The 52,678-nt window shown below is 53.4% G+C and overlaps 1 protein-coding gene across 30 annotated transcripts; it reads right to left on the bottom strand.

Moving 5' to 3' along the window:
* Positions 1-946: 946 nt before the first annotated feature.
* On the bottom strand, positions 947-51,844 carry CERS4 (ceramide synthase 4). Of its 30 annotated transcripts, XM_074025661.1 has the most exons (13): positions 51,699-51,844; positions 50,306-50,462; positions 46,410-46,525; positions 12,615-12,788; positions 9,484-9,601; positions 7,911-8,029; positions 7,763-7,838; positions 7,334-7,384; positions 6,822-6,914; positions 6,455-6,583; positions 5,530-5,636; positions 1,526-1,682; positions 947-1,440 (listed from the first exon to the last, which is right to left on the bottom strand). In XM_074025661.1, exons 4-13 carry the CDS (start codon positions 12,785-12,787, stop codon positions 1,258-1,260), a joined length of 1,206 nt encoding a protein of 401 aa, XP_073881762.1. In that variant the 5' UTR covers position 12,788; positions 46,410-46,525; positions 50,306-50,462; positions 51,699-51,844; the 3' UTR covers positions 947-1,257. The 30 variants fall into 30 exon arrangements, 19 of the variants coding, with proteins under 19 accessions (XP_073881762.1, XP_045234592.2, XP_045234593.2 ...); XR_012428328.1 differs by lacking the exon at positions 46,410-46,525 and having other exon boundaries at positions 6,455-6,709; positions 7,763-7,820; XM_045378657.3 differs by lacking the exon at positions 46,410-46,525.
* Positions 51,845-52,678: the final 834 nt, after the last annotated feature.

The raw sequence follows: 52,678 nt of genomic DNA, 5'->3' as shown, positions 1-52,678 counted from the left end.
GGGACTACAGGTACCCGTCACCTCACCGGGCTAATTTTTTGTATTTTATTAGAGATGAGGTTTTACTGTGTTAGGATGGTCTCGATCTCGTGACCTCGTGATCCACCCGCCTCGGCCTCCCAAAGTGCTGGGATTACAGGCGTGAGCCACTGCACCCAGCTTTTGTTTTGAGATGGAGTGTCGCCCTGTTGACCAGGCTGGAGTGCAGTGGCGCGATCTTGGCTCACTGCAACCTCTACCTCCTGGGTTCAAGCGATTCTCCTGCCTCAGCCTCCCAGGTAATTGTGATTACAGGTGTGCATCACCCTGCCCAGCTAGTTTTTGTATTTTTAGTAGAGATGGGGTTTTACCATGTTGCCCAGGCTGGTCTTGAACTCCTGACCTCAAGTGATCTGCCTGCCTCAGCCTCCCAAAGTGATGGCATTCCAGGTGTGAGCTACCAGGCCTGGCCTCCGTTTCTTTATTTTTGGAGCTCTTGAAGAGACAGTGACCTCCCCCAGGCTAACCCTTGGGAAGCCTGTGCGATTTTATCCCACTCCCTCCGCTATCCCAAGGGAGGCTCCAGGGACCACGAAGATGGGAAATCTACTGGACTTAAGGACTTCGGAGACAGGCCTGGTCCACGACCTCCATGTGAGCTTGGGCAAAGGACGTGACCTTTCAGAGCTAGTCTGTAAGTATTTGAGGGACTGACCAAGGGTACCCTAAGTGTGGAGGGAGGGGCTTGTTTGAGTCTCTGGCTGGTGAGTCAGGGGCTCATCTGGGAACAGCATGGGGAGGGGGTGGTCTCTGGGCTCTGTTCCTATCTGGGGCCCCTGGGGCCCTGCATCCTTGGGTGGCAGTGAGTATCCCGTCAGTGGGGTATGTAAGTACAGAGGCCTGGCTCCCTCGGGAGTCTCTGGGGATGAAGGAGCTTTGATAGGGACCCAAGTTCTCAGGCAGAAAATTTGGCTCTGTTTATATTTTAATCGGACCCTTTTCAGGCTGGGGCTCCCCCTAGTCCCCAGGCTACAGCCTGGAGGTGTCTCTGGCCAGCCACAACATCCAGCTGCTGGCTCTCGGCTCTGTCCATTTGCCCAGAGGGAAGAAGGGCGGGTGGGCAGAAGGAAGGGGCTGGAGACAGATCATCAACCCTCCCGGCCCACCCCGGGTGGGGCCCTCCCTGTCTCCGGAAAGGTGGCCCAGGGCCCGCCAGTCCAGTCACCCCAGAAATATCCAAGGCGTTGGGGGCAGCCCTTTACGGCCAGCCCTGCCTGGCTATGTGGCTGTTGTGTGCCTAGTTAGACGCCCGGCCACCCGGCTCCGAAGGCCATCAGTGGGGGCTGGCCTCGGCCCTCGAGCTGCCCCGTTCTTTAGCTGCAGAGGTTCCTGGGCTCCCGCCTCCTCCTCCTCCTCACTGGAGTCTGATTCTTCCACATCACTACGAATGTCCTTCTCCATCTGGGGAACAGAGAGAGGGATGGAGCTGGGAGCAAGGAGGTAGGAGGAGCTTGGGGCTGGGGCCCCCAGGGAGGTCCAGCCATACCTGACCCTTCTTTATGAAGCTACAGAGCATGCGCAGAATGAGGCAAGACCAAAACACGTGCAGCAGCTGCAGCAGCATCAGGAGCCCGTTGCAGAAGTAGTAGCCGAAGAAAGGGCCCCTGTTGCCGAGGGACTCGTAGTATGTGGTGTAAAGGATCCTACAGCGGGAGGGAGAGGAGGAGGCCGGGGCTTGACCAGCTGCTGTAGCCCCTAGTCCTAGGAATTTCTAACTGGCATGGCCTTCCCTGCTCCATAACCTTCTATGGCTCCCTAGTGCCCCCCACCCCATCATACCTACACTTTTTTTTTTTTTTTTTTTTTTTTGAGACGGAGTCTTGCTCTGTTGCCCAGGCTGGAGTGCAGTGGCCCGATCTGGACTCACTGCAAGCTCCACTTCCTGGGTTCACGCCATTCTCCTGCCCCAACCTCCCGAGTAGCTGGGACTACAGGAACCCGCCACCACGCCGGTCTAATTGTTTTGTATTTTTAGTAGAGATGGGGTTTCACTGTGTTAGCCAGGATGGTCTCGATCTCCTGACCTCGTGATCCGCCCGCCTCGGCCTCCCAAAGTGCTGGGATTACAGGCGTGAGCCACCGCGCCCGGCCCATACCTACACTCGAGCTGGGTACGCGAGGCCCCCTCTCGCTTGTACTAAATGAGCAGAACACACATGAGCTCCCTGACTGGCCGTTCATGAACGCCACCCAGGCGGGTACTTATGATCCCAGCTGCTTTCCTGGGTGGGACTCTGACGACACCTCTCTACTCCTCAGACCCCCATCACCTCCCCCTCATCAGCAGGTGACTGCCTACTCACCTCAGGGGGGAGGGGCTTCATGTCTCCGGAAGGCAAGCGGTGGGGTCTCATCTCCCAAGGAGTATAAAAAGGGAGGGGCCTCACCTCCAGGAAGGCAGAGAGGGTGGGGCCTCATCTCCCAGGGAGCCAGACAGGGGCGGGGCTTTGTCTCCCAGGGAGGCTGGGAGGGGTGGGGCTTCATTTTCACTGTGCAACCCAAGCCAGTAGGAAAGAATGTTCCCCAGCACCGCTCCTCCCCTCAAACTCCTCCTTGCTTGTTGCCTGGGACACTGTGCTGGAGCCCAACTCCCACCACACCCTCTCTCTTCTCAAACTCAGCTCTGGTTCTTTTGTTGTTTTGAGGCGGAATCTCACTCTGTCCCCCAAGGCTGGAGTGCAGTGGCGCGATCTCAGCTCTCTGCAACCTCCGCTTCCCGGGTTCCAGCGATTCTCCTGCCTCAGCCGCTCAAGTAGCTGGGATTATAGGCGCCTGCCACCATGCCCGGGTAATTTTTGTATTTTTAATAGGTTGTTTTTGCCATGTTGGCCAGGCTGGTCTCGAACTCCTGACCTCAAGTGATCTGTCCGCCTCAGCCTCCCAAAGTGCTGGGATTAGAGGTATGAGCCACCGCACCTGGCCTTCCTGCTGGTTCCTTTATCATCAGTGCCAACCCCGCTGTTATTTCACACAAGAAAGGAAAAACCAAAAAACTCACTCTTGACTCTACTCTGCCCCTCTGGGTACCAACTTTTTTCTTTTCCCTGTAGGCTTATTTATTTTTCTTTGGAACTCCTTCAAGGTACTGGCTGGGCTGGGTACGGTGGCTAATGCCTATAATCCCAGCACTTTGGAGGTGGAGGTGGGTGGACCACGAGGTCAGGAGTTCGAGCCCAGCCTGGCCAACATGGTGAAACCCCTATCTCTAAAACAAAAACAAACAAACAAAAATTAGCCAAGTGTGGTGGTGCCTGCCTGTAATTCCAGCTACTCAGGAGGCTGAGGCAGGAGAATCGCTTGAACCCGGGAGGCAGAGGTTGTGGTGAGCCGAGATCACACCATTACATTCCAGTCTGGGTGACAGAGCCAGACTCCATCGCAAAAAAAAAAAAAGAGTACTGGCTGTAGCTGCTGTTTCTCCTACCCCGTAATCAGCTGTAGGGTTACCAGCGACCTTGCCTTCCTCACTCCACAGTGTTCAGCCCTGCATCGCCACCAACCAGTACAACAGGTTGCCAGCGGCCTTCCCTCCTCCCTGGGCCCCTTCCCTCTCTGGCTCCCCCCACCCCACCATCTCCCCATCTCAGTCACTTCTGCCTAATCTCCTCAGGCCTTGAACCCAAGACAGGTGGGAGCCATGGAGGGTTGTAGCCAGAGGAGGGATGTGATCTGACTCATAAGCTCCATGGGCCCTGTTCTTCCTCTCGACCTGCAAACATCAGGGAACCCGAGGACTGAGCTTCTCTGTCCACACCTGGTCCCTAGGTGATGCTATCCAGGCTGCTGGCTGAAAATACCAGCCATGCACTGGCAACTCCTACATTACCTTTCCCCAGAAGCCCGGACTGGCATGCTCACTGCCTTCTCCATGTCTCCTGTGAGGCCACAGACCCCTCAAACCCAGCAGGGCTGAGCTCCTGCTGCCTCAAGCAGTTCCTTCTGTGACTGTTCCTATCTCCTGATCCCAGAGGCATCCCCTTGAGTCTGCTCACTTATCTCGCCTACCCTGGGTCCTCTCGCTCCTGCCCACACATCCCATGTTTCCCCTGCAGCTGCTAGAGGGCATCCAGAACACCTAGGTCAGATCGAATCCCTCCTCTGCTTATAACCTCCGTGACTCCCATCTCCCTCGGGGTCAAAGCCAAAGTCTTCCCCACAGCCCTCAAGGACCTGCACGGCCTACCCCATTCCCTCCCTGCCCTCCCCCTCATCCACTCTGCTCCAGCCACACAGGCCTCCTTGCTGCTGTTCCTCTAACCTGCCAGGCATGGTCTTGCCTCAGGGCATTTGCACATGCTGTTCTGACTGGAATGGTCTTCCCCTCTGATGAACGTGGTTCTGTCCCTTACCTCCCTCCCACCTCTTTATACAAACGCTGCCAGCCAGGCATTCCCTGCCACTCTAATTCCATCTACCCACCCCTCCCATACTTCCTGCTCCCTTCCCGATATATATATATTTTTAATTTATGTAGTGATGGAGTCTTGCTCTGTCACCCAGGCTTGAGTGCAGTGGTGTGATCTCGGCTCACTGCAACCTCCGCCTCCTGGGTTCAAGTGATTCTCCTGCCTCAGCCTCCTGAGTAGCTGGGATTACAGGTGCCTGCCACTACGCCCAGTATTAACTTGTGTTTTTAGTAGAGATGGGGTTTCTCTATGTTGGCCAGGGTGGTCTCGAACTCCTGACCTCAGGTGATCCAGCTACCTCGGACTCCCAAAGTGCTGGGATTACAAGTGTGAGCCATCACACCTGGCCAATTTATTTTATTTTTTTAAGATGAAGTTTCCCTCTGTCTCCCAGGCTGGAGTGTAGTGATACAATCTCAATCCACTGTAGCCTCTGCCTCCTGGGTTTAAGTGATCCTCCTGCCTCAGCCTCCTGAGTAGCTGGGATTACAGGCATGCACCATCACGTTTGGCTAATTTTTGTATTTTTAGTAGAGAAAGGGTTTCATCATGTTGGCCAGGCTGGTCTTGAACTCCTGACCTCAAGTGATCTGCCCGCCTCAGCCTCCCAAAGTGCTGGGATTACAGGTGTGAGCTACCATGCCTGGCCCTCCAACTTGATTGTTAGTAAATCTCTCCTTTGCATGCTGTGTAGTTCACCTGGCTGCCTCATTTACCATCCACTCCACCCATGAAGTGTCTGCTCACGAGGGACAGGGATCTTTGAACTGTGGCCTCTGCTGTGTTCCCAGCACACTCAAGAGACCCCATAAATATTTGCTGGGCAGACTTTGGTGCGCTGGCAACCCTGACCCATCCTCCCACTCCATGGTCCAGGCACGCTGAGTAATTCTAATTCTCTGTCTCACCTCTGCACCTTTGCATATGCTGTGCCCTGTGCCTGGCATGCCCTTCCCTGCCTTCTCCTGGAACTCTCCCAGCCGAGATCCCCGGCTCCTTAGGGCAGGGTACCAATGGTGAGGCAGTCCTGGAATCTGAGACATGCCCTCCCACCTCCCTGACCCCCATGGGAGGGCTGACTCACTGGGTAGGGAAGAGGACCAGTCGGGTGTAGAAGAAGACCAAGGAGAAGATGAGGAAGAGAGCGTCACACACGTGCTGATACTGCGTGTAGTTGACCATCTTACAGGCCTGAGAAGGGCAGCAAGGAGAAATGGGCTCAGGACCAGGAGCCTGGCCTCAAGGAGAAGGTGCTATGGGATGGGAACAGGTGAGTTGGGGTGGGGCCTTGATTCCAGGAACTACCTACATTTCCAGGAAAGGTAACGAGTGTGAATATAGGCTGGGCACGGTGGCTCACGCCTGTAATCCCAGCACTTTGGGAGGCCGAGGCGGCAGATCACCTGAGGTCAAGAGTTCGAGACCAGCCTGGCCAACATGGTGAAATCCCATCTCTACTAAAAATACAAAAATTAGCTGGGCGTGGTGGCGGGCACCTGTAATCCCAGCTACTTGGGAAGCTGAGGCAGGAGGATCGCTTGAACCTGGGAGGCAGAGGTTGTAGTGAGCAGAGATTGCACCGTTGCACTCCACTCTGGGAGACAGTGCAAGACTCCATCTCAAAAAAAAAAAAGTGAATACATGCATGCATGCACGCACATGTGTATAGCTGTATCCTCCAAGAAGGGAGGCTGAGAGGGGCGGGGTTTTATCTCCCAGGAAGACAGAGGGGGCAGGACCTCATCTCCCAAGGAAGCTGTGAAGGTGGGGGGGGGGGCGCCTCTGCCCAAGGAAGCTAGGAGGGGTGGGGCTTCATCACCCAGGAAGATGGAGGGGGTGGGGTCTTATCAGCCTGGAAGACAGAGGGGACAGGGCCTTATTACCCGAGGAGGCCAGGAGGGTGGGCTCCATTTCCCAGGAAGGTTGGGAGGAATGGGACCTCATCTCTAGGGGCACTTGGGAGGGCTGGGTACAGCAGCTGGGAAGGGTCAGGCAGGGGCCAGGCCCACCTCCAGCAGGTAGTCGGCGGAATCGTGTAACAGCAGCACCAGAGAGCCGATGCGCAGCAGGTTGGCGCTGTAGGAGAAGGTCATCAGGATGACCACCACGAAGTGATGTATCACCTGCTCCTTGAAATCCTGCAGGAGACAGTGGGTCCCAGTGGGGATGAGGCTTGATGCTGGAAGGTGCCCCACCCTATGGGCCAAGAAGTGCGTACTTTCAAGGGGTTTGTGTGGCTTCTGGGCCCATGGCCTCTATACCTCCTGCAAGAGGCACCAGGGAGCTCTCAAGGTACGGCTGTGAGGCTGCCCTACCACCTGGCTCCCCAGCTCCCTGTCCAGAGACGGGGTCTTCCAGACTCTTGTGTGGCCTCACCTTGCGCTTGACATCAAAGGGCAGCCTGATTAGCAGTGAGAGGTAGAAAGCCAGCTCCAAGAGGTACCACCAGTACAGGGATGGCTTCAGGGTCTACAGCAGGGCAGGACAAGGTTAGCTGTGGGGAGCGAAGGCTCCAGTCGGGCAGGGGTATGGCTCAGGGCCCACTCCCTTTGCTCAAAACCAGGATACTTGAATCCCAATGAGTGAGCTCCCCATCCCTGGAGGTAATCAAGGGCAGTGGTTTGGTGGAAGCAGCTGCTTGCAGTTTCCTAGTCCCTCTCTATTCCCCAGAGGAATGAAAGACACAGAGTAGGACTCGGTGGGGAATGATGGTGGTGTCAGGGCTCGGGTCCCATGTCCATGGCTGCAGCAACTGTCATCATCACCCTGGCCTCCAAGCATTTGCGTGTGCGCAATATTCTCATTCATTCCCCCTCCCCCCCTCCCCCCCCCCGTCTTCTCTCCCGGCTCGCTCTCCTATCTCTCCCCCTCCCCCCTCTGCCACTCACCTGGTTTGGGTAATTTTCCCAGCACATTACTGGGGCCCACAGCCACGATTCCTGCAGGGAAACGGGTGTCAGGCTGTGCGGAGGTGAGAATCCAGCTTCCCACCCTGGGGCTGTGGCCTCTTTGGGGGCTCTTTCCATGGTCTCATAGATGCTGCCTTCACCCAGCCCTGCTTTTTCCTGCCTCAATCTCCACTGGGGAGCTCATTCACTGCAGAACCCTAAACTTCTGGTGCATGGCAGATCCTAAGTACCTGTTGCGTGAATTCACCACCACCTGGCCCAGCTCCCTCTCTCCTCAGCTGCACTTTTTCCTTTCTGGCTGCACCCCTCCACACACTCCCTCCCACCAGATCTGGGCCTGGGGCATAGGCATTTCTGGAACAGGAGGACGGGGCAGGCGAGCAGTCAGCCACACTTAGGTACACTCACGTGGTACAGGACTGAGAGACCACCCACGAAGGAGGACAGGTAGAAAAGAAATCTCCAGCTGTGGATGGGGAGGGAGCTGTGAAAACAGGAGACACCCCCCTGCTGCCTTGCACCCCAGAAGTCCCATCCAGCCCCATCCTGGGCTTACCTGGCCTCACAGAACTTCTTGGTCAGCTGCGGTCGATCCTGCTTCCGGCGTCTCCGGAACCATCGCTGGGTCTGCCGCAGTGTGAGGCCACACCGGGCGGCCAGGAGGGACAGCTGGGGCTGGGGGGGTGATGGGGACAAGGGTCACAGATGAGTCATTTCCCAGGGAGGCTAGTAGGGCGGGGCTCATTTCCCAAGGAATCGGGGATGAAGAGTGGAAAGTGGGGGCTTCCCTCATGTCCCCAGACAGGACTTCGCTCTGCCGTCTCCTCCACTGCAGCCCCACGTCTTGCCTACAAGGTGACCATGTCTATATGGAGAGGCAGTGTTGGAGGTCGTAGTGTTGGGGGTCCCAGCGTGGGGGCCTGCAGAATACTTGGGCCTTCACGGAAGCAAATGCTGTTCATAGGGCAGGCAGGTGGCTGATGGGGATGGAATTAAGAGAGAGGCTGGTGTGCATTCTGCTCTACCCCCAGCTAGGCTTCCCTGCGTCCCTCCAGAATGGTCACTTCCCACCTCCAACCTAGGCAGGCAGTTGAGACCTTGCCCCAGCCTCAAGCCCTACCTGAAGAGGGAAATTGACAAGTAGAGGGGGAGTCACGTGGCTTCTAGCTCTGTGGAAACCGCCCTGTTGCCCCCAGGGCATGTGGTTTTCACCATTCCCCACCCCACTCAGGATGCATCCACGTCTCCACAGTGCAGAGCCTGTCCAGCTGGCAGCCACACCAGAGATGGGAATGGAGGGAGGGTCACAGGACTGCTTCTGTTACTCCATCTCCTACCAGCTCAGATCTTCCATTCCTCCCCCAGAATAGGAGAGCATGCAACTACTTTCACTGTCCTACAATCTGTCCATTGTGCAACTATGCCCACTGAGGCCCAGGGAGGCTGGGAGGGGCGGGGCCCCATCTCCCAGGGAGGCTGGGAGGGCGTGGGTCCTCATTTCCCAGGGAGGCTGGAGGGGCGGGGCCTCCATCTTCCAGGGAGGCTGGAAGGAGCGGGACCCCATCTTCCAGGGAGGTTGCAGGGGTGGGGCCCATTTCCCAGTAAGACTGGTATGGATGGGGCGGGTCCTCATTTCCCAGGGAGGCTGGAGGGGCAGGCCTCCATCTTCCAGGGAGGCTGGGAGGGGCGGGGCCTCCATCTTCCAGGGAGGCTGGAAGGAGCGGGACCCCATCTTCAAGGGAGGTTGGAGGGGTGGGGCCCATTTCCCAGGGAGGCTGGAGGGGCGGGGCTCTATCTCCCAGGGATGCTGGGAGGGGTGGGGCCCATTTCCTAGTAAGACTGGTATGGATGGGGCTCCATCTCTCAGGGAGGCTGGAGGGGGTGGGTCCTCATTTCCCAGGGAGGCTGGAGCGGGTGGGTCCTCATTTCCCAGGGAGGCTAGCGGGGCAGGGCTCATTTCCCAAGGAATCGGGGATGAAGAGTGGAAAGTGGGGGCATTGCGGGGGTGTCTGAAGCTACCTTGGCTTCTCCTGCCTCAACAAATGGGCCACACACCACCCGCAGGCCCCACCCCCAGGGCAGTAGTGCCGGTCGCAGGGCACGGTGGGGGGGGGGGGGGGGCCTCTCACCTCCTTGGGCCTGTGCCCTTCCGTGAGGAAGTGTTTCTCCAGCGTGGCATTGGGCTTCGCCTGCCTCCTGGTCTGATCCCTCACACCCAGCCACCGGCTCAGGGGCAGGCCAATGAATCTGGTGCAAGGGAGACACAGCCCATCGGCCCAGGTGAAGAGACAGGACTGACTGCATGTGCGGGGGCAGACATGCTATCGGTGGGTAAACCAAGTCTCAGAGGGGCACAGAGGGCACAGCCGGCACATGGCAGGGTGTGTAAGACTTGGGGTCTGTCTTCTCCATCTGCTCAGAGGGTTTGGAGGCCCAGAGTCAGAAAGGCTCGTGAGGCAGGAGTCGATTTTCCACTTATTCCTGGCCTCATCCCCTGGGGCCCTGGAGGGGTAGCCTGGCTGCTGCGTTAGACCAAACATAAGAAAGGCAGCTGGCTCTCGTGAGGTCAGAAGTTCGAGACCAGTGTAACCAATATGGTGAAACCTTGTCTCTACTAAAAATACAAAATCATCTGGGTGTGGTGGCGTGTGCCTGTAATCCCAGCTACGCGGGAGGCTGAGGCAGGAGAATTAATTGAACCTGAAGGTGGAGGTTGCAGTGAGCCAGGATGGCGTCACAGCCTGGGTGACAGAGCGAGTCTCCATCTCAAAAAAAAAAAAAGGCACTTGGACCTGTGATGTGTCTGCTGGGTGAGGGTGTGCAGACCAGCTCTTGGGGGTACACAGGTACCCTTGCCCAATTCCAAACCAGGGATAAGAGTCTCTTCACTGCCTGTCTCACTGTGGCCTGGGTCCTGGCCTGACCCCCCGCCAGGCTAAGGGCTCCGCAGGGGCAGGGGCAGGGGTAGGGGCAGGGGCTGTTCCCACTCCAAACCCCCCCTTCCAGGGTAAAGACTTGGAGATCAGGGACCCTGGTCAACCAACATATTGCCCACAAGAGGGCGCGCCAACACCACAGATGGGGACCAAATTTTATATCCACCATCCATCCCAACGTCATCCCTCATTTGGGGAAAGGCTCAGAGCCGCCTAGCAAGGAACTCATTGCAGACTAAATCATGATGCGGAGAGAAAGGGCAGATACTTAATGAGCGCTTATCTGCTAAGCATGGGGCCAAGTCCATGTTATACACTGGCTCACCTAACCCTAACTTAGTCCCCATTGTCGTAATGGGTAAACTGAGGCTCAGAGACACGCCCGAGGTGACACTGTGGGCAGGCGGAAGACCTGAAATTTGAACTCAGGATTCTGGTTTTTGTTTTAAGAGGCAGGGTCTCCTTTTGGAGGTGGAGGGTGGGAGGATCGCTTGAACTCAGGAGTTCAAGACCAGCCCGGGTAACATGGTGAGACCTCATCTGTACTAAAAAAAAGTTAGCTGAGTTGTGGTGTCACTTGCCTGTAATCCCAGCACTTTGGGAGGCCAAGGCAGGCAGATCACCTGATGTCAGGAGTTTGAGACCACCCTGGCCAACATGGCAGAACCCCATTTCTACTAAAAATACAAAAATTAGGTATGGTGGTACATGCCTGTAATCCCAGTTACTTGTGAGGCTGAGGTCAGAGAATCGCTTGAACCCGGGAGGCAGAGGTTGCAGTGAACTGAGATTGTGCCACTGCACTCCAGCCAAGGTGAAAGAGCTCTGTCTCAAAAAAAATTAGCCAGGCGTGGTGGCACATGCCTGTAGTCCCAGCTACTGGTGGGGCTGAGGCTTTTTCTTTTGAGATGGAGTTTCCCTCTTGTCGCCCAGGCTGGAGTGCAGTGGCATGAATGATCTCGGCTCAATGCAACCTCTGTCTCCTGGGTTCAAGCAATCCTCCTGCCTCAGCCTCCTGGGTAGCTGGGACTACAGGCGTGCACCACCACACCCAGCTAATTTTTTGTACTTTTAGTAGAGACAGGGTTTCACCATGCTGGCTGGGCTGGTCTCGAACTCCTAACCTTGTGATCTGCCTGCTCCGGCCTCCTGAAGTGTTGGGATTATAGATGTGAGCCACTGTACCCAGCCTAATTTTTGTATATATATATATATTTTTTTTTTGAGATGGAGTCTCGGTCTGTCACCCAGGCTGGAGTGCAGTGGCTGGATCTCAGCTCCCTGCAAGCTCTGCTTCCCGGGTTTACGCCATTCTCCTGCCTCAGCCTCCCAAGTAGTTGGGACTACAGGCACCCGCCACCTCGCCTGGCTAGTTTTTTTTTTTTTTTTTTTTTTTTAAGTAGAGATGGGGTTTCACCGTGTTAGCCAGGATGGTCTAGATCTCCTGACCTCGTGATCCGCCCATCTCAGCCTCCCAAAGTGCTGGGATTACAGGCTTGAGCCACTGCACCCGGCCTGTATTTTTTTTTAATCGAGACAAGGTTTCACCATGTTGCCCAGTCTGGTCTTGAACAACTGGACTCAAGCGATCCACCCGCCTCAGCCTCCCAAATTGCTGACATTACGGGCATCAGCTACCACGCCTGGCCTAGATTCAATTTTTTTTTTTTTTTTTTAAAGGGCTAAAACCCCTGCATTTGAAACTGGAAAACCCTCCGCCCACCCCACTGTCCTTCACAGAGGCCCTGGGATGCCTTTGGGATGAGATAACACCCCCAGCTCACATTTGCCGTTTTTTTTTAAGGTGGAGTCTCACTCTGTTGCCCAGGCTGAAGTGCAGTGGCACGATCTTGGCTCACTGCAACCTCCGCCTCCCAGGTTCAGGCGATTCTCCTGCCTCAGCCTCCTGAGGAGTTGGGATTACAGGTGTGCACTCAGCTAATTTTTGTATTTTTAGCACAGACGGGGTTTCACCATGTTGGCCAGGCTGGTCTTGAACTCCTGACTTGAAGTGATCCGCCCGCCTCAGCCTCTCAAAGTGTTGGGATTACAGGCGTGAGCCACGGTGCCCGGCCTCCCATCCCTGTTTTATGAAGATGCTGGCACACCCAGCCCTGAACTGCAGGCAGTGTTCCTATAAACCAGCAATCAGAGGCCAGAATTGTGGGTGTTGGGGGCTAGGGGCAGGCTGGAGCTGGGAAAAGCACTTTGGTGCAAAGCCAGCTTCCACTCGGGACATGCTGCAATGGCAAATTGCACACAGGGCACGAGCACATACTGGCGTGACTGTGGGGGCGATGGGTTGCGGCAGGGCAGACACTCACCTCTCAAAGGCGAGGCGCATGGCCAGGAGGACCAGTGCCAGGGGTAGGGCTGCCAGCATGTCCTGGGGGTGGGGGTAGACACGGCCATCCCGGTCTTCCAGCTCTGCCCATGTGACATTGGGTGGTAACCAGAACCTGTGCTGCCAAAGCCACTCGTTGAAACTGGACAGCATTCTGTGGACACAGGTTCCAGTTAGCTGGGAGGTCTGCAAGCAGAATGGGTGGGGCAAGTGGGGCGTGAGGCTGGAGCCTCACAACTCCTACTTGGGCCGTTATCAGCGCAGCTGACAACCAGGAGGCGGGACTGGAAGATGGAACTCCCCTTGCCTGGGACTTTGGAACTATCTGGCTCCAGAAGAGTGGGGCTTTAGCCACCACTCCATTCTCATCACCTCTGCCCTCCCTTGCCTGGTCAGTGTTAAAGGCAGAGTTGGGTTGTGTGTCCTTAGGCAAATGACTTGACCCCTCAGAACCTCAAGTTCATCTGTAAAACACACTAGTAGGCCGGGCGCAGTTGTTCACACCTGTAATCCCAGCACTTTGGGAGGCCAAGGCAGGTGGATCACGAGGCCAGGAGTTCAAGACCAGTCTGACCAATGTGGCGAAACCCTGTCTCTACTAAAAATACAAAAATGAGCTGGGCGTGGTGGTGGGCACCTGTAGTCCCAGCTACTCAGGAGGCTGAGGCAGGAGAATGGCTTGAACCCAGGAGGTGGAGGTTGCAGTGAGCCAAGATCGTGCCATTGCACTCCAGCCTGGGTGACAGAGCGAGACTCCATCTCAAAAATAAAACAGAGACAGTAATACCCAGGCTTCTCAACCTACAGTGCTTGGCCTACTGATTTTTAACAAGAGTAATAACAACACAGCCCAAAAATAATAGTTATTATTCTGCACTTAACTGATGCCAAGATGGTAGCCAGAAGTCAAGGGAGTGGCTGCTTAGGGTCAGAAACTTGAGTGGTGGTTGGGCACCATGGCTCATGCCTGTAATCCCAGCCCTGTGGGAGGCTGAGGTGGGCAGATCCCTTGAGGTCAGGAGTTTGAGACCAGCCTGGCCAACATGGCAAAACTCCATCTTTACTAAAAATGCAAAAATTAGCCAGACATGGTGGCAGGCGCCTATAATCCCAGTTACTCGGGAGGCAGAGGCAGGAGAATCACTTGAAACTGGGAGGAGGAGGTTGCAGTGAGCCGAGATCATGCCACTGCACTCCAGCCTGGGCAACAGCGCAAAACTCTGTCTCAAAAAACAAAACAAAACAAAAAAAAACAAACAAAAACCTTGAGTCCTCAAATGTCCAGGAAGGTTTCTTTCCACTGCAGGAAGCTGCCTCTGAAGCAGCCCCCAAAGATGAAGGATTTAAAGAAATCCAGAGGCTGGGCATGGTGGCTCACTCCCAGCACTTTGGGAGGCCGAGGCAGGTGGATCACGAGGTCAGGAGTTCAAGACCAGCCTGGCCAACACGGTGAAACCCTGTCTCTATGAAAAATACAAAAGTTAGCCAGGCATAGTGGTGTGCACTTGTAGTCCCAGCTACTTGGGAGGCTGAGGCAGAGAACTGCTTGAACCTGGGAGGTGGAGGTTGCAGTGAGCCGAGATCGCGCCATTGCACTCCAGCCTAGGTGGCAGAGCAGGACTGACTCAAAAAAAAAAAAAAAAAAAAAAATCATCCAGAGTTCCTTTCCTGGCCATCTTTGGAAGGTAGACTCCCCTCTAGCTGGGAATTTCAGGGGTCTCGCTTGCTGTCCCAGAGCCCACAAAGCAAGTGGGTAAGAGAGCCTATCGCATGACTGAGCTTGCCGGATAACGGAGTGGCGGTCAAGGTGGGGCAGCTCTAGCCAGCATGTCCCAGCCTGCCTGAGGAGCCCAAAGAGCTGCTCCCTTTCCTGAGATCTTGAGCCGAGGGTCCGGCCTACCACAGTGGTTCCCACTCAAAAGTTTGTTCATTCATTTATCTGTCCACCCTCCCCCCGTCCATCCCTGTCCACCCACCCATCCATCAATCTGTTCATCAAAACATCTGTCCATCCACCCATCATCCACCTATCCACTCATCCATCTATCCATCTATCCACTATCCATCCATCCACTATCCATCCATCTGTCCACCCACCCATTCATCCATCCATCGTCCATCCATCCACCTACCCATTCATCCATCCCTCTGTCCACCCCTCCAAACATCTGTCCATCCAACCGTCATCTATCCACCTACCCATTCATCCATCCACCCGTCCACCCATCCAAGCATCTGTCCACCCACCCGTTCATCCACCTATCCATCCATCTGTTCACCCATCCAAACCACCCATCATCCACCCACCCAAACATCTGTCCATCTATCCATCATCCATCTATCTACCCAATTTTCCATCCACCGATCCAAAAATCTGTCCATCTACCCACCCATCTAAACATCTGTCTATCCACTCATCACTCACCTGTGTATCCTTCCACCCACCTATTCTTCTGTCCCTCTATTCTTCCATCTACCCTTCTATCCATCCATTTATCCATCTGTCCTTGCATCTATGCATCTGTCCATCCGTCCGTCCACCCACCCACCCAGGCAAGAGATGTTCTCCAACTGACTTGTACGTGGCAGGTCAGGGCTGGGCCTTGGCGACACAGCAGGGGAACAATGCCAACACATTCCTGCCCAGTTCATAGACCAACAGAGAAGGCAGCCAATAAACAAGTAAACAGATTCACAAATGAATGAAATATGAAAGTGTAACGGGGCCGAGTAGAAAACAGAGTGGCATGATTTTAAATGTGATCAAGAAGAGGCTCTCTAAGGAGGCACCATCTGAGCTGGGATTTAAAGATGAAGAGGTCAGGCCAGGCCCGGTGGCTCATGCCTGTAATCCCACACTTTGGGAGGCTGAAGCAGGTGGATCACCTGAGGTCAGGAGTTCAAGACCAGCCTGGCCCACATGGTGAAACCTCGTCTCCATTAAAAATACAAAAATAATTAGCCAGGCGTGGTGGTACGTGCCTGTAACCCCAGCTACTTGGGAAGCTGAGGCAGGAGAATCACTTGAACCTGGGAGGCAGAGGTTGCAGCGAGTCGAGATCATGTCACTGCACTCCAGACTGGGCGACAAAGTGAGACTCCATCTAGGAAAAAAAAAAAAAAAAAAAAACCAAAGATGAGGAGGTCAGGCCAGGCACAGTGGCTCATACCTGTAATCCCAACACTTTGTGAGGTCGAGGCAGGTGAATTGCTTGAGCCCAGGAGTTCAAGACCAGACTGGGCAACATAGCGAGACTCTGTCTCTACAAAAAATTTAAAAAGCAGTCAGGTGTGGTGGCATGTATCTGTAGTTCTAGCTCTTCAGGAGGCTGAGGTGGGAGTCCAACTCGAGCCCAGGAGTTCGAGGCTGCAGGGAGCTATAATCACACCACTGTACTCCAACCTGGAGGACAAAGCAAGACCCTACGTTTGGGAAAAACAAAAAAGAGAAGAGAAGGTTGTGGGTTTGCACACAAGAAAGTGGGGCTAGGGGAGAGGTTTTCTAGATAAATACACAGCAGGTGCAAGGGCTCTGAGGCAGGACCTTGCCTGGCATGTCGGAGGAACAGCGAGGAGGCCCGTGTGGCTGGTACAGAGTGAGCGAGGGAGGAGAGGAGGGCAGGTAGGTGATGAGGGGCAGCACAGAGCCTGCAAGGCATGGGGGCCACAGGGAAGAATCTGGATTATTTCCCCCAACATTTTATTTTGAGATGAAGTCTCACTCTGCCGCCCAGTCTGGAGTGCAGTGGCGTGATCTCAGCTCACTGCAACCTCCACCTTGCAGGTTCAAGCAATTCTTGTGCCTCAGCCTCCCAAGTAGCTGGGATTACACCACCACACCTGGCTAATTTTTGTATTTTTAGTAGAGATGGGGTTTCGTTATGTTGGCCAGGCTGGTCTCAAACTCCTGACCTCAAGTAATCTGCCTGCCTCAGCCTCCCAAAGTGCTGGGATTACAGGCACGAGCCACCACGCCTGGCCTTCCCCCAACATTTTATAACAAACATTTCAAACCTACGGAAAAGTTGAAAGAATTTTACAGTGAATACCTGTATTCCCACCACTACATTCTCCCCTTTGCATTCCGTTCTATTTATTCCATCACCCATCTGCCTCTGCCTGTCCATCCCTCTACCCACCCATCAGTCTATCTGGTTATTCCCGACGTATTTCAAAGTAGGCAGCTGACCTCAGGCCACATCACCCCTACACATGTCAGCACACAGATCATTAACTAGCGTTCAATATTTGCTTATGGGTTTTTCCTTTCAAGGTAAAATGTACCCAAGTGAAATGCAGGCTTTTTTAGACAGGGTCTCACTCTGTGACCCAGGCTGGAGTGCAGAGACCATGGCTCCCTGAAGCCTTGACCTCCTGGACTCAGGTGGTCTTTTCATGTCAACCCCCACACTGCCAGGACCATAGGCACGCACCACCATGACTGGCTAATTTTAAAAATTTTTGTGTAAAGAGAGGGTCTCCCTATGTTGCCCAGGCTGGTCTCAAACTCCTGGCCAAGCGATCCTCCCACCTTGGCCTCCTGAAGTGTTGGGATTACAGGCATGAGCCACTGCACCTGGCCTGCACACATCTTAAGGGTATAGTCACTGAGTTTGGACAAAACTATATACCTGGCTAATCCAATCTCCCATCACAAATATTCCCTCTAGAAACTTCCTTCTCGCCTCTTCCCAGTCAACCTCCACCACTGTCCTGTCACCCAAAGGTAACACCCATTCCATTCCAATTTTTGTTTTTTTTTGTTGTTGTTGAGACAGGGTCTCACTCTGTGGCCCAGGCTGGAGTAGAGTGGTGCAATCACAGCTTACCGCAGACTTGACCTCCTGGGCTCAAGCGATCCTCCCCGCTCAGCCTCCCAAATTGCTGGGATTATAGGCATGAGCCACCTTGCCCTGACCCCCACTACCTTTTGTCATCATAGCTTAGTTTTGTCAGTTCTTCATGACAACCTTGCCATGTTACGAAATAAAAACAGGCTGGGCACGGTGGCTCACGCCTGTAATCCCAGCACTTCAGGAGGCCAAGGTGGGTGGATCACTTGAGATCAGGAGTTTGAGACCAGCCTGGCCAGCATGGTGAAACCCCATCTCTACTAAAAATACAAAAATTAGCCAGGCATGGTGGCAGGCGCCTGTAATCCCAGCTACTCAGGAGGCTGAGACAGGAGAATCGCTTGAACCCGGGAGGCGGAGGCTGCAGTGAGCCAAGATCATGCCATTGCACTCCAGCCTGGGTGACAGAGCAAGACTCCGTCTCAAAAATAAATAAAATAAAAATAAAAATACCATAACCCCAGTGTTTAGGAGGCTGAGACAGGAGGATTGCTTGAGCCCAGGGGTTTGAGACCAGCCTGGACATCACAGTGAAACTCTGTCTCTACAAAAAATATAAAAATTAGCCGGGCATGGTGGCATGTGGCCATAATCCCAGCTACTCATGAGGCAGAGGCAGGAGGATCGCTTAAAGCCCAGGAGTTCAGGGCTGCAATGAGCTGTGATCATGCCACCTTACTCCAGCCTGAATGACAGAGTGATACCTGTCTCCAAAAACAGAGTAAATAAAGAATAAAAATATACAAATAAAATAATAGACCCAGGTGCAGTGGCTCATGCCTGTAATTCCAGCACTTTGGGAGACTGAGGCAGAAGAACTGCTTGAAGACAAGAGTTCAAGACCAGCCTGGGGGGCAGCCGGTCGTGGTGGCTCACCCCTGTAATCCCAGCACTTTGGGAGGCTGAGGTGGGCAAACTGCTTTCCAGGGTGAGACTGCACCATTTTACACTCCCACCAGGTGAATGTGGGGGTTCCACTGCCCTTGGTTCTATTTTGAATAATGCAGGGATCCTCACGGTGTTGGTTGCCATGCAGGGCGTAGCATTTTGGAGGCCAGAAGAGGGTACTCTGGTGTGTGCCGGTGAGATGAGGTAGAGATAAGGGTATAGATTCCAGAGACATTTTAGAGGTGGGGCCCCCCAAGAGCCAAACGCTTTCCAAAGTGGAGCCAGAGAAGGGGTGGGAGAGGAAATTGTCAAGATATTGTTCAAAGGATATGAAATTTTCGGTTAGCAGGAGTAGTAAGTCCAAGAGATCTACTGTATATCATGATGATTTTAGTTAATAACGTAGTATATACTGGAAAATTGCTAAGAGACTACATTTTCTGCGGGGAGGGAATCTCACTCTGTCATCCAGTCTGGAACACAGTGGCACAATCACAGCTCATTGCAGCCTCAATCTCCGGGGCTCAAGCCATCTTCCTGCCTCAGCCTCCTCAGTAGCTGGGACTACAGGCTCCAGCCACCATACCGAGCCATTTCCTGCCTTTTCTGGCTTTAGAGGCTGCCTGCATCCTCTGGCTCCTGGTCCCTTTCTCAATCTTCAGGGCCAGCAATGGCTCATTGGGTCTTTCTCCCATCTCGTCATTCTGACAATGTGTCTCCTGCCTCCATCTTCTTCATTTTAGTACCCTTGTGATGACACTGGGTTCACCCAGATAATCTCCCTTCTCAAAGTCAGCTGATTACCAATCTTAATTCCATCTTCAGCCTCAACCCACTTGGCCACTGAAGCTGTCAGCCTTCCAATCTGAAGAACTGGATGAACCAGAATGGGTGAGCTGATTTCAGGACAGGAGTCAGGCTAAGTGTCACACAACACAAATTGTGGGTGCAGGGGTGGGCAGCTAAAACGTTCCTGTGGGCATGTGGAAGAGGCAGGAGCTACTCAGGTTTGGGGCACAGGCCTACGGCGGGTGAGGCCTGGGTAGGACTTGTCAGTGAGTGGCTGCTGTCGAAATCCATGAAGATAGATGGAATCCTCTATCTATCAGCAAGGGGTCAACAAGACCCTGTTTTGGGGGAAAAAAAAGGAAGAGAGTGCACATGAAGGGGCAGGCTGAGTACTATGCCATGGGGCACCTGACATTTAAGCATCAATGAAGTATTAGGAGCAACTGCTATCATTGGATACTCTGGCTGGAGAGGGGCACTAGAAGTCAGTGGCCCAACAAGCAGTCAAGGGTGTGGGATAACCGCTAGTCTAGACCTACAATGAGGCCCAAGCATCCCAGAGTAGACACATGAACAGCTGGGTAGATGTGGGGACTTCAGCCCAGGTGGTTGATTTCTCAAGAAAAAGAAACCATCTTCACTAGCAGACAAGGTTGGCTTGATCCTATGTGCCCATGGGGGCTCAAGGACTCATGGCCAGCTGGCACTCCTGGTCCCAACTGTACTCAGCCTCACAGCCAGAGCCATGACCACTGCAGGGTATTTGCAATCCCCCCCACCTTTTTTTTTTGAGACAGGGTCTCACTTTATCACCCAGACTGGAGTGCAGTGGCCTGATCATAGCTCACTTCAGCCTCAAACTCCTGGGTTCAAGCCATCCTCCCACCTCAGCCTTCTGAGTCACTGGTGCAGCCTTCTCAGAGACCCTGCTAACTTTCTGACAGACCCCCAGGTGCAGATGGAATGGGGCTAGGTGTCCCCGGAAGGCCCAGGCATCCAGACCCCCAGCTCCATGTTTTCCCCTCACCCAAGGGTCTTGGATGCATCCTTGCACACCTTGGTGTATTCAAGTCATGATAAGCATAGGAGGGAGAACCACAGGAGCAATGGCTTCTCACAATCTCAAGCCTCACCTCTGCTGATGTGCCCAGCTTCAATGCCCACCAGTTCACTAGCTGATACTCTGCTCCCACCAGACCATATAATTTCACACATCATAGCCTTTACAAATACTGGCCTCTGCCTAGAATACTCATTTAGTATTTGGGTGCTGAAGACAGAAAATGGTGGGGAAAACAAGCAACATCTCTGCCCTGAAGGGCTTAAACACTTTCTTTCTCTGTTTGGCAAACTCGTATGCATCCTTCAAAACCCAGCTCAGTTGTCACCTCCTCCTGAAAGCAGCCCCTGATTGCCTTGCTTTGGATCCTGTTAAAGCACCCTCCCCCAACCCTGTTTTATTCACTGTGATGTCAGGAGCTGGCCAGTGTTTTTGCAGGGAGGGTTGGAGAAGGAAGCATAACCAGTTCTCAACTCCACTGTCCTCTGCTGAATCATGCCCATCCCTTCCTCAGTGGAACAGAAAGGGGAACAGATGCATTTTCTAAACCAAGGAGCTCTCCAAGGAAGCTTCAGACCTGATATGCCCTGATTGCAGAGGTCTGGCCCCAGTGGTCCTACTCTCTCACTAACCTCACCAACCTGTCTCTGTTCCCTTCCCTCTTCTCCCTCTTAAAGCATAAATAAAAGATGCTGTGGTTTGAGAAAAGAACAGGGTCTGGAGTCCAGCAGACTGGCTGGAGTCCTGGCTGCAATGCTTCAAAGCCCCGGGAGCCTCAATTTCATCACCTGTTGGTGGGACAGGTGCCCTCCCTGAAGGGTGGTTAAGCAGCTCAGAGACCTTGCACCTGGGGCAAAGAGGCAGAGTCTGGCATATGGGAGGGTCTCAGGTATGGCTGTAACCAGGCACCTCAGGCCAGCAAGGTTCAACTTCTCCTCCTGAGGGAAGGGAGGAAATGAGGTTGAGGGATGTGTTCCTCAATTTCTAGCTTTTCTCTTTTGGATCCAGTTCTGTTCATTCCCTGTCATCCTCTGTCTTCCTGGGCCTCAGTTGTCCCATCTGAAAAATGGGTACAGCTAGCTTGCCTCTTTGTTCTATCAGGCTATTGTGAGGCTGAGGGCAGGCAGGCAGTTTATAAACACTCCATGCTGATATCACAACGGATCTGATTCCTGATTCCTGCCTCACTCGTTTACCAGCCATGAAACATGGCCTGTCTGTGCCTCAGTTTCATCTGTAAAATGGAACAAACAATCGTCCCTCTTCCACATGGACTGGTTGCGAATGGCACCTGAGGTAGAATGAGCACCTAGTAAAATTTAGAGGACTGGGTGCAGTGGCTCACACCCAGCACTTTGAGAGGCCGAAGTGGGAGGATTGCCTAAGGTCAGGAGCTGGAGACCAGCCAGGGCAACATAGCGAGATCCCATCTTTACAAAAAATTTAAAAATTAGGTGGGCATAGTGGCATACACCTGTAATCCCGGCTACTCAGGAGGCTGAGGTGAGAGGACTGGTTGAGCCCACGAGTTTGAGGCTGCAGGGAGCTGTGATCACACCACTGCACTCTAGCTTGGGCAACAGAGCAGATCCTGTTTTGGAAAAAAACAAACCCCAAAAAACAGCTTAGAGACCGTGATGGTTACCAGTAGACAGGAGGCAGGGGCAGGATGGGGAGTGGTCTGCAAGGAAGGGGTGCTGGCCTGTGGAGGCTTCTAGATGGTTCTTCCAAGCCCTTAGGACGGTTTCTAGCATCTGAGGTGTCTAAGGCTGCTGGAAGCTTTCCTTTCCTCTGCCACCTTCCCTTAAATCTGCAGCTGATGTGCTTGGGCTGGGCTGGACGACAGCAGCTTCGGGGTCATCTGCAGAGCCACCGCGTGGGTGGCAGGGCCAGTGTGACTGGCTCGAGTCTCTCTTCTCCCCTCACCCCACCCGCCCCCAAGCCTGGCTGCTGTTTGAAACCTCCCTGGCCCCACTCCCAGCTCGGCCCCTGCCACCTGGGAACCAAACTGATAATCCTTCTTAGTGGCTAAAAATAGCCCTGGATTGGGGGAAAGAAAGAGAATGGGGCTTTGTACTGACACGGGAGGTGGGTTGGGGGGAATGAGCAGAGGATCCCGGCCCCCCTCCAGCGGTCTGAGTGAGAAGGACTGGTCCCCACGGCTTCCCAGAATCCCCAAGGACTCCGAGACTGCTCAGCAGATCAGAGCTATGCACATAGGTTTGTGTTGTTTTGCTTTCAATCTAGCTGGAAATACAGGACTATGTCCCGGGTTGTGAAAAAGGCAATTAATTCAGACCCCAGATGTCTGGGCCTCCCAGAGATGAAAACACACACACACACACACACACACACACACACACATGCATATATTGACTCACTCACCCGCCCCTGCTGCCTGGCCTGCTGCCTGGGGTCACCTGATTCCTGCGGCCAGAGGCTCAGACGGGAGCACGTGACGTTCTGGAAGGAAGAGGGCTGTTTGCAGATAACCACAGCCTGCCTCTGCACCAGGTCCTGGCTGTCCCTTCCAGATGGCCCTGTCTCTTCTACTCTGAGCCTCTATGAGCAGCGGCCTCACACAGGGTGCTAGTGACCAGAGATGCCACCGGTTGAGGTACCACTCCCCGCAAAGACTCCAAGGTGGACCTCTAGTCCAAGGTTCCGCCTTACCTGAGCCCCTTATTTCTGGACACATTCTTGCCCTCTACATTCTGGCCCTGCTGCCTCCCCAGCTTAATCCACAGCAACTGCTGCTTGCTGGGCTTCCAACTCACCAAGCTCACTTGTACCATGTTTGCACCCCAGACAGTCACATACATGTCTGACTGTGTCATCATTCATATCTCAGCTCAAATGTCACCTCCTCCAAGAAGTCTTCTCAGACTACCACCAGAGAGGCCACCATATTATTCTGTCTCCTGATCCTGTGTAGTTCCTTCAACCCTCTTGTCCCAGTTGATCTGTTTCATTGGGGTGCCTTCTTCACCCCAAGGCATAAGTTTCATGAAAGAAAGTGGTTTGAGTCACAGCTGTATTCTCAGAGCTTCAGATAGGGCTGGACACATTAGATGCCAACTAAATGTTTGCTACATGGATGAATGAGTAGAATAGACAGATGGACAGGTGGGAGGGTGCAAGGACGTTAGCTCAGGTGGTCAAACTCTCTAGAAAAATAACCCACCCTTAACAGGCATGGTTGGATTGATCTCCATAAACATTCCCATAAAGGAAACTTGGGAACTGGGAAGCCCGAGGCTCAAAGCAAGAGGTGACTGGATACAGATCACAGGTCACTCAGTCAACAAGGGGCAGGGTCAAGGCTAGAAGCTCCCCTGGGTGACGAGGGAGCTGCTTTGCCCCCACAGTGGGCTCAGGGTTCATAGGATCCTGTGGAGGCTTCCCCAGGCCTACCTCTGCTGATTAAAGTTTCCCCAAAAAGCAAGCTTCTCCTTCTATTTGCCCTCTGAGCTCTCAGGGTACTAGGCGCTCAGCATGAAATTTTTCTTTTTTTTTTTTTTTGAGATGGAGTTTCGCTTTTGTTGCCCAGGCTGGAGTGCAGTGGCGCGATCTCGGCTCACTGCAACCTCTGCCTCCCGGGTTCAAGCGATTCTTTTGCCTCAGTCACCCGAATAACTAGGATTACAGGCGTTTGCCATCACACCTGGATCATTTTTGTATTTTTAGCAGAGTCAGGGTTTCACCATGCTGGCCAGGCTGGTTTCGAACTCCTGACCTCAGGTGATCCATCTACAGCAGCCTCCCAAAGTGCTGGGATTACAGGTGTGAGCCACCATGCCTGGCCACAATTTTTCTTTCTTAAAGAGATAGGGCCTCGTTCTGTTGCCCAGACTGGAGTGCAGTGGCACCACTGCAGCTCACTGCAGCCTTGAACTCTTGGACTTAAGTGATCCTCCCGCCTCAGCCTTCCAAACAGCTGGGACTACAGGAGCATGCCACCACACCCAGCTCCTTTTCATTAGTTTTTTATAGAGATAGGGTCTCGGTATGCTGCCCAGGCTGGTCCTTGCACTCCTGGTCTCGAGCCATTCTCCCACTACAGCTTCCTAAGGTGCTAGGATTACAGACACAAGCCACCACACCCAGCCTCCGCATGCAATTTCTTAACATCTATGCCCCTGGCAGCTCAGGAGCCTTGGTAAACTGGGCCATGTCCCCTGGGTATCCCCAGCCTCCTCCCCTATTCCACCTTCTTGGAACCATTCCCTGGCAACCATCTCTCCTATCAGCCCCCTCAAAAGCTACAACCAATACTGGACCATGAGGATCCCCCAGCAGGTGCCCGCCCAACTCTGGCCTGGTGCTGGCTGCGGGAAAGAAGAGGGGCCTCCACCTCCTCACCCTTCTGGAATTATCTCTCTTCTGCAGCTCTATTCAAGCTCTGGTTATCTCAGCCCCATGCCATCCAGATGCTATGATTCCCAAGACCAGCTCAAGCCCCCAGGCCTCTGCATCAGTGCTCTTTTTCCGACACGCCTCCACCCTCTTCCCTGGGCCGGTTCACACTTGCCTCTCAAGTCCTGCATCAGATTAAAATCCCTATTTAAGAGGCCTCCCCTGCTCTTCCTATGTTAGGCAGAGCCCCCTCCCCAGCCAATCCCCTCCCTCCCCTAGGGCTTTCTTCGGAGCCAGCCGTGGCTCCCTGGAGGTTGGAGTACTCGAGTCGGCCTCTAAGTCTCTCCCCAATAAGTGACGGTCAGGCCAGGGTGAGACCTCCAGGGGCCCCCAGCATCCCAGAGCAAGTAGGGGAGGTCCATCAGGGAGGCCTCAAAGGCCGAGGGAGGAGAGAGGATCTGATCTCTGGGGGTTGGAGGGAAAGAATGAACAGTCCCCAGCCCCAAAGGTGGAGTAGTGGGGCAGGGGTAGTGGTGGGGGATTAGCATCTGATTGTTACTCAGAGGCAGGATTAAGTATACGTGTGGGAGTGTGAGGGGAGCCCACTTGGGCTATTACTGGTTAAAAAAAAAAAAAAAAAAAAAAAGGAAAAATAAAAACAGCATTATGGAAGTATAATCAATAGGCAAGAAGCTGTACGTGTTTAAAGTGTGAGATCCAACACTTTTTTTTTTTGAGATGGAGTCTCGCTCTGTCACCCAGGCTGGAGTGCAGTGGCGTGATCTAGGTTCACTGCAAGCTCCACCTCCAGGTTCAAGCAATTCTCCTGCCTCAGCCTCCCACGTAGCTGGGATTACAGGCACGTACCACCATGCCCAGCTAATTTTGCGTTTTTAGTAGAGATGAGGCTTCTCTACGTTGGCCAGCCTGCTCTTGAACTCCTGACCTCAGGTGATCTGCCCGCCTCCGCCTCCCAAAGTGCTGAGATTACAGGCATGAGCCACGGCACCCAGGAGATCCAACACATTTTGACATAGGTACACACCCATGAAATCAGCCTCTCAATCAAGATAATGAACAGGACGCTGGAGGCTGGGTGAGCTATACCTAGTCCAGCAGCCTTTACCAGGTCCAAGGTAACAGGATTTTTATCTATAACCGTCTCTATGTTCCTGGGGCAGATAACTGTGAGAGAACTAACAGCAAGGTGCCTTGCAAGCTAAGAAATAAACCGATTTATTTATTTTTCCCTTTTCCTTTTTTTTTTTTTTTTTTTGAGACAGAGTCTCGCTCTGTTGCCCAGGCTGGAGCACAGTGGCGTGATCTCGGCTCACTGCAACCTCCACCTCTCGGGTTCAAGAGATTCTACTGCCTCAGCCACCCTGAGTAGCTGGAATTACAGGTCCATGCCACGATGCCCAGCTAATTTTTGTATTTTTAGTAGAGACGGGGTTTTGCTATGTTGGCCAGGCTGGTCTCAAACTCCTGGCCTCGAGTGATCCACCCGCCTTAGCTTCCCAAAGTGCTGGGATTACAGGCATAAGCCACTGCATCCAGCCCTGTTTTTTCTTTTTTTAAAAGACAGCATCTGGTTCTGTTGCTCAGGCTGGAGTGCAGTGGTGAGATTGCGGCTTATTGCTACCTCTGCCTCTTGGGCCTAAGTGATCCTCCCATCTCAGCCTCCCAAGTAGCTAGGACTATACAGGTGGGTGCCACCACGCCCAGCTAATTTTTGTACTGTTTTGTAGAGGTGGGATTTCACCATGTTGCCCAGGCTGGGCTCAAGCGATACTCTTGCCTTGGCCTCCCAAAGTGCTGGGATTACAGGCATGAATCACTGCGCCCAGCCATAAGCAGAAATTTGACCCAAACACTTGGGAAAGTTGAAGAAACACCTAGCAGATACAGAGTTCCCTCTCCAAAGAAAACCTTACTAATGCATATGTCATGTTAGGAAACGTCTTTCTCGATCTGAACTAACAAAACTGTGGTACACCAAACAACAAGTTATGAAATAGGACACGTAAAACCTTTTTTTTTTTTTTTTTTTTTTTTTTTTTTTTGAGACTGAGTCTGGCTCTGTCGCCCAGGCTGGAGTGCAGTGGCCGGATCTCAGCTCACTGCAAGCTCCGCCTCCCGGGTTTACGCCATTCTCCTGCCTCAGCCTCCGGAGTAGCTGGGACCACAGGCGCCCGCCACCTCGCCCGGCTAGTTTTTTGTATTTTTTAGTAGAGACAGGGTTTCACCGTGTTAGCCAGGATGGTCTCGATCTCCTGACCTTGTGATCCACCCGTCTCAGCCTCCCAAAGTGCTGGGATTACAGGCTTGAGCCACCGTGCCCGGCTTTTTTTTTTTTTTTTTTTGAGACGGAGTCTCGCTGTGTCGCCCAGGCTGGAGTGCAGTGGCCGGATCTCAGCTCACTGCAAGCTCTGCCTCCCGGGTTTTTACGCCATTCTCCTGCCTCAGCCTCCCGAGTAGCCGGGACTACAGGCGCCCGCCACCTCGCCCGGCTAGTTTTTTGTATTTTTTAGTAGAGACGGGGTTTCACCGTGTTAGCCAGGATGGTCTCGAACTCCTGACCTCGTGATCCGCCCGTCTCGGCCTCCCAAAGTGCTGGGATTACAGGCTTGAGCCACCGCACCCGGCCACGTAAAACCTTTTCAACTAGAAGGTATTTAGTTTTGTTTTTTTTTCTTGGGATAGGGTCTTGCTCTGTTGCCCAGGCTGGACTACAGTGGCATGATCACAGCTCACTGCAGCCTCAACCCCCCAGGCTCAGGTGATCCTCCCATCTCAGTCTCCTGAGTATCTGGAACCACAGACACATGCCACCAGCCTGCCTAATTTTAAAATTCTTTATAGAGATGGCGGGGAGGGTCTCACTATGTTGCCTGGGCTAGTCTCAAACTCCTAGGTTCAAGCAGTCCTCCCGCCTCGGCTTCCCAAAGTGCTGGGATTATAGGCATGAGCCACCACAGCCAGCCTGAACTAGAAGATTTATTTTTTATTTTTTTTTTGACAGGGTTTCTCCATGATGGCCAGGCTGGTCTCGAACTCCTGACCTCAGGTGATCCACCTCCCTCGGGCCTCCCAAAGTGCTGGGATTATAGGCATTAGCCACCATGCCTGGCCTGAACTAGAAGTTTTAAAACAGCAAATGGGGGAAAAAAAACAAAGACGGCCAGGAGCGGTGGCTCACGCCTGTAATCCCAGCACATTGGGAGGCTGAGGCAGGTGGATCACCTGAGGTCAGGAGTTTGAGACTAGCCTGACCACATGGTGAAACCTCGTCTCTACTAGGCCGGGTGTGGTGGCTCACACCTGTAATCCCAGCACTTTGGGAGGCCGAGGGGGGCAGATCACGAGGTCAGGAGATTGAGACCATCCCAGCAAACACGGTGAAACCCCGTCTCTACTAAAAATATAAAAATTAGCCAGGCATGGTGCTATGTGCCTGTAATCCCAGCTACTCGGGAGACTGAGGCAGGAGAATCGCTTCAGCCTGGGAGGCGGAGGTTGCAGTGAGCCAAGATCGCACCATTGCACTCCAGCCTGGGCAACAAGAGCGAAACTCTGTCTCAAAAAAAAAAAAAAAAAAAAACAAACAAACAAAAAACAAAACAAAAGGAAGAAAAAGAGGAGGAAGATACAACATGGATAAACCTTGAGGACATTATGTTGAATGAAATAAACCCGTCACAAGAGGACAAATCCTGTATGATTCCACTTATACAAGGTCTCCAGAGTAATCCCATTCATAGAGACAGAAAGTAGAATGGGACCAGGTGCGGTGGCTCACGCCTGTAATCCCAGCACTATGAGATGCCGAGGTGGGCGGATCACCTGAGGTCAGGAGTTTGAGACCAGCCTGGCCAACATGGTGAAACCCCGTCTCTACTAAAAATACAAAAATTAGCCGGGCATGGTGGCGGGCACCTGTGGTCCCAGCTACTCGGGAAGCTGAGGCAGGACAATCGCTTGAACCCAGGAGGCAGAGGTTCCAGTGAGCTGAGACTGCACCACTGCACTCCAGCCTGGGCAACAGAGCAAGACTCTGTCTCAAAAAAAACAAAAACAAAACCTATCTGAAAGCTCTAATGCTGCAATATCCAGGATGGTAGCCACTAGCTATATGTGCCCATTTAAATTTAAATACATTAAAATTAGTTAGGTTGGTCTCTGTGGCTCACGCCTGTAATCCCAGCACTCTGGGAGGCTGAGGCGGGCAGATCACCTGAGGTCAGGAGTTCGAGACCAGCCTGGCCAACATGGTGAAAGCCCCTCTCTACTAAAATACAAAAAATTAGCTGGGCATGGTGGTACGTGCCTGTAATCCCAGCTACTCGGGAGGCTGAGGCAGGAGAATCACTTGAACCTGGGAGGCGGAAGTTGCAGTGAGCTGAGATCGCACCACTGCACTCCAGCCTGGGTGACAGAGCAAGACTCCGCCTGAATAAAATAAAATAAAATAAAATTAGCCGGGTGTGGTGGCTTTTGCTTGTAATCCCAGGCTGAAGTTGGAAGATTGCTTGAGGCCAGGAATTTGAGACCAGGCTGGACAACATAGACAGACCCCCATCTCTTAAAAAAAAAATAAAAATAGGCCGGGCGCGGTGGCTCAAGCCTGTAATCCCAGCACTTTGGGAGGCCGAGACGGGCGGATCACGAGGTCAGGAGATCGAGACCATCCTGGCTGACATGGTGAAACCCCGTTTCTACTAAAAAATACAAAAAACTAGCCGGGCGAGGTGGCGGGCGCCTGTAGTCCCAGCTACTCGGGAGGCTGAGGCAGGAGAATGGCGTGAACCCAGGAGGCGGAGCTTGCAGTGAGCTGAGATCCAGCCACTGCACTCCAGCCTGGGCGGCAGAGCGAAACTCTGTCTCAAAAAAAAAAGAAAAAGAAAATAAATAAATAAATAAAAATAAAATAAAAATATTCAGGCTGGCTGCGGTGGCTCATGTCTGTAACCCCAGCACTTTGGGAGGTCAAGGTGGGAGGATCACATGAGCCCAGGAGTTTAAGACCAGCCTGGACAGCACAGTGAAACCTTACTTCCACTTAAAAAAAAAAAAAATTCAGCAAGGCCTGGTGGTGTCTGCCTGTAGTCCTAGCTACTCAGGAGGCTGAGGTGGAAGGATGACAAGCCTGGGAGATCTAGCCTGCAGGGAGCTGTGATCACACCACCACACTCTTTAACCTGGGCAACAGAGTGAGACCCTGTCTCAAAAAAAAAGGTTTAAATAGAAAGGTTTTAATAAATATGTTGCCCTAACAACATTTGTATGCTCAATAGCCACATGTAGCCAGTGGCTACCACTTTGGACAGTACAGATATGGAACATTTCCATCGTTGTAGAAAGTTCTAGGCCAGGTATGTTGGCTCACGCCTGTTATCCCAGCACTTTGGGAGGCCGAGGTGGGCGGATCACCTGAGGTCGGGAATTTGAGACCAGCCTGACCAACATGGAGAAACCATCTTTACTAAAAATACAAAAAAATTAGCCGGGCGTGGTGGCACATGCCTGTGATTCCAGCTACTAGGGAGGCTGAGGCAGGAGAATTGCTTGAACCTGGGAGGCACAGGTTACGGTGAGCCAAGATCGTGCCACTGCACTCCAGCCTCGGCAACAAGAGGGAAACTCCGTCTCAAAAAAAAAAAAGAAGAAGAAGAAAGAAAAGAAAAGAAAAATTCTACTGGAGGCTGGGTGTGGTGGCTCATGCCTATAATCCCAGCACTTTAGGAGGCTGAAGTGGGCGGATCACGAGGTCAGGAGATCGAGACCATCCTGGGTAACATGGTGAAACCCCGTCTCTACTAAAAATACAAAAAATTAGCTGGGCGTGGTGGTGGCACCTGTAGTCCCAGCTACTCAGGAGGCTGAGGCAGGAGACTCACTTGAACCCAGAAGGCGGAGGTTGCAGTGAGCCAAGATTGTGCCACTGTACTCCAGCCTGGGCGACAGAGCAAGATTCTGTCTCAAAAAAAAAAAAAAAAAGAAAAAAGAAAAAAGAAAAAAGAAATAAAATTCTACTGGACAGTATCACTCGAGAGAAAACACAAGTAGCAGTTGGAAGGGAATCTATAAATGGAAGAAAGAAATGGCACTGGGTGAATTTCTCATTTGGATTGCTATTCATTGGAGATAAAAACTGGCTTAAAGATTAAGAGGATAGGGCTGGGTGTGGTGGCTCATGCCTATAATTCCACTGCTTCGGGAGGCTGAGGTGGGAGGATTACTTGAGGCTAGGAGTTTGAGACCAGCTTTGGCAACATAGTGAGACCCTGTCTCTACCAAAAAAAAAAAAAAAAAAAAAAAAAAGAAAGAAAAAAAGAAAAAGAAAAAGCTGGGTTAAATGGTACATGCCTGTAGTCCCAGCTACTCAGGAGGCTGAGGTAGGAGGATTCTTGGAGCCCAGAAGCTATGATTGCACCACTGCACTCCAGCCTGGGGGAGCAAGAGAGACTCTCTCTTAAAAAAAAAAAAAAAAAAAAAAGAAAGAAAGAAAGAGAAAGAAAGAAAGGAAGGAAGGAAGAAAGAAAAAGAAAAGAGCCAGAGCCCCATATTCTACATTAAAAGTCTGAGTACATCTCTTGCTGACCCTTAGCCCATGGATATTGGACGTACTCCAAATAGCCCTGCTGAGGCTAACAGAACCAGGCCAAGATTTCATCCACTACCCACCACAGAAGAAACAGACTTTAGAGTCTGAGTCCAGCCAGGTTAACTGCCTGATAAAAAATAAATGTTAAAAAATCAATGCTCTTCAAAGGAACATAACAGAATCCAGAGACTCTGCAACATATCTTCCACAATGTCCAGAACTCAATCCAAAATTACTCGACATCTCACAAAATAGGAAAACATGACCCATGCTCAGGAAAGAAGTTAAAGGAGACTGGCCCTTAAGTAACCCAGATGTTGGCTTTGAGGCAGCTATTATGTCTGTAACTCCAGCACTTTGAGAGGCCAAGGTAGGTGGATCATGAGAGCTCAGGAGTTCAAGACCAGTTGAGCAACATGGTGAAACACTGTCGCTACAAAAAATACAAAAATTAGCTGAGCATGGTGGCATAAGCCAGTAGTCCCAGCTACCTGGGGGGCTGAGGCAGGAGGATCACTTGAGCCCAAGAGGTTGAGGCTGCAGTGAGCTGTGATTGATTGCACTACTGCATTCCAGCCTGGGCAACAGAGTGAGACCCTGTCTCAAAAACAAACAAACAAAACAAAACAAAAAACAAATGGAAATTCTAAAACTTAAAAATGTAGACTATCTGAAATTTTAAAATTCACTGTGTGGGCTTGATAGCAGATTGGAGATGACAAAATAAAGTGTTAACAAATTTAAAGACAGATTGACAGCAAATATCCAAACTGAAGAACAGAGAAGAAAAAAGTTTAAGTAAAAATGGATAGTGGTAATGGTTGCACAACACTTTGAATGTACTTAATACTACTAAGTTGCATACTTAAACATGGTTAAAATGGTTAATTTTATATTACGTATATTTTACCTCAATTTAGAAAGTGTATAGACCCTTGGTATTTTCTGGATGATATCAAAAGGTCTAACTTATGGCTGGGCATGGTGGCTCCCACCTGTAATCCCAGCACTTTAGGAGGCTGAAGTGGGCAGATCACTTGAGGCCAGGAGTTTGAGACCAGTCTGGCTAATATGGTGAAAATACATAATTAGCCAGACTTGGTGGCGTGTGCCATCGAGGGGGAGGAGGAGGAAGGGGAGCGGGAGGAGGAGGAAGGGGGGGAGGAGAGGAGGAGGAGGAGGAGGGGGAGGAGGAGGGGGGAGGGGAGGGGGAGGGGAGGAGGGGGAGGAGGAGGGGGAGGAGGAGGGGGGAGGGGAGGGGGAGGGGAGGGGGGGGAGGAGGAGGGGGGAGGGGAGGAGGAGGAGGGGGAGGGGAAGAGTAAGAGGGAAAGGAGGGGGAGGAGGATGGGGGATGAGAAAAGGAAGGAGGAGGAGGGGGAGGAGGGGGAGGAGGGGGAGGAGGGGGAGGAGGGAGGAGGGAGGAGGGGGGAGGGGGGAGGGGGGGAGGGGGGAGGGAGGGGGGAGGAGGGGGGGAGGGGGGAGGAGGGGGGAGGAGGGGGGAGGGGGGGAGGGAGGGGGGAGGAGGGGGAGAGGAGGGGGAGAGGAGGGGGAGAGGAGGGGGAGAGGAGGGGGAGAGGAGGGGGAGAGGAGGGGGAGGAGGGGGGAGGAGAAGGGGGGAGGAGAAGGGGGGAGGAGAAGGGGGGAGGAGAAGGGGGGAGGAGGGGGGGAGGAGGGAGGAGGGGGGGAGGAAGGGGGAGGGGGGAGGAGGGGGGACGGGGGGAGGGGGGGAGGAGGGGGGAGGAGGGGGGAGGAGGGGGGAGGGGGGAGGAGGGGGGAGGAGGGGGGAGGAGGGGGGAGGGGGGGAGGAGGAGGGGGAGGAGGGGGGAGGAGGGGGGAGGAGGGGGGAGGGGGGGAGGGGGGAGGAGGGGGGAGGAGGGGGGAGGAGGGGGGAGGAGGGGGAGGAGAAGGGGGGAGGAGAAGGGGGGAGGAGAAGGGGGGAGGAGAAGGGGGAGGAGAAGGGGGGAGGAGAAGGGGGGAGGAGAAGGGGGGAGGAGAAGGGGGGAGGAGAAGGGGGGAGGAGAAGGGGGGAGGAGAAGGGGGGAGGAGAAGGGGGGAGGAGAAGGGGGAGGAGGGGGGAGGAGGGAGGAGGGGGGGAGGAAGGGGGAGGGGGGAGGAGGGGGGAGGAGGGGGGAGGAGGGGGGAGGAGGGGGGAGGAGGAGGGGGGAGGGGGGGAGGAGGAGGAAGACCCCCAGGTAGCTGGGGTTACAGGTATGCACCACCTCGCCCGGCTACTGTTTTAATTTTTTGTAGAGATGGGGTTTCACCATGTTGCCAGGCTGGTCTCAAACTCTTAGACTCAGGCGATTTGCCTGCCTCAGCCTCCCAAAGTACTGGGGTTACAGGCATGAGCCACCACAGTCTCGCTCTGTCGCCCAGGCTGGAGTGCAGTGACGCAATCTTGACTCATGGCAAGCTTCGCCTCCTAGGTTCACGCTTTCTCCTGTCTCAGCCTCGTGAGTAGCTAGGACTACAGGAGTCGGCCACCATGTCTGGATAATTTTTTGTATTTTTAGTAGAGATGTGATTTCACTGCATTATCCAGGATGGTCTTGATCTCCTGACTGCGTGATCCACCTGCCTTGGCCTCCCGAAGTGCTAGGATTACAGGCGTGAGCCAGCACGCCTGGCCTATAAGGAGTGGGTTTAAGGGTGACTTCTTAAAAATGTTTTTTTTTTCAGATGGAGTTTTGCTCTTGTTGCCCAGGCTAGAGTGCAATGGTGGGATCTCAGCTCATTACAACCTCCGCCTCCTGAGTTCAAGCAATTCTCCTGCCTCAGTCTGCTGAGTAGCTGGGATTACAGGCACCCACCACCATGCCCAGCTAATTTTTTGTATTTTTAGCAGAGATGGGGTTTCGCCATGCTGGCCAGGCTGGTCTCGAACTACTGGCCTCAGGTGATCCACCCGCCTAGGCCTCCCAAAGTGCTGGGATTACAGGTGTGATCCACCGTGACTGGCTGACTTATTAAAATTTTTAAAAATTGTGGTAAAATACTCATAACGTTTACCATTAATTGTGCTTAATTATACAGTTCAGTGGCATTAAATATTTCACATGGTTGTGTAACCATAACCACCATCCATCTCCAGAATTCTTTCAGGTTGCAAAACTGAAACTGGCCGGGCACGGCGGCTCACACCTGTAATCCCAGCACTTTGGGAGGCCAAGGTGGATGGATCATGAGGTCAAGAGATCAAGACCATCCTGGCCAACATGGTGAAACCCCGTCTCTACTAAAAATACAAAAATTGGCTGGGCGTGGTGGCACGCACCTGTAATCCCAGCTACTCTGGAGGCTGAGGCAGGAGAATCGCTTGAACCCGGGAGGCAGAGATTACAGTAAGCTGAGATCATGACACTACACTCCAGCCCAGTAACAGTGAGACTCCATCTCAAAACAACAACAACAACAAAAAACCCTGAAACTCCATGCCCAATAATCAATAATTCGCTGTTCCCTCTCCTCTGGCATCCACCGTTCTACTTTCTCTCTATGAATCTGGTGACGCTAGGGGCCTCATATAAGTGGAATCACACAGTATTTGCCCTTTTGTGACTGGCTTATTTCACTTACCATAATGTCCTCAAGGGTCATCCATATGATATGTTTCACTTTTCCCTTTTAAGGCTGAATCAGGCTGGGTGCAGTGGCTCGCGCCTGTAATCCCAGCACTTTGGGAGGCTGAGGCTGGTGGATCATTTGAAGTCAGGAGTTCGAGACCAGCCTGGGCAACATGGTGAAACCCAGTCTCCACTAAAAATGCAAAACTTAGCTGGGTGGGGTGGCTCATGCCTGTAAGTCCCAGATGCTTGGAAGGCTGAGGCATGAGAATTGCTTGAGCCAAGATCAAGGCGGAGGTTGCAGTGAGCTGAGATCGTGCCACTGCACTCCAGCCTGAATGACAGAGTGAGACTCTGTCTCAAGGAAAAAGAAAAAAAGGCCGAATCATATTCCAGTGTATGTATATATTAAGAGTGACTTTTTAAATAGAAAATTATAGTACAAGGAAATGAAAACGTTTCCATTGAAGGTATGGTTGATACAGGAGACGGGCTCAGAGGGGCATTTTTTGGTAGGGAATGAGCCGCTTACCCCCACCTCACTAAAGAAACCAATTCTCTCTTTTTTTGTTTTTGAGACAGAGTTTCGCTCTTGTTGCCCAGGTTGGAGTGCAATGGCGCAATCTTGGCTCACTGCAACCTCAGCCTCGAGGGTTTAAGTGATTCTCCTGCTTCAGCCTCCTGAGTCGCTGGGATTACAGGCGCCTGCCACCACGCCCAGTTAATTTTGTATTTTTAGTAGAGACGGGGTTTCACCATGTTGGCCAGGCTGGTCTCAAACTCTTGATCTCAGGCAATCCGCCTGCCTCGGCCTCCCGAAGTGCTAGGATTACAGGCACGAGCCACTGCACCCGGTCTGGTTTTGAACTCTGTAGCTCAAACAATCTGCCCACCTCGGCCTTCCAAAGTGCTGGGATTACAGGCATGAGCCACCACACCGGGCCAAGAAACCAATTCTCCATCAAGATCAGCCCCTTTGGTGATGTCCCTGCCCATCTTCCAGGGTGGAGATAATTGTGAAATCTGGGTTGATGGCATCCTTCCTTCCCTCAACCTGCTTTAACATCTGCCCCTCCTTCTCCCACCAGTTGTTGCCCCTGGGCCCCTGTGCTGCTCCCTGGTGACAGCATACATGGAGGCAGATTCACATAGGGCCAAGCAGGTGCAAAGCCAGACTGTTCTGTGGGAGAGCAGGCTTTTGCCCACACCCACACCTGGATTATCCTAAGGCACCAGCGGCCAATAGCGCTGGTACCATCCCAGGCATTATCCATCAGATGCTTACCCAGGAACAAACCCTTACCTCCCTGCATTGGAAATATCAGCCACACCCTGAGGAAGATACTGTTACCTTTTTTTTTTTTTTTTTTTTTTTAAGACAGTCTTGCTCTGTCACCCAGGCTGGAGTGGAGTGCAGTGGTGTGATTTCGGCGCACTGCAACCTCCACCTCCCGGGTTCAAGCGATTCTCCCGCCTTGGCCTCCCAAGTTGCTGGGATTATAAGCATGTGCCACCACACCTGGCTAATTTTTGCATTTTTTCATAGAGACGGGGTTTCACCATGTTGGCCAGGCTGGTCTGGAACTCCTGAACTTAAGTGATCCACCCACCTCGGCCTCCCAAAGTGCTGGGATTATGGGCATGAGTCACCGTGCCCGGTCACCATTCTCATTTCACAGATAAACAAACTGAGTCTTGGAGAGATGCCGGATCACCTACACAGGGTCACATAGCTGACAAATAGCCAGGCAATACTTTGACCCCAGTTCTGTGGCACCGGGCATTCCAGACGGACATGGGCCCAGAGACACTCAGCTCATCAGCAGTAGCCTCAGAATTATTTAAACACGGCTGGGTGCGGTGACTCATGCCTGTAATCCCAGCACTTTGGGAGGCCGAGGTGGGCGGATCACCTGAGGTTAGGAGTTCAAGACCAGCCTGGTCAACATGGTGAAACCCTGTCTTTACTAAAAATACAAGAATTAGCTGGGCATGGTGGCGGGTGCCTGTAATCCCAGCTACTTGAGAAGCCGAGGCAGGAGAATCGCTTGAACCCAGGAGGCGGAGGTTGCAGTGAGCCGAGATCGCTCCATTGCACTCCAGACTGGGGACAAGAGTGAGACTTGTCTCAAAAAAAAAAAAAAAAAGATTACTGGAAAACAGGACTTGCCTTCATGCTTCTATTCATTGTCCACTGCCACCTCTCTGTCCCCACCCAACTACTCCAGTCTTTGGCTTTTGGCCATCAGTCACAGCCTCCCATGGCCAATCCCAAGTGGTCAATTCCTCTAAGCATGAAACTGGGACCCTTGTAGCATCTCCTCCCCTTGTCCGTCCCTCCTTTGCAGAATCATGACCTCCTGCTTCCCCTCCTCTCGGCCATTTTCTCTAATTTGTGCCGGTTTTTCTCCCTAAACTATGCCAGTCCTGGATCCCCTCACACCATCCACTCTCCCCGGGAAATTCACCTGCCTGGAAGCTGCGGTCAGCACGTCCATGCTGTCAGTTTCCAGATTTCCGCTGCTCCCAGGTCGCCATCCTGCCAAAGTCAAACCCGCTTCCCCCAACACCTCCCATCTGCGTGCTGCCCACACACGTCAGGACTGAAGTCATCTCCCACAGAGCCTGCTTTCCTCCTCCCCTGGCTTCTTGGCCAAGATGTCACCCTCCACCCAGTCTTCAGGGACAAAATTCTGAGAGTCATCTCTGACTCCATCTCACACCCTCTTGGCACTCAACTCCTCACTAAGCCCTGGGATTGCATCCGTCTTTCCCATGATGGTCCCTCCTCTGACCAATTTCCACGGCCCCCATTTCTTGATTGAATCATGGTAGCCGCCTCCCCACTCAGCACCCAGAGGTCTTTCTTCTTGCCTGCAAATCAGACCTGCCGTTTCAAATCCTGTAAGTGCTCCCACTGGCCTGGCACTGTGCTCCTCAGCAAATGGACCTTGGCAAATGCCATTTCCCTACCAGTAATGCCCCCCCCCCTTCAGCCTGTCAAATTCTTCCCAGCTCTTCACGACCCTGTTCAACAGACAGTTCCTCTAGGAGGGCCTACCAATTGCCCCTGAGCTGGATCAGGGGACACTCCCCCCTTGGTTCTCCTACCTCATCTTTCTCAGGGGCAACAGTGTGGAGTCTCGCTGTGTCGCCCAGGCTGGAGTGCAGTGACACAATCTCTGCTCACTGCAATCTCCACCTCCCAGGTCAAGCGATTCTCCTGAGTAACTGGGATTACAGGCGCGTGCCACCACGCCCGGCTAATTAGGCTGGTCTCGAACCCTTGACCTTGTGATCTGCCCGCCTCGGCCTCCCAAAGTGCTGGGATTACAGGAGTGAGCCATCATGCCTGGCCTTTTTTTTTGTTTGTTTTGTTTTTTTTAAAGACAGAGTCTTGCTCTGTCGCCTAGGCTGGAGGTGCAGTGGTGTGATGTTAGCTCACTGCACCCTCCACCTCCCAGGTTCAAGCGATTCTCCTGCCTCAGCCTCCCAAGTATCTGGGACTACAGGCATGCACCATGATGCCTGTCTAATTTTTTTTGTATTTTTAGTAGAGACAGGGCTTCACCATCTTGGTCAGGCTGATCTCGAACTCCTGATTTCAAATGATCCACCTGCCTCAACCTTCCAAAATGCTGGGATTACAGGAATAAGCCACTGTGCCCAGCCATGGACAACTGTTTTTTGTGTTTTTGTTTTTGAGACAGGGTCTTGCTTTGTTGCCCAGGCTGAAGTGCAGTGGCATGATCAAAGTTCACTGCAGTTTTGACTTCCCAGGCTCAAGTGATCCTCCCACCTCAACTTTCTGAGTAGCTGGGATTACCACGCCCAGCTTTTTTTTTTTTTTTTTTTTTTTTTTTTAAAGACAGCCTGTTGCCCAGGCTGGAGCACAATGGTGAGATCTTGGTTCACTGCAACCTCCGCCTCCCAGGTTCAAGTGATTCTCCTGCCTCAGCCTCCCGAGTAGATTGGATTACAGGCGTGTGCCACCATGCCCGGCTAATTTTGTATATTTTTAGTAGAGACAGGGTTTCACCATGTTGGTCAGGTTGGTCTCGAACTCCTGAGCTCAAGAGATCCACCCACCTCAGCCTCCCAAAGTGCCAGGATTACAGGCATGAGCCACTGTGCCTGGCCCGGCCAATTTAAAATAATAATTAAAAAAAAAATTATAGAGACGAGGTCTCACTATGTTTCCCAGGCTGGTCTCAAACTCCTGGGTTCAAGTGATCCTGCTGCCTCAGCCTCCCAAAGTGCTAGGATTCCAGGTACATGCCGCCATGCCCAGCTAATTTTTTTTTTTTTTTGGTACAGACAGGGTTTCCCTATGTTTCCCAGGCTGGTCTCAAACACCTGGCCTCAAGTGATCCTCCCACTCCCGGCCTCCCAAAGTGCTAGGACTATAGATGTGAGCCACTGCACCCAGCCAGGGACAACTATCTTTCCCCACATCCTGGTGATGGGGACCTCTCCATTTTCCCAGCACCTGACACACGACGGGTGGCAGGGAACTGTCTACTGACTGCACAAATGAATAAAAGGCTCAACTGAGACCGGGGCACCCAGGATCCCAGAGAACAACTGAGCTCCAGTTTCAGGTTTTTCCACGACCCTCTTGGCCACTTTTCCCCCATCCCTCTTCCACCTGTGCTATGAGGCACTCACTGCTCTCCTTCCAAAGACTCATGCTGGCCAGCCACAGTGGCTCACGTGTGTAATCTCAGCACTTTGGGAGGCTGAGGCAGGTGGATCACCTAAGGTCAGGAGTTTGATACCTGCCTGGCCAACATGGCGAAACCCCGTCTCTACTAAAAATACAAAATTAGCTGGGTGTGGTGGCGCATGCCTGTAATCCCAGCTACTCAGGAGGCTGAAGCAGGAGAATCGTTGAAACTGGGAGGCAGAGGTTGCGGTGAGCCGAGATCGCACCAATGCACTCCAGCATGGGCAATGAGAGCGAAACTCCATCTCCAAAAAAAAAAAAAAAAAAAAAAGTTCATGCTGGCTAGGCACAGTGAGTCACACCTGTAATCCCAGTACTTCTTGGAGGGTGAGGCAAGAGGATCACTTGAGCCCAGCAGTTCCAGACCAGCCTGGGCAAGATAGTGAGACCCCGTCCCTAAAAAACAAACAAACAAGTTAAAAATTAGCTGGGCATGGTACTACACGCCTGCAGTCCCAGCTCCTCAGGAGGACCTCTTTCAGCCCAGGAGGTCAAGGCTGCAGTGAGCTACGATTGCACCGCTGCACTCCAGCCTGAGTGACAGAACAAGACCCTATGTATAAAAATAAAATTTTAGGCCAGGCACAGTGGCTCATGCCTGTAATCCCAGCACTTTGGGAAGCCGAGGCAGGCTGATTACCTGAGGTCAGGAGTTCAAGACCAGCCTGGCCAACATGGTGAAACCCCATCTCTACAAAAAAATACAAAAACTAGCTGGGCATGATGGCAGGTGCCTGTAATCCCAGCTACTCAGGAGGATGAGGCAGGAGAATCGCTTGAACCCGGGAGGCCGAGGTTGCAGTGAGCTGAGATTACACCACTGCACTCCAGCCTGGGGGACAGAGCGAGACTCCATCTCAAAAAAAAAAAAAAAAAAAAGAAAAAAGAAAAAGAAAAAATGTAAATATAAAATAAAATGTTAGGCTGGGTGTGGTGGCTTATGCCTGTAATCCCAGCACTTTGGTAGGTTGAGGAGGGCGGATCACTTGAGGTCATGAGTTTGACCTCAACGTGGTGAAGCCCTGTCTCTACTAATACAAAAAAATTAGTTAGGCATGGTAATCCCAGCTACTCGGGAGGCCAAGGCAGGAGAATCGCTTGATCCTGGGAAGTGGAGGCTGCAGTGAGCCAAGATCGTGCCACTGCACTCCAGCGTGGGTGACAGAGCAAGATTCCGTCTCAAAAAAATAAATAAGAAAAAAAATGTGAAAAGGCTCACATTGTTTGTTTACCGAAATACATTTATTTTCAGAAGACGCTTTCTCTCCCTCCGTCTCCCCCAAAAGAGCAAGCCAGCATTGGCATCATGTACAGAGGCTAGCCATGAAAACAAATACAACAAAACAAAGCAAAGTGCAGTCTTGGCCAGTTCCTGATGCTGGCAAGGCTGCCAGCCCTGGCCTTGGGCACTCCAGATTCTAGGGGATGTTAGCAAGTATCTGTTACCATGCCTTGAAGGACACAGCAGCAGAACCAGGTGCAGTGGCTCACACCTGTAATTCCGATACTTTGGGAGGCTGGGACGGGAGGATTGCTTGAGCCTAGCAGTTCAAGACCAACCTGAGCAACACGGCGAGACCCTGTCTGTTTAAAAAAAACCAAACAAACACAGGCCAAGTGCGGTGGTTCATGCCTGTAATCCCAGCACTTTGGGAGGCTGAGGCGGGCGGATCACGAGGTCAGGAGATCGAGACCATCCTAACAGGGTGAAACTCCATCTCTACTAAAAAAAAAAAAATACACAAAAATTAGCCGGGAGTGGTGGCGGGCGCCTGTAGTCCCAGCTACTCGGGAGGCTGAGGCAGGAGAATGGCGTGAACCTGGGAGGCGGAGCTTGCAGTGAGCTGAGGTTGCACCACTGCTCTCCAGCCCAGGCGACAGAGTGAGACTCCGTCTCAAAAAAAACAAAAACAAAAACAAAAACAGCAGCAGCAGTAACGGAAGCCCTCAGCCTTGATGCCATGGGAAGGTGGCAGAGATTTCAGGAGGGAGCGATTCTAGGAGCTCTCCTGGCAATGTGGGTTGCCCTTGGAGGCTGTCCCGTCCCTGGAGGTCACTCAGAGGCTGGTTGGCCTCTTGCAGGTGACAGTGGCCAGAGTGGGGAAGCTGGGTCAGAACAGGTAGAGAGGCTCAGCCGGACGCGGTGGCTCATGCCTATAATCCCAGCACTTTGGGAGGCTGAGGCAGGCAGATCACCTGAGGCCAGGAGTTCCATATCAGCCTGGCCAACATGGTGAAACCCCAGATCTACTAAAAATACAAAAATTAGTGGGGCATGGTGGTGCATGCCTGTAATCCCAGCTGCTCAGGAGGCTGAGGCAAGAGAATCATTTGAACCCGGGAGGCGGAGGTTGTAGTGAGCCGAGATCGCACCACTGCATTCCAGCCTGGGTAACAGAGCATGACTCTGTCTCCAAAAAAGAAGAGAGAGAGATACGGAGGCTGATGGTGGAGGAGGTGGCAGAGAGAGGAGCCTGGGGGAGGGGTGCTGAGGTCTGGGTAGGGTGTCTTCAAGGGGTGAGTGTGGCAGGTTGGAATGAGTATCTGGGGTAGATCTGGAAACTGCCTGCTTGGGCAGGAATACGGAGACACACAGCCTAGGGGTGGGAGGGGGTGAGGAGAGTCAGGTGGGCAAATTCCAGGCGTGGAATTCTAAGACGGTACCATCTGAGAGGGGGTAAAACAACAGGGTGAGGGCAGCAGCCATGGAGCTCCAGGGTCCCCAGGCATCCACTTAACAAACTTTTTTTTTTTTTTTTTTTTTCCCCCCAGAGACAGGATTCCACTCTGTTGCCCAGGCTGGAGTGCAGTGGCGTGATCATCACTCACTGCAGCCTCGAACTCTTGGGTTCAAATGATTCCCCTGCGTCAGCCTCCCAAGTAGCTGAGACTACAGGCGCCCAGGCCACTACACCCAGCTAATTTTTTTTTTGAGACAGAATTTTGCTCTTGTTGCCCAGGCTGGAGTGCAATGGCAGATCTTGGTTCATTGCAACCTCCGCCTCCCGGGTTCAAGCAATTTTTCTGCCTTAGCCTCCTGAGTAGCTGCAGTTACAGGCATGTGCCACCACACCTGGCTAATTTTTTTGTATTTTTAGTACAGATGGGATTTCACCGTGTTGGTCAGGCTGGTCTCAAACTCCTGACCTCAGGTGATCCACCCGCCTTGGCCTCCCAAAGTGCTGGGATTACAGGCACAAGCCACTGTGCCCAGCCGTCACCCAGCTAATTAAAAAAAAATTTTTTTTTATAGAGATAGGGTCTCACTATGTTGCCCAGCCTGGTCTCGAACTCCTGGACTCAAGCCTTTCTTGAGCCTCAGCCTCTCAAAGTGTTGGGATGACAGATGCAAGCCACTGTGTCCGGCCTCCAGGCATCCATCTGAACCTATATGGGCCTGCAGTCCTGCCCGGATCTCAGAGGAGCTGGGGGCAGTGGGTTGAGATATTAGCAATCTGTGGACCTCAGAGCCTGCTCCTATCCTGCAGGGTGGCTCAGGCAGCTGGAGTCCTCTGTGAAATCAATTCGCCATCTTTTTTTGCGGGAGATGAAGTCTTGCTCTGTCACCCAGGCTGGAGTGTAATGGCACGAACTAGGCTCACTGCAACCTCCACCTCCTGGATTCAAGTGATTCTCCTGCCTCAGCCTCCCAAGTCGCTGGGACCACAGGCACCTGCCACCACGCCCAGCTAATTTTTGTATTTTTAGTAGAGATGGGGTTTTACCATGTTGGCCAGGCTGGTCTCGAACTCCTGGCCTCAAGTGATCCTCCTGCCTCGGTCTCCCAAAGTTCTGGGATTACAGGCATGAGCCACCACACCTGGCCTCAAGTCACTATCTTGATACCCGTCCATCTAGTGAAGAAAGAAGCCACAGAGACCCCCACAGAGCACACGTCTTCCGTCAGCCCTCTGGGTTGGATGGGTTAGCACAGAGAAGGGCCTCCAGTGGGGAGGCAGAGGCTACCTACGGTCCCTTTAAGGGCCAGAGGTGTTTGTGTAACTGGAGGCAAAGCGCTTCCTCTTCAGATGACGGTCCAGGACCACCCCTCCACTGGGATACACACAGATGGAGTCCATCCCACTCTCAGCAGTGGCTCTGAGTACAAGCCTATCCCTTCTCCATCTCAAGATCTCCTGGGAGGCTCCCTGTGGCTCCTGACCTGGCATTTGAGGCCTTTGTGACCTGGTCAAGCCCACCGCCCTGTCCTGGCCTCACTGTTTGCCCTCCCACAGCCACCTTGACTCTGAGGTTCTCAGCCTAGGGTCTCCACGGGCGGATTCCCAGAGTCTGCTTCAGTTTTAGGAATGTCGCTCCGATGCCATTCCCAGATGCCAGGTCTTTGCCTGGGCCGCTCCCTCTAAGTCACTGTTCAGCATTCCGTTATCTGATGCCTGGCATGGTTAAACCTTCAAGGGGGCAGCTTACCTGTGGCTGCCTCCAGGAAGTCTCGAAGACTCCCAGCCTGGGTCAAGAGCCTCTCCTTGGTCATGCGCAGTGGCTCATGCCTGTAATCCCAGTGCTTTGGGAGGCCAAAGCAGGTAGATCACCTGAGGTCAGGAGTTTAAGACCAGCGTGGCCAACATGGCGAAACCTCATCTTTAGTAATAATACAAGAATTAGGTGGGTGTGGTGGCACGTGCCTGTAATCCAGTTACTTGGGAGGCTGAGGGAGTAGAATCACTTGAACCTGGAAGGCAAAGGTTGCGATGAGCCAAGATAGTACCACTGCACACTCCAACCTGGGTGACAGAGTGAGATTCTGTCTCAAAATAAAAATAAAAACAAAAAAGAAAGGCCAAATGCAGATCCCAGCACTTTGGGAGGATGAGGCGGGCAGATGACTTGAGACCAGGAGTTCAAGACCAGTCTGGCCAGCATGGCAACACCCCATCTCTACAAAAGAATACAAAAATTAGCCAGTTGCGGTGGCTCACGCCTGTAATCCCAGCACTCTGGGAGGCCGAGGTGGGCGGATCATGAGGTCAGGAGATCGAGACCATCCTGGCTAACACGGTGAAACCTCGTCTCTACTAAAAATAGAAAAAAATTAGCCAGGCATGGTGGCGGGCACCTGTAGTCCCAGCAGCTCGGGAGGCTGAGGCAGGACAATGGCATGAACCTGGGAGGCAGAGCTTGCAGTGAGTTGAGATCATGCCACTGCACTCCAGCCTGGGCGACAGAGCAAGAGTCTGTCTCGAAAAAGAAAAAAAAAAAAAATACAAAAATTAGCCAGGCGTGGTAGCAGACACCTGTAATCCCAGCTACTCATGAAGCTGACACAGGAGAATCGCTTGAACCCAGGAGGTGGAGATTGCAGCGAACTGAGATTGCGCCACTGTACTCCAGCCTGAGCGACAGAGCGAGACTCTGTCTTGGGGGAAAAAAAAAAAAAAAAAGGCCAGGCCGAGGCGGGCAGATCGCCATGTCAGGAGATCAAGACCATCCTGGTTAACATGCTGAAACCCCATTTCTATTAAAAATACATTAAAAAAAAAAAAAAAAAAAAAAAAAAAAAAAGGCCAGGCGTGGTGGCTCACGCCTGTAATCCCAGCACTCTGGGAAACCGAGGCAGGTGGATCACGAGGTTAGGAGTTCAAGACCATCCTGGCTAACACAGTGAAACCCCGTCTCTACTAAAAAATACAAAAAATTAGCCGGCATGGTGGTGGGCACCTGTAGTTCCAGCTAATCAGGAGGCTGAGGCAGGAGAATGGCGTGAACCCGGGAGGCGGAGCTTGCAGTGAGCCGAGATTGCACCACTGCACTCCAGCCTGGGCGACAGACAGAGCAAGACTCTGTCTCAAAAAAAAAAAAAAAAAAAAAAAAAAAAAGCCTGTCCTTGCCTTCAGTGTCTCTGATTGCTTTCCTTGCACCCTGGTTAATCTGCCTCGTAACTGACAGGGACACGTCTGTCTTCCCGCTGAATGAGGGGTTTCCAGGAGGGCAGTAAACAAGTCCAATTGCTGTCTCAGCCCATCACTCACTCCCACTCAGGCCCCAGCCCTAATGTCACCTTTTCAGAGGGGCCCTGACTACCCAAAATAAAGTAACGTCTCCTTGCTCTTCATCACGTTTCTGTTGCATAGGCTGGATTGTAGTGGTGTGATCTTGGCTCACTCACTACAACCTCTGCCTCCCTGGTTCAAGCAATTCTCCTGCCTCAGCCTCCTGAGTAGCTGGGACTACAGGTGTGCACTGCTGCACCTGGCTAATTTTTGTATTTTTAGCAGACAGGGTTTCGCCATGTTGGCCACGCTGGTCTCGAACTCTTGACCTCAGGCGATCCACCCACCTCGGCCTCCCAAAGTGCTGGGATTACAGGTGTGAGCCACTGCGCCTGGCCCTGTTGCTTGGCTTTTGCTGTTTGTCTTCTAGGCCCCTGATGAGGCTGCCATCCCTGCATCCCTAGGGCTCCCGTCACCTATCTGAGAACGTCCTGGCTCCTCCATCCAGCTCTGGCTGCTTGCCCACTGGCTGCTGCCACTGCTGCCGCTTCCGCTTCCTCCTCCTCCCTCTTCTCCCTCTCCTCCCCACTGCCCTTCATCGCCTCTGCTTCCATACGCTCATCAGTATACTTCCCTGGCTACTTCCCTCTCCCAGTTCAGCTGAGCCCCATTGCGTGGAGGCGAAAGGGAGAAGCATTGGCCACTGAGTGGTCCTCCTCTCCTTCCTCCTGCCAGCTTCCTCAGCCTTCAAGGTTCGAGCACCCCAGCACAGGTGACCACTGCACACACAGGATGACAAAGTAACCATGCAAAAGCAGTAGGGTCCCATAACCTTTCACCCCTTGAGCAAGGACTCTCCAGGGTCTGCTGTGGTTAGACTGGGGATCCCCAAGGACCTTCAGCCTCTTCATCTGCTCCTCTCTCTACTCTGACTTCTTGCTCAGTTTGCTCCAGCCACCCTGGCCTCATTGCCGTTCCTCCAACACACCAGGCATGTTCCAGCCTCAGGGCCTTTGCACCTGCTGGGCCTTCCGCCTGGAGCACTCTTCCTCCAGATGTCGAGCTGCTCCTTCAAGCCTCATCCTTGTCCCCATCACCTTCTCCCTGCAGGGACATCAGCTCTGTAAGGCTTCCTGTGGCTGACTGTCCCCCGTGCCTCCCATTGCAGACACTTCCTAAGTCTGTGCTGAATGAACAAATGAGAGACAGACAGATGGACAGATGGACAGACGGACAGGGGTGGGAGGAAGGCGGGGCCAGGCACAGGGCAGAAGTGGTCCCCCGGGCATGGCTGGTAGGAAATGATCACTCTTCAGACACAGTGTTGTGGGACCCTGGACTAAAATCCGCCTCTAGGAGTCCGGGAGGAGGCAGGAAGGGAAAGCTGAACTGAGTTCCAGGCAGTTCAGTGTGTGTATGTGTGTGCGACAGCATCCTATTAACAAAGATATAGAGTCCAGACTTAGGGAGGGGAAAGTCTCTTTTATGCTACTCTGTTTTTTGTTTGTTTGTTTGTTTTTGAAACAGTGTCTTGCTCTGTCACCCAGGCTGGAGTGCAGTAGTACGATCTTGGCTCACTGTAACCTCAGGCTCCTGGGTTCAAGCAATTCTCCTGTCTCAACCTCCCAAGTAGCTGGGATTACAGGAACATGCCACCACACAGGGCTAATTTTTATATTTTTAGTAGAGATGGGATTTCACTATGTTGACCAGGCTGGTCTCGAACTCCTAACCTCAGGTGATCTGCCCGCCTTGGCCTCTCAAAGTCCTGGGATTACAGGCGTGAGCCACTGCGCCAGGCCTCTCTATGCTACTCTGGTCAGAGCCATGATGGGTCTGAGGGGCCTACTCAAGGATGGCAAAGAAAAGCCTGTGCCTGGCCAGGTGCGGTGGCTCATGCCTATAATCCTAGTGCTTTGGGAGGTTGAGGCTGGAGGCTTGCTTGAGGCCAGGAGTTCAAGACCAGCCCAGGCAACATAGTGAGACCCCCGTTCGTCTGTACAAAAAAATTTTTAACGATTAGCTAGGCATGGTGGTGCATGCCTGTGGTCCCAGCTCTCAGGAGGCTGAGGTAGGAGGATGACTTGAGCTCAGGAGGTCGAGGCTGCAGTGAGTTATGATCATACCACTGCACTCCAGCCTGAGGGACAGAGCAAGACTCTGCCTTTGAAAGAAAGAGGCCAAGTGCAGTGGCTCATGCCTGTAATCCCAGCACTTTGGGAGGCTGAGGCATTTGAGCTCAATAGTGTGAGACCAGCCTGGGGAACTGGCGAAACTCTACAAAATCACTACAAAAATTGCAAAAATTAACCAGGTGTGGTGGCTCATGCCTGTAGTCCTAGGCTGATTGCTTAAACTTGAGAGGTGGAGGTTGCAGTGGGCCAAGATCACACTCCAGCCTGGGCGATAGAGCCAGAACCTGTCTCAAAAAAAAAAAAAAAAAAAAAAAAAAAAACAACAAAGAAAGAAAAGAGCTCGTACTGAAAGGCGTGGGGAAGAAAACAGGGTTGGTAAAGAGCAGTCACAAAAGAGAGTGAGACGGGCTGGGTGCGGTGGCTCACGGCTATAATCCCAGCACTTTGGGAGCCCAAGACAGGTGGATCACCTGAGGTCAGGAGTTCGAGACCAGCCTGGCCAACATGGTGAAACTCTGTCTCTACTAATAATACAAACATTAGCCGGGTATGGTGGCATGCACCTGTAATCCCAGCGACTCAGGAGGCTGAGGCAGGAGAATTGCTTGAACCTGGGAGGTAGAGGTTGAAGTGGGCCAAGATCACACCACTGCACTCCAGCCTGAGTGACAAGAACGAAACTCCATTCCAAAAAAAAAAAGTAAGATGTCTGCTACTGAATTATCAAACAGGGGTTTCAAGATCCTTTCCTCGGCCGGGCGCAGTGGCTCAAGCCTGTAATCCCAGCACTTTGGGAGGCCGAGTCGGGCGGATCACGAGGTCAGGAGATCGAGACCATCCTGGCTAACACGGTGAAACCCCGTCTCTACTAAAAATACAAAAAACTAGCCGGGCGCGGTGGCGGGCACCTGTAGTCCCAGCTACTCGGGAGGCTGAGGCAGGAGAATGGCGTAAACCCGGGGGGCGGAGCTTGCAGTGAGCTGAGATCCGGCCACTGCACTCCAGCCTGGGCGACAGAGCGAGACTCCGTCTCAAAAAAAAAAAAAAAAAAAAAAAAAAAGATCCTTTCCTCCTATGAAAGCTGCAGCTTCCTTGGCTCCCAGCTTGCCACCCACTCCTGGTTTTCCTTCTGCCCTCTTTCTGCTGTCTCCCAAGCTCCCAGCTTGCTTCAAAGCCCATCCTACGCCGTACCACCTGGGTGTCTAGTGGCATTGCAATTTCCAGATGCTGAGAACAAATTGCTGATTTGTACCTAAAGCTGCTCTGCCATGAGCAGCTGCTTCCTTCCCCGGGCCTCTCCATACCTCTCCAAGATCCAGCCAAGTCTCACCCGTCAATGCCTTTACTTGGTCTGGCCCCATCATTTCTCCCCTATCCTGGTGCAGTCCCTTCCATCCTGGTCTCCAGGCTCCTGCCTTCGACCCCTGCAGTCTGTTCCCTGAGCTCTAAATAATGCCAAATACTTATTCAAGGTTGGCAGGCTAGCTCTGCCCTTCCTCATCTCCCCTCTTCTGGATCTTACAGCCCTGGCTTTGTGGTTCTTTCATCCAAGCACCCTGGCAATTTCTCTCCTCTGCAGTTTGCTCACTGGGCTCTTGGCCTGGTTAACTCCTCCTCACCCTTAGTGACCCAGCCAACTATCATCTCCTCCAGGAGGCCTTCCCTGACTCCTCCTTAGGCTGAGTCAGGTGACTTCTCTGGACTCCCCCTGGCCCCAGGCATGACTTTTTTTTTTTTTTTTTTTTTTGGAGAGTCTCACTTTGTCACTCAGGCTGGAGTGCAATGGCGCGATCTCAGCTCACTGCAAACTCCGCCTCCCAGGTTCAACAGATTCTCGGCTTCCCAAATTGCTGGGATTACAGGCGTGAGCCACTGCACCTGGCCTCTCTGTGATATTTTAATAGCCTCCAGCTCTGTGATATTCTCGTGCTATTTTAATAGCCTGTTTAGCAAGTATTCACCACCAGCCAGGCACTGTGTTCAGCTCTTTACCTATAGGTCATGACCGCTATTATCCCATTTTACAGGTGGAGAAACTGAAGCACGAGGTGGTGAACTCAGTAACCCAGAGGCCCTCAACTCAAAGTGGCAGGATAGGGCTTGTGGGAGGGTGGGGGTGGGGGTGGGGGGGTGGGGGTGGGGGGGGTGGGGGTGGGGGTGGGGGGGGTGGGGGTGGGGGTGGGAGGGTGGGGGGGTGGGGGGGTGGGAGGGTGGGGGGGTGGGGGTCGGGCTTAAGCCCAGCTGATGGGAGAGGGAGCAGCTTGTGGTGCTCAGAGAAAGGGGCAGGGCAGCGAGCTCCCAAGGCACCTGCCTTTCTATGCCATCCTATGGGTGGGAGGGGGGGACCTGGGCCCACTTCTCCTGCCAACTACAGGCATCCCAGTGGCTCCTGAGCCAAGACATTCTGTGCCAGGCACTGGTCCAACCGCTTTATTCAACCTGCAGACAGCCCTGGGTCGGTAGGTGGACACTGTTGTGAATTTCTCAGAGAAGAAAATGGAAGTCCACCCATCCCGAAACTCTCACCGGGCATTAGAGCCCTCCACGGTTCCTTAGGGGTGTGGCTGCCACCAAGATCTGCCTAACCTCGGCTTTCATTGATCCATGAACACTCCCAGGCTCACATACTACTGACCCATTTTACAGATGGGTAAACTGAAGCTCAGCAACCTTTCCCTGGGGGCCCTACAGCCAGTTCAATGACCAAGGCCGCCCCCCACGCCCCACGCACCGCCCAGGCTCAAAGTACCTCTGCTGGCAGTGGGTGAGCTGGAAAAGCAGGTAATGGAGGTCCTCACTGCCTCTTCCTCCACGCCTGGCTGGGCCTGCTGGGGCCCAGGTGCACTGAATGAGGCTTCTAGTCAGCCCTGCAGCTCCACTTCTGTGTTTATTCACAGCAGCTGCTCCTGGAAGGCAGCTTCCCCCCCCCCCACCCCCATTTGAGGCTGGGGAGGCCGAGGGCTTCAAAGGCAGTTCCACAGTCCAGGAACCCTATCCCCATGGAACAGACCCAGGTCGCCCCAGTGGGGTCACTCTGGCCTCTGCGCTCAGATGCCCGAGATCTTGTCTGAGCTCAGACTGGAGTCGACGGGTGATTCCCCCATCTCATAGGTTTTACAAACCACAACAGCCTCTCCCTGCCCGCCTCCCTGTGTCCCCCAGAGCGGCTTCTCCCCAAGTCTCCCATCCCAGCAATGAAAGCCTCTTCTATATACTCCTAAGTACCCAGGAGAAACATCGGTTCCCCACGCCTCACTTGCAAACAGACAGAATTAGACGATGCTCCTCTGCCAAAGCGAATTCTCAGTTCACCCACTTCCTATCACACCTTCCAGCCGGGTCAGGCCAGCAGCCCCCTTCCAATTATCCCCATCACAGCGGCCACGGGATATTCTTAACACACAATCCGATCACGCCATGCACCTGCTGTTTCAAGCCTCCCTGGTCCCCACCGCCCTGAGAACGGGTTCCACACGCTCCTCGCCGCTTCCCAGACCCCAGCAAACCACTCTTCACCTCCGACCCTCCCTTCTCCGCGTTTCAGCCACGCTGGCCTCTTTTCTGCTCGGCACACACTCCCGGCTGGGCCCTGCCCCACAATCTTGCTGTTTCCTGGGCCTAAAAAGCCCTCGCTGCCTGGTCCAACCAGGCCAAATGACATTATCCCCACCTGGGCACCTCCACCTCACCCCGGCCGCCTGATGCGTTAGCTCAGGATTGGAATGACGTGTTTAAGCCGTTCTCAGAAGCTGTCTACGCGGCCGGGCTGCGGGTTCCAAGGCCAGGGTCCCAGCTGCGTCCCCAGCCCTGGCACGTCGGGGGCACGGGGCGCTCCCCCGGCTCACACATCCGAATTCCCCCGCGTCACGAGGCCAGGATCGCCCCTACTCGCTCCCGCCCGTTTCGCAGCCGCGTCCTCGGACACCCGCGGCGCCCTGGCCCTCGTGGGGCAACGCGGACCGCTCGGGGAGACGGCCCAGATGGGGAGCCCCGAGGGGGACAGTCCCCGGCGGGGTGATGGGGGCTGGAGCCCAGTTGCGAGTGGGGGCCGCCTGTGACCGCCATGGCTGCGGAGGCGAGGCCGGGGCCAGCCGTGAAGGTGGCGTTCGGGGCGGTGTTCGCGGCGCGGGGCGCTCGCTTACCTGGGGGCGCAGGCGGCAGGACGCACCGAGAGCCTGCGGCGGGGCTGGGGACGGCACGCCTGGCGGGGTACCCTGAGCAACTGCAGGCACGCAAAGCCCGCTCCAGGCAACCGGACTCTGCTCCCGGCCGGGCCTCGGCCCCCAGCAGGGGAAAAAAGGCTTGAGTGGGGGGAGGCCGGGGCGGGGCCGCGGGGGCGGGGCGCGCGCCCCAGAACGGTGGGGCCTGGCGCTGGGCTGGGGCCCTGGAGAGGCGGGGCCTGGCGCGGGGCGGGGAACTTGGAGGGGCAGGGCCTTGAGCGGGCGCGAGGTCCCCCAGGCGCTTGTCCCCTTCGGCGCAACTAGGCCTCTCCCTAGCCCCTGACCCCGCCCCCATTCCCGCCCCCGCCCCCGTTCCCGCTCCGCCCATCTCTGCCCCGCGGCGCGCCTGGCCCGGGTCCAGCCTCGCGTCTCAAGCCTGCGCCTTATCTCTCCCCTTTGAACCCAGCATTGTCCGCTGCGCGCACCGTCCGCCCTGGCTTCACCCTTGTTCGCTGTCTCCCCGGTCCCCTCCCGGGTCCCCTCTTCTGCCGGAGATGCTCTGGCTCCGCTCATCTGTCCACACCTCCACACTGCCGGGGCGCCCTGAGCCTCTGGGGCGCGCAGTTGGGTGGTGCACGGGGGCGGCCCAGACTTCTCCAGGCCTCATCGGCTACCCTGGGTACCCCGACTCTGGGGCCCTGTTGGAGGGCCAGTCCAGGGGTTCGCCCGAGGCGCGCGCGGGGGCCAACCGAGGCAGTGAGGGCATCTGGGCAAAGGCTGCGGTTTGGTGGGTGCAGGGGTCAGGCGGCAGAGCTGGGGAGATAAGATGGGAGACAGGCCGGGTGGGTGGTGGCACAGCCCTGGTTTTGGCTGAGGGCAGCAGCAGTGGGGGCTGGGTCTCCCGCTTGCCTGATAGAACCGAAAATGACCGGGTCTCAGCAGCGCAGGGATCCTGGGCGATC

The sequence above is a fragment of the Macaca fascicularis genome, chromosome 19 (assembly GCF_037993035.2).
Source record: "Macaca fascicularis isolate 582-1 chromosome 19, T2T-MFA8v1.1".
NCBI classification, from domain to species: domain Eukaryota; kingdom Metazoa; phylum Chordata; class Mammalia; order Primates; family Cercopithecidae; genus Macaca; species Macaca fascicularis.
Note: the sequence above shows the minus strand (reverse complement) of the source record. Positions and strands in the feature narration are given on the sequence as shown.

What these genes read in the sequence shown, in the direction of transcription:
- CERS4 (XM_074025661.1), bottom strand. Translation starts at nt 12,787, where the DNA reads ATGCTGTCCAGTTTCAACGAGTGGCTTTGGCAGCACAGGTTCTGGTTA. An exon ending in ATGCGCCTCGCCTTTGAGAG is followed by an intron (nt 9,602 to 12,614) that starts GTGAGTGTCTGC and finishes CCCTTGCACCAG; the next exon opens with ATTCATTGGCCTGCCCCTGA. An exon ending in CTGGTCCTCTTCCCTACCCA is followed by an intron (nt 1,683 to 5,529) that starts GTGAGTCAGCCC and finishes CTCCCGCTGTAG; the next exon opens with GATCCTTTACACCACATACT.